The 72,089-nt window shown below is 43.1% G+C and overlaps 2 long non-coding RNA genes across 4 annotated transcripts; both read left to right on the top strand.

The window, feature by feature from the left end:
- The first annotated feature begins 20,762 nt into the window (after window positions 1-20,762).
- On the top strand, window positions 20,763-47,886 carry LOC106725310. Its single transcript, XR_001361174.1, has 3 exons — window positions 20,763-20,837; window positions 30,489-30,615; window positions 47,533-47,886. It is a non-coding gene; the product is annotated as an uncharacterized LOC106725310 (long non-coding RNA).
- A 3,656-nt stretch (window positions 47,887-51,542) lies between these two features.
- On the top strand, window positions 51,543-61,364 carry LOC102247713. Of its 3 annotated transcripts, XR_001361180.1 has the most exons (4): window positions 51,543-51,785; window positions 55,972-56,016; window positions 57,925-58,022; window positions 61,257-61,364. It is a non-coding gene; the product is annotated as an uncharacterized LOC102247713 (long non-coding RNA). The 3 variants fall into 3 exon arrangements; XR_313309.2 differs by lacking the exon at window positions 55,972-56,016; XR_001361179.1 differs by lacking the exon at window positions 51,543-51,785 and having other exon boundaries at window positions 55,958-56,016.
- The last annotated feature ends 10,725 nt before the right edge of the window (window positions 61,365-72,089 follow it).

Raw genomic sequence — 72,089 nt, forward strand, 5'->3', positions numbered from 1 at the left:
GTCCTGGATGCTAGTAACCTTCTCTCTGTCCACAGAACTATGTAGATATCACCCTAGCAGTCATTCCCTTCTGACCTGTCCAAACCTGACTTCTCTGCCAGCAAAGACAAGCCCAGACTTCTCCGTTCTTACTGTCACTCCTCCTGCCCAATGAAGGCCCCAGTCCCCTGGGGCCAGGGCCTGCTTCATAGTCAGATAGTGGGCCAAGGTTCCCATCTGTTCCTGTCCAGAGATCCCACTCCTTCCTCCCAGCTCTGGGCTTCTAGGCACTGTCAACTCCCAGCTCTGCCCTCCCTTCCCCACTTCCCACCAGTATTATTTCTTCTGGAAGTAAAGCTGCCTTTCGAACCAATCAGGAGATTTCTTTGAGAAAAACAAAATGTGTCTGGAGGGGATGGCAGAGGGAAAAGGCTGGGCCAGAGCCTGGTGTCCTTCACCTTTTCCTTTCAACTCTGACCGCCAATCAAAACTCAGGGAGAACTACAGAACTGAGAAGATCTGGTCCCAAAGACAGGAAGAATGACAGTTCCTAGAAGGGTATTAAACACTTGAAATGGGTGAGAAATCAATTCATCAAGTGGATAAATAAATAAATAAATAAATAAAACAGCAGAAGTGGGGTTGGGAGGAGACATGCCTTTCCCAAGTTTCCAAGGAGCCCCTTTGATACTGCAGTGACTCGGCCATACACATTTGTCACATTATCCCTGGAGCATGAATGTCCTGACCACGTCCAGGGGCTTTCACTGGGCTCCACAACGAAATGCAAATAGCCTACAGGAGGACTGGGAGCAGGGAAAGGCAGAAAATGTGACAGCCCTTGGGCCCAAGCAGGACTTTCTCCTTTGCTTTCCCTGACGGGCAACCTGTGTTGCTCAGTCTGGCTGGGATGAAAGAGCAGGTCTATGCATTGGGTTCTGGGACTTTTTTATTGTTGCTGGTTCTTAAAAATCATTGAACCCACTCTGAGGAATGGAGTGCCTCTTTCCCCCACATATCTATAGAGTGTTTCGGCCTTTTCTCCCAGAAACTTTAGAAGTATCAAGAGACACGATGGCATTTGTACAGTTTTGGTTGGGAGTAAGCTGAATGTAGTAAAGAGAGAACAAGGCTCTTTAGTGCAGTGGTTTGAAGTCTAATTTCTTCTCCCACTTAGCTCACTGTGTGATTCTGAATGAGTAATGTAACGTCTCTGGTTTTCTGTTGCTTCATGTATAAAATGAGAGCTGCAACGGACTTTTGGGGATTGCCACCCCCCATCTCTAATCCCCTTACCTATTGTACCCCAAGTTCTCTAGCCATGTGGTCTGGGTAAAACTGACATTTCCCCTAGCTCCAAGGATGGAATCTGGCTTGACCAATCAGCATGTGGCACTCTCCCTTACCATCATGATTGGTTCAGAAGGAACCAATCAGAAAGAACCTAAAAACTTTTGCTGGAAATGCTGAGACACAGACTCCAGTTCTGTTGGATGTGAATAAAAAATCATGTAGTTCTGAGAGCTATTGCCAGTCATCCTGACATGATGAGGGAGAGACTGCTTAAGAATGGAGCCAACATCAAAGAAAATAGACTAATATTAAGCTTTAAAAATGGACACAAAGAAATGAAGTCCTGATCTCAAAATATGAATGCTGGATCAAGCTTTGCTTGAAGTGTCTCTCATCCCCGAGCCATTCAGTTACATTAACTAATGGATTCCTTTTATCATTTGAATTTGGTTTTCTAAAAGCCAATATATAGGATTGGTCTGAGTGTCGGAGAGTAGACCTTTTAACCTTAGGGTTTCTTCTAGAGGGGAAGGACATACACTAAAAATATTATGTTGGCTTCTTGTTTGTTCTAGGAGCTGTATTAGGCAGGAAAGAGCAGTGGTGAAGAGGCTGTGGTTCTGTAGTTAAACAAATTGAATTCAGATCCTTCAAGCCCCAAATGGGAGTCAAACCCCAAACCCAAAGGTGAACAGGTCCAAGGCCCTCATACCTCCAAGAAGGTCTTTGAAGTGCTTTATCTTCTAAGCTGCATGTAAGATCTCAATTGCTCATTTGGGGCATTAGGGTTTCACAATATCATGAAAGCCCCAGGTATTTAGCTTCATACAAAGCTCCTCATAAGGTGAGCAAATTCATGCATATTATCGGTACTCACCTTGTACTGAGAGAATTAATCCTTAAAGAGAAACTAAATACTAATCAGTAAGATAACTGATTCATAGAAGCCCATATAAGTCTCCTTATTTTGGCTTGGCACTTGGTTGGTTTTCTGAAAGCTGATCAGCATATTAATGTTCACAAGACCTGCTGCTTTGCAAATCAGATGGAATCTCACGGCACTGGCTTCCCTGATATCCTGGGAAAAAAATTGGCCCACTCTATCTTGCTGGGCAATGGGTGTTGGATATGTTTCAAAGTTCATTTTCTCTTTGGGGAATGGAGATTAGGGTCTGATCAATTGTCAATAATCCGTGGCACTAAAGACAGGATATTTTCTGTCACACACATTTGCATTTACTGAATTCCTCAAGTGTGTAGCGTAGGTGCCAACATTGCCTGTCCCAGCTGGACAGACATTTCTAGGCATTTGCGTGCTGTCACTAAACAACTGTATCATCACATTTCTCAAGGTAAGTGCTCAGGGGAGCCACTCCCTGGGTAGCACACTTAGGATTCTTTTGGTTGTAAGTGACAGAAAAGCCAACTCGTAATGGTGTGTGCAGAAAGAACTCTATGGCTTCTATAATGGAGCAGTCCACAGGAAGGCTGTGGGCATGGCAGGAATCAGGGCTCGAATGATGTATAGCCAGACTCCAGGGTTCTAATATTTTATGTTGACGTTAGATCATGAGGCAATAATAAAGCTTCAGTGGGCTCAGGGCCCTCAGTTAAGGACAGTGATTTAGGCCAATCTGTTCATGAGGCTCACACAGAGAAAGGGACTTGTCCAAGGCCACTTTGAGTTGGAATCAATAGCTGTCCTTACTTTGTTTCTCCTGTTCTTCACACCAAAGTTCATTGATGTCCTCACCCCCATGTTTGCAGATCTGGCTTTATCACGGTTCCTGAGCAAACCTAAAAGAACTAAGAGATGTAAGATCTCAGAATACAGTCTATTTGGGTTTCTGTTGCTTTAGCCTTCCTGGAATTCTCCTCCTCCTTATTTTGGTGACAGATTCTTTCTTTCCCCTGGGGACACTATTTCATTTAGTTCAGTTGAAGCCAATACTCTCCCACACATGGGTGGGCACATGACCTCTGCTTGGTCAACTTAAGTTTATATTTGTCCGGTCATAGTATTAGTTCAGGGAAAGTATGTCACCCAAGATGGGGCAGTCAGAGATCTTGCCAGGACTTTTACTCTGGCACTATTGAGTGACTAAACTTGTAATCTCAATCATCCTGCTATGCATGGCCATAAATTTGGAGCCCGTCAATCACAGTGACCACTTTAGCTACTACAAGGAGGGAGTCCTTTTGGGAATTAGCTAGCACAAAGGGGAGCAGAGAGGAGAGGGGGAGAAAGGGAGGCTGGAATTCCTGAATACTGTACTACTGTGATTTTTTCCAATTATGTGACCCATTCTGGGCTTATTCACAATGACTTAGGTATCCATCACTGGAAACCCTAAGAATCCTGGCTAGTCTGGTCATGATTTCTTGATGCCTGATGTTGTCTTGTTGTGGACTTTGATGACATAGAGAGCATTAATAGCTTAAGTGGATACGGAAAGCATGAGTGATGGATGTCATTGGAGGTGGAAGTGATAACTAATATCCTCCCTAACATTATATTTAACAAAGCTGGTCCTTTAAGTTGGGTTTAAGAGCAGTAGAAAATGGAAATTAGAAGAGAGGGAACTCTCAAGAACATCTGAGATCTCACAACAGAGACGGGGCCAGAATCAGAGGGATATAGTGTATTCCTATTAACTTGGTCCCATTTTATCCCCAGGCTGGTGTGTCTTGGAGAAACCTGGGGATGTAAGGATTGGCTTAATATCAGGATAATTCACCATGTGGGGTTGCTATGGTGATGACATTAGACAATGAACACATTAATCGATGTGTGTAATCGGATGAGGGATGGGTTGTATGGGGAACCAATAAACCTTCTGGGTTAGAATTCAACTTAAGAGAAGAGTAGAGGCACAGAGGTTTGTTTCAGGAGGCACAGAACTGTCATGACGGTGGCTGGTGTTTAGGGCAGCATGAGTGTATGCTGCCTCAGCATGAAGTTTAGAAACTTATGATATCTATCGCCAACTGGGAATCCGAATTTTTTTGGAACACATGCATAGCTTGTGATTCTCTCCTCGGGCAATGGAGTCGTGATTAAGCAGATATTTGTTTCCAAAACACAGGTGACAGACACTTCAATCTTTGGGATCTTGGAATCTCAAGACCAATCTGTTAAACAGAGAAAGGGCTCATGCCTATCTCTGAGATCAGGCCCTGCAACTTGGAAACCAGCCTCTCTGAAATAGTCGTAAATCAAAGCAATTCCAGGGGCAAGCTCAAGCTCATGCTGAAACTCTGGGCTTTGGTGGCACGATGTTCGTGTTAACTATTTGGACAGATATGAGGGGTTTATATATGGCAACCACATGGTTTGGCAAGTCACTTATATGGATAATAGGACCGATGCCAGGTCTGGAACCCTCCTAAAACATCCAGCATGCCTGATTGCCATAGGTAAGATCTAGGATGCAGTCTACATCCAATATTCATGCAGGTAATATTATAGTGACATTGACATCTATTTCTGAGACCTAGAAGGAGCGCAGGAGGTGACAATGCTGAGAGGTATCTGAAAAGTTAAGAGGATCATATTTTTCTTCTCTAAATAAAGGGGTCCGATTGCAAAGATGATCACTCAATTAGTTCTCTGGGCCCATGGGTCTTACACGAATCCATGATAAGTTCCAAAGATGGACAATTCTGTTTTTCCTGTCTCAAATGGAAGACGGAAGTAGGTTAAAAATCCAAACGCCACTCCTGTTCCTTGCTGGTGTGTGTTTATTTCAGTACTTCTTCAAAGGCAGCAGTTTTCTACAGTCCCAGCAAATAGCAAGACCTCGATAAACGCAGCTCATGTTGTAATATTACTTGTCATGGAAGCTAAGGCCCTGGTGGAGAAAACATGAGCACTGAGGTCTAATTCCTGGGTCTACAGGCTCCACCACTTACTTGCTGTGTGACCTTGGGCAAGTCACTTAGTCATTCTGAGCTTTAGCTCTCATAGCAATAAACGCAGCTCATGTTGTTAATATTACTTGTCATGGAAGCTAAGGCCCCAGTGGAGAAAACATGAGCACTGAAGTCTAATTCCTGGGTCTACAGGCTCTACCACTTACTTGCTGTGTGAACTTGGGCAAGTCACTTAGTCATTCTGAGCTTTAGCTCTTTTATGACTATAATACAAAATGCTCTTCATTTTGCATTAGGGCACTAGTTCCAGTGTCAGAGAGCATATTTCCCTGAAAGTAAGTGGTTAATTTTACCCCAAATAAAAGAGTCATCAAGGGGAGACAGGTGTAGGGAAAGAACAGGAGAAAGCTCATGCTCCATTGAACTCAATGGATGGGTCCTGTCAGGCAGTCTTTTTTGATACAAGTTCTTTCAAACTTGCAAATTGAGGATTTCCGTGCTTGAAACTTCCTATAGATGCTTATTCTCTTGAACATGTCTTCTGAAAAGTAAGGAGGTTTTTTGTTGTCGCTGTTGTTGATTTGTCCAGGCCTGGGGATGGGGTGTGTGTGTGTGTGGGGTGGGGGTGGAAGGGGAGGAATTGGGTCAGGAAGTAAATTGGGCTGCGATCTGTTTGTGGGGTGGGGGCAGTGCTTAATTATTTTGCAATGTTTATGTACATGGCTGTTCTAAGCCTCCTCAGGATTAAGAATACTTTTCTTTCCTTGGCTAGAGAGATTTTGCTAAAAATGACCAAGAAGCTGATGAGAGGAGAGAGTAGGTAGGGTTTGGGAGCATTTGGGAAGGGGAGGAGATCCCTAAATGCAAATCCATTTTAACCAGTGGAACCTTCAAAAGAGATGAACAATAGAGTAAATTTACCAAATGGAGTCCCTATGGGGTATCCTTTAAGAAGTATGCTGTTTATTGTCATCCATATTAATTTTTTAAAGTCTGTTTTCTCCTACAGTTTCTAGTAACTGTTAGAAATTTGTTTTAAAATAAAGCCTCATAAAGATTTTGCATCAGATGCTCTATTCTGGTCTGGTGCCGCCCATGCTGAGAACTGCACGGTGTGATGGGAACAATACGGATTAGGAGCCAAGGGACCTGGAGTCTCCTTCCAAAGACGCCTTTAGTTTGCTTGGCAATCATGAGCACTTCCTTTCTCTGGTCATGTTTTCCCAGGTGTGATAGGAAGATCTTGACCTAGAGAATATGGTTCAAAATTTTAAAAAAGTGTTTGTAAGAAATAGAAATGAGTTCTTTTAAATGAGTCCAATATGAAAAATGTAAAAGCTGCCCTGTGTTGTAAGAGTGGGTTACACCAGGCATCTCTGATGAACTCCCAGATTTCAATTAGAAACTGAACAAATGGAGCTGCAGATTTCAATTAGAAAACTACAGAGCAAAGGATCTTCAGTAGCATGCGCACCATTGTTCCTCGGACTCATATCTGAGTACCAAGCCCCTGGGCAGGAGATCAGAAGAGGTTTGAGACTGGGATGAAAGGGCTGGGGCCTTCCCTGAGCCCGGACGCCAGTGCTGGCCACTGAGTGAAGAAGGAGCAGTCATTCTCACTGTCGGTGGGTCAGATGCAGAGGAGCTGGGTCAGATACAGGGTCACATGGGTTCCTGGGACAGAGTGAAGGCAGGGCTGTCCAGGCTGGCCTCCATGGGGGAGGAGATCAGGTCCTAACACAATGGCTGCCACTTGGCTAGAGGTGGCTGGGAATGGTCAATTGACTTAGGATCAGGGCACTAGTGGGGATTGCCCAGCCAAGGGCACGCAAGAAAGATGCCTTTGCATGGTCCTATTTACCCTGCTCCTACTGACTCTGCACCCGGGCCATTTGAAACAAGCCAGGAAGCTTTTGGGGTAAGTGGAGAATGCTTCCCTGCCCCCACCCCTCTGCCAGGACTAATGTCACTGCTTTTTGAGGTCCACTTCCACCCCAAAGCCCTCCCTGACAATGGCAGCTCCCAATTGGGCAAATTGTATACTTTTAGTCAGATCCACTGCTGAATCCACTGCAGGCACTAGGCTGCCCTAGCTCCCAAACCAGTCCTGGGAAGGGCTGAGCAGTGGTTCCCAAAGGGTGTTCCATGGAACACTAGTTCTATAGGAGATTACTATGTGCTCCATGATACATGAATATCCTGGCCCAATAAGTTTGGGAAGTGCTGAGCTAAAGTTAAATGGGTATCTTCATTATGGAGCATCTCAGAGTTGTGAAACGTGCAGAGGCAGGCTTGTGTGGGCTTTCCACAGTCTCAGGCCCCATCCTCCACCTTCCTTGCCCTTTTTATTTTTATCTAGTATCTGTTCCATGGACCCTCTTTTGAGGATTGTTGGGACAGAATGTTAGTTAATCAATAGTCTTCATTTTCCTATTCTGTGATGCTTAGAATCAGCTCTGGATCCTGTATGTAGGATTCAGTGGTTCGAGTCATGATCCCCAAGTTGCTGAGTTCATTTGTTCAAAGTTCTTTGAGAACCACAATGTGTCAGGTCCCGGATTGGTGCTGGGATGATGAGAAACCATGAGTTACACATTTCCTGCCCTCGGCAGTTCACAGCCTCTCAAGGCCATCAAATAAGCAAATAGATAGTTGCAAGCACAGCATGATGGATTCTCAGCGAGGGACACTCACTCAGCCACCGCTGGAGTATCCCCAGCACCAAGCATAGTGCCTGGGACCTAGTAGATGTCAGTTTGGATTGCCGTTGTCTATACCAGACAATTACCAAATAGTAAAGAGTTATTTTTCCTGCTGTGATAGGCTGAATATTTGGCTATACCAGATAATTACCAAATAGTAGTTTACACAAGTAAAGAGTTATTTTTCCTGCTGTGATAGGCTGAATAAAGGTGTCTTCATCCTAATGCCTGGAAGCTGTGAACATGTTACCTTAAATAGCAAAAAGGACTTTGCAGATACGATTAAGTTAAGGCTCATGAGATGGGGAGGTGATCCTGGATTATGCTGAGGTCCATGATGTGACCCAATGTCCTCACAAGGGTCCTGAAAGATGGAGGCGACAGGAGTAAGAGAGAAGATGGTGCGATGACAGAGGAGAGATGGGAGTGATGCACCTCAAAGAGGGAGGAGGGTCACAAGCTGAGGGCCACTGTGGCCACTGGAAGCTGTAAAAGGCAAAGACATGGATCTTCCCTCAGAACTAACAGAGAGAACCAGTCCTGCCCACACCTTGACTTTAACACCTGTGAAGCTGACTTTGGACTTCTGCCCTCCAAAACTGTAGGAGAATAAATCTGCGTTGTTTCAAGTCACTAGGTTTATGGTAATTTGTTGCAGCAGCAAGAGGAAACTAATACATCCACCTATGAAAATATGCAGAAGTAGGCAGCTCAAGGGGTGTGTAGCTGATTGAGAAAACCATCAAGGATCTAGGTCCTCTAGCTTCCTGCTGCACCATCCTTAGCACATGGCACATGGCATTCTTCCTCATGGCTGGAAGAAGGTGCAGCATCTCCGTGCATCATGTCCACATTCTAGGAGGGAGAACCAAGGGGAAATAGAAAAAAGATTTTTCTTGGAAACCTTTCCCCGCCCCTTGCCCCCATTCAAAGAAAGAAACCCTCCCTAGAGATATCTGCTGACTGCTCATTGGCCAGAACTCTATCACATGGTTACCTCTAGTTGCAAAAAAGGCAGGGAAGGTGAGATTTTTAAATTGGGCACGTTACTTTCCTGAACGAATTGGGATTCAGTTGGTAAGGAAGAAGGTGAGAAAGGATACTGGGAAGGCAAATATTCTACTATCTGCTTCAAAACTCAATAAACATCTGTTGGAGGACCCAATGAACATTGGAAAGAGGGAAGGCGAGTCATTTGTAGTTCTATTAGCCCAGGTGGGAAAGGGGAGATGTCTGAGTCAGGTCAGGGATGTGGGGCATGTGTAGAATGGAGATACTTGAGAGGCAATTTGGATCCACTGGGCTTGTGATTGGGTGGAGAATTAGCAATGATGCCCAACTTTCTGACTCAGGTAGCTTAGTGAATGGTGACACAGCTCACCAGGACATGGAGTACAGGATGGGGAGAACTTGCAGATAATCTGAGTTCAAGGTGTCCGTAGTCTAGTCCTGTTTCTCTCTCTTACAATGATTCAATTACAGGATCTTATCTAATCCCTCTGCCTGGCATCCTAGTCATCCCCTCTAGACATGAGCCCCCTCCTGAATCCAGTCACGGTCTAGACTATTCAATAGTCAGCGCCTCTTGGCAGGGCCCTGGTGTCCTGCCAAGCTCCAGACAGAGGCCTCTGACTCACTGACTCACTGGCAGAGATCTTGCTGAATCTGGTCAGTTTTTGTTTTTGTTTTTGCAGCGGAGCACGTGGAAGGAAGAGCCTCTGCTTCTGGTGTTCCTGAGCACTTAGTCATCGCCCGGCGTCTCTGCTTCAGACTGCTGTGTCCTGTCTGTGCACCTGGCCGTTCGGGTGCCTCTGGACCTCTCGCAGAATCAGGGCCAAGGCTATTGCAGCAAGTTGGGCACTGGAGGCAGTGGCTGTGCATTTGGGGTTGGCCTTTGGAGCTAGTTTCTCTTTCCTTTTTGCACTTGGATGAATGATTTGGGTCTTGCTTTGTGTGGCAGAGATTGTGAGTGCTCACCCAGGTTCATGTTCTCCCTGGAGGCCTGGGTAGACTACATTTCCCAGCCTCCCCTGCGGTTAGGAATGGCTGTGTGACTGAATATTGAATGTGAATAGAAATGAGGGCTGCCCACGTACAGGTCTGGCTATGAAATCTCCTGTGTGGAGAGACCCCTTCCAGGAGAGATCCGGAAGAAGACTCCTTGTCCCTTGGGAATGATGGCATCACAAGGTGGAAAGAGCCTGGCTCCCTCTATCACTGTATGGTAGTGTGGCTGCCGAATGCCTCCACTGAATTTTGTGTTCCGTTAATCTACTGAGGATTTGGGATTGTTGGTTACAGCATCTACTGTTACTTACGTGTAACTCATAAAATTTGGTTTCCTTCTTTCTGAAAGGAAGCAGAGCATAGTGGTTAAGAGCAGCTTTTGGAATGAGATTGAGTTCAAAATCCAGCTTTGCCTACTTACTAGCTGTGTGTCCTGGGGTAAATTATTCCACCTCTTTGTACCCCATTTGCTTGTCCTTAAAATGGGGATAATAACAGGACCAACTGCATGGAGTTGTGAGGATTACAGTGAAAACATATGTACAGTTTTCACTGTACAGGACTAGTATATGGCATACAGTAAGTACAATATAAGGACTACAGATCACTTTTCCTTGTCAATGTCAAGTTTTAATGATATAAAGCTCTTCGGGAGGGGCCAGCCAGACCCTAGGCATCCATCCCTTCCTTCCTGGATACCTCTCTCTTCTGAATAATCCCAGGGACTATGGCCACTAGCACCCACATTAGCATTTAGTTACATACCTTGCGATAGGCTCTTCACACTTTTATATTACTCTAATCTCTGGTCATACTATTTCCCCAAATTAAATTGAAAGCAGGGACTATGCTGCATCCATTTATTTATTCAGAATAACACACAGCACTGAGCAGATAGTAGGAACTGACAAGACTTATGCTTTAAGAACCAGGTAGGTTCTTACCACAAAACAGTACTGTGCCCATTTATTTTAACACCTTTCCGGGACCTAGATGAGCCACAGTAAACAATATAAAGTGCAGCCAGAGCACAGGATTCCTCCCAGAGCACTCAGCAGTTTCTAATCGATTGTTCAGAAACTTTTAGCGCTCGCCGAGTACAGACTAGAGGCCATATGATTATAGCTAATGTGTATTGAGCTCTAAAAGTTTTCCGAAGACTGCGCTGAAAACTATGTTCAATTATCTCCTCTAATATTCAGAACAACAATAGGTACTACTGTTTTCCTCATTTTGCAGATAAAAAAAAATGGCATCTAAGAGAGATAAAGTAATGTGTTAAAGTCACACAATTAATAAGCATAAGGCCTGGCATTCAAACAGAGCTGGTGCAAGGGCCCTCTTTAGAGAGCAATTTCCTGCCCCACTCTTTCCCACACTGACATTGTTTCCTGAGCGGCCCAGGGCATCAGCGGGATTTGCCAGCCAGCTTTGTCAGGGTAGGCATCTAGCCCTACCTGCATTCACCGCCCAGGGTCCCCACCCCACCTGCTCAGAGCTGTAACTGATTCTCTTTAGATTCCGTGTGCCTGTGTCTATGCCAAGACAGGTGCAAGAGCTTCAGTTGGGCAGATTAACATCTCAGATCAAATCCACCCGGCATCTCGCCTCAGACTCGTCCACCTCCTGGCTGCTCCCCGTGCTGAGGTGGGGCCCAGCCTGGAGCCAGACAGTGTTCTCCACCCATTGGGCATTGTCTGACACCTGCGCAGGATTAAGGGGTGAGCCTTCAGGCTCCAAGGGACACTCCCTCAGCTGGGAATGACAATGAAGCCAGCCAATTATCTGAACTTCAAGGGAGAAAGAAATCTCACAGGCATTTCTGAGGCAGTGGGGATCTCTGCTCAGAAGGGGATGTCAATGAATACAGTGAGCAGTGGGATCAGGTCTCCAGAGTTAAGAAATCATACTGGCTTCAGCGAGGCCTGACTCACCCAGGCACCTCCTCCAGAACCTTCCATTCAGGGCCAGCCCCCATTCCTGCCATAGATGTTTTTGGGAGGGGGAGGTGTGGTGAAGATGACAATAAGGCTGATGAGAAATAATTTTGAGCCTTTACCAGCACTCTGCGAAACACTTTATCTGTGCATGTCACGTTTAGTACGATCTACGAAGGGACTATTGTTAGCATTTTTAAAAACAAATGAGGATATTGAGACAGAAGAAAGAACCGTCCATGCTGTATAGCTTGGTGGTTGTGGGGCTGGGATTCCAGCCCAAATTTCTCTAATTTCTCTTGGAGCCCTGGCTCCAAGTGCCCAGTGATCAGTTCATTATGACAGTAGTTTGGCCTAAGAGAAGGAACACAAGCTTTAATGTCACCCAGATCTGGATTAAAATTCTAGCTCCGTCACATGCTGGCTGTGACTCCCTGAGCAAGCTAGCTCAGGCTCCTTGAGTTTAGCTCCATATCTGTGATATGGAAATGGCAATATCAATACCTGACAGTTGTGAAGTTTGCTGAGAGAATGCAGGGCACATAGTAGGTGCTTAGCAAGTGAGTGATAGCTATAAATATTATTATTATTATTATTATTATTTTGCTAAGGCAACACAGTCATTTGCTTATTGATTCATTCATCAAACATCTATTATGTTCTGTTCTAGCAACCATGCTCTTTGCCGAAGTTGTGTCTGGTATTCTGACCATTTCTATCGGTTAGAAAGGCTTAAGTCCACAAGTATCAGAAACCCACCTATATTGATTTACCAAAGAAAGGGTTAGTTTTCTCCCACAACCAAACCTTGGTAGGTAGGGAGTGTGCAGTAGGGTTTAGCAGTTGCGCGATTCCATCAGTGCCCCAGGATTCTGCTTTCCCTCCCCCAGCTTGAGTTAAGAGCATTCATCCTCATGGCTGTGAGATAGCTGATCTATTTCCAGTCCTTTGGCCCCATTCCAGGAGGAAAGGAGAAGAAAACTACCAAGAAAAAAAGCATACTTATTTATATCAGAAAAACACATCTTTCCTGTATACCCCCTATAGACTTCCATTTATGTATCGCTGGCCAGAATTGGATTTGAAGGTCACCTCTAGCTGCAATCCCAAACTAAACTGAGGTTCTGTTAGTTAAAAAAAAAACACAGGAGAGCATAGCTGTTGGAGGCTAATGATAAGAGTGCCTTTAAAGCAAGCCTAGGCAATTTGCCCGGCAATGTTGGGACTTTTATTTCAAATACTGCATGTAATCTCCCTAGATTCTCACAACCACCAGGTGAAGGAAGTAGGTGCCTACTCCGTACTCTACATTTCCCATCCCCACTGACAGCAAGGACTCCGGGCAGTCCAGGGATTTGGCCTTGGCCAAATGTACATTGCAGAGCAGGCAGGCAGGGCTAGCTCAGGCTCCTTCCTTCATTTCCCCTTCTTCACTGTGGAATGGCTGAAAGAAGGACAGGTATTGAATAAGGAAGTAGGCAGAGGGTGGAAGAATGTTCTGGGATATGTAGATGGGCAGGTGGAAAGGCCCTTGTAGACAATGAGTGAGATCATGGACTTTGGAACTTGACCACCCAACCTAGAATCCTGGCTCTGACACACTATTTGTGTGATCTTGGCAAATTCATAACCTCTAAAATAGAGGTAATAGTGGAAATTTAAATAAATTAATTCATGCACAAATACTGGCAAAAGGCAAGCACACCATGAATATTAAGAATTATTTTATCAAAGAGCGTAGATTGTTGCCAAAAGACAATGTTGTAGGACAAGCATTGGCAAACTAAAGTCAGATACCCTAATCTGATCCGCATCTTGTTTTTGTAAGTAAAGATTTATGGGAACACATTTATGCCCATTCATTTACATATTGTCTAGGGCTGCTTTCCGGATATGACTGGCAGAATTGAGCAGTCACAACACAGAACATACATCCTGCAAAGCCTAAAATATTTACCGTTTGGCTGCTCCCTGTTATGATGTAACACTCAATGCCAGTGTAACTTTAGGACTCAAAGAGATCAAGAGTCAAAATTCAGTTCTTCTGCTTACTACCTATGGGAACGTGGGCAAGCGACAGCTTTTTAGAAGATCGCTTTTCTTCAACTGCAAAATCACAAATGGTAACGTCTTGTTTCAAAGGAAGCTTAAGGATTAGCTATAATAGAGATGGAGCACCTCGCCCTCAGCAGGTGCTCGATAAATAGAGCCCATTCTTTTCATTATTGTGGAAGGATTTTAAGCAGAGACTGGTGTGAGCAGATGGGCATTTGTAAAAAAGCCTTGGTGGCTGTGTTAGTTTGCCAGGGCTGCCATAATAAAGTACCACAAACTGAGAGGCTTAAGCAACTGGATTTCATCTTCACAGTCCTGGAGGCTAGAAGTTTGAGATCAAGGTGTCAGCAGGGTTGGTTCCTTCTGAGGGGATGGGAGGGAAGGTGTTCCATGCCTTTCCTCTAGCATCTGGTGATTTGCTGGTAATCTTTGCTGTTCCTTGGCTTATAGGCACATCTCCGCCTTCATTTTTCACGTGACATTCTCCCTGTGTGCATGTCTGACTCTGTCCAAATTGCCCCTTTTTATAGGATGCGGTCATATTGGATTAGGACCTGCCCTAATGACCTCATCTTAACTTGATCCTCTGCAAAGACCCTAATTCCAAATAAGGTCACATTCACAAGTTCTGGGGGTTGGGACTTCAGCATATTTTGGGGGATACAATTAAACCTATAACAGAGGCTGTGAGGGGCTATTTTGGTGAGGGCAAGACTGGTGTTTGGACAACCATAGAAGGCTCTTTAGATGACCACGTAAGTCCGAGATGGTCAGATGAGAAGAGAAAATGGTTGCGAAAGCATCAAGAATTAGGGTCAAGATGGAACTTGAGAACTAAGTATGGAGAAGGAGAAGAGGAGGCTGGCAATGATATTGAGACTTCTCACTTGGCCAATGGTTGAGTAGATGAAGCCATTATTGAAATGTGGAGAAGACACTTTGCAAAGGTCAGAGAATGTTGAGTTCATTAAATAGGAGAGTGGCCATATGGTGACAAGAGGAGGGGATTTCAGTGAAAAGGGGAGTGGGCAAAGGAAAATAACATTGAACATGTCATGTGCACATATCATTCTGGGGTAACAAATGGTCACTTATTGAGGGGAGGCATGATTAATAACTCTTAATGGCAAGATGAAGTCACCCAGGGCTAGAGTGGACAGGCCTTGGAGAGAACTGGAAATGGGAGACTGGTTGGATGTCTTCTGACATCATGTTCCTGAACTTCTCTTTAATAACCATATTTAGGCATTGACCTTACTTCCCTCTCAACAAATGTCATCCTGCACTTGTCGGGAACTGCCCTGGTTCCTGCCCAAATGCTTCCTGTTCTGCCAGGTGATCACACCTGCTGGAATCAGGCCAGCCCCATGTGTGGACTGGTTCCTGCCCTGGAAGAAAAAGAATCAGAGGCCTCCAGGTCAGGGAACATTTTTTTTTCCTTCAGTGAAAACCCAGACTCTTATTTTTCAGCATCCCTGTCTATACAATTGGGATAAAAAAAACCCCACCTCACTTCACAGAGTAATATTCAGGATTAAGTGAGATAGTGCAGGCAAAGCCTGAGCACAGAGCTGGGCACATTATAAGTATCCAGAGCCCATTAGCTCTTCTTCTTGTTATTGTTATTTCTGGTGCCTTGTGTCTGTTCTCTTTTGCTTTGGGTACTTCTTCCACACTGCTATCAGAATGATCTTCCCTCAAATTAAAACGCGACTAAGGAATATTTTTGCCTCTGTTTGCTCTCCAGTGTCCAAGGAATAAGATCCAATAAGCTCAGACTTGGCAATCCACCTCCCTCTCCATCTTATTGCCCACCAGGCATCTCATCAGACCGTCTGCTCCATCACCACAGGACATTGGACTCTCCCCTGGTTACCTCTCTGTGTCCTCTCCTACTCCTTTCCCCTGTTTTCCTTATCTGGTAAACTCTTAGACTTCCTTTAAAAATCAGGCCAACAATGGCCTCTCAACACTAAGGTCATCTTCAGCCATTCCCAGGCAGAGTGAGATTCTCTACCTTCTATGGGTTACAATTTTTTGTCCTCATCATTGAAATAGCCCTAATGACGTGGCATTGTGAGGCTCTGCTTATCTGTCTGAAACCAGCAACGTGGGCCTAGGACTGGTGTTATTTTTACTTGGTAAACCCTCAAAGTTATTTGTGGTCAATGCAGGAGTGAGCACCTGCTCTTTCTGTTGTGAGCTATTCTGTTCAATTTTTCATCTATTAGGCCATAAAATATGGGCCTAATTGGTGAATAAAACAGACACACAATCTACCCTTATGAGGTTTACAATCTAATTTCTTCTCCATCTCTCACAGGATTCAACAACAAAAAGGATTTTCCATTTTTGCTTTTGGTAGTCTGTATTATCCAAATGATAGTTTTCCAATTTACTTTCCCAATGGAAACCCTATTTTATTGATCTTACAGTATTACATTTATTTTTCCAAACTATAAATGCCACCATAGATCTGAACTTTTCCCCTCTCCATTCATTTGTTTTAATTTTTTAAAAATTGAAGTCAAATGTGTCTATAATTTAAAAAGCTAACCACTTCTCCCTCTCTTCCCCACCCACATCCCATTCCTTAAACATTTTTTAGCTGTTTCATATTGTTTTTGTAAGTGTTGTGTTTATATTTCTATTCTTGACATCACTTTTGAATATTCCCTTATCATTTTATTAAGAACATGAAGATTTAGAGTGTTATCCCATCCTGTCTTCATTTGCCCTCGCTCTTCCTCTCAATAGAGTTATAGGGTGCTGCATGCTAACTAAACAAGGACTCAGCATTTACATGTTTCCGGCCAGTAAGCTCAGCTCCAAACCCACCTTCTGATACTCTGCTCTGTGATGCTGCTGCTGGGACTTGGCTCACTCCATTTTCTCCTCTACCAGCTGGCTTTGCAGAGGAGATTGGAAGGTGAAAGGGAGAACATATTTCTTGCTCTTCCTGTCAAAGTCACCCTGGCAGTAGGTTTCAGCCTCCAGCTTCCTTTGTGCCATGAACCCTCTCAGAGGCACAGCACCAGCCAGCTCTTCCTGGCTCTGCGGAGGGCTTCTTCTCATCTTGTTTCCGTAAGCCCAACCTCTTGGCTACTTAGTTATCCAGCACTATTTACTAAAAAGTCCAATATTTGTACCAATGATTTGAGAGGCCACCTTTATCATATACTAAATTTCCAAATGTACTTGAGTCTATTTCTGGGTTTCCAATTATATTCCATTGGTCTGTTTGTAGATTCGTGTGTCAGCCCTGTGTTGTTTTAATTACACTGACTTTATAGTATGTTCCAACATGTGATAGGACTCATTCCCTTTAACGCTTTCCCTTTTTAGTGTTCCCTGGCTCTTCTTCATGTTTGTTTTTCCATGTGAACTTTTCCAGTCTTACAGGTATGGACAATTCTGATAAGGTTAGTAATGATGAATTCCGATCTTTTGAGTCACTTCACCGCACTATTGCAACAGTGCCATACCATAGAAGTCCCTCTTTATGGTGAAAGCTACTCATCCATGGATTTGTACGCTGGTGATCTATGCTGTCCTATTCCACTGTGCAGGTTCTGCAGCAAATGACTCACAAATGCAATGATAGCTTCAGCAAAATATGACTTTGAACTATAAATCACAGCCCTTTGACATGAAAAGGTGCTGGTGATTTTAAATGGCTATTGGAATCTCAAAACAAACAGGGTAAACCTTTAGTTTAAAAAGTCACATTTGGGTCCAGGGAGAAAAAATTACTTAATAGTAGAACTTATTGACCCCCAAAAAGAAAGTCACACCGTTGGTGAAAACCTAATAATGGTAGTAAAATTAAAATGAGTGAAGTGGTAGGGCAAGATGTAGGAGGAGAAATTGAAAAGGTCCCACTTTCAGGCCATTTTATTGGTCAAGACACCGATGACATGTCACTTGATGATAATGAGGTTTGTGTAATAAACTGAAATACAATAGGTTCTCTATCCAAGTTGACGAGTCAGCAGATTTCACCAATAAATGTCATGATGTGGTATTTGCAAGATATGTAACTGATGTTGAAATTCAAGAAAATGTTTACTGTTACCAAAAATAATGGCCTAAAACAAGCAAAAACCCACCTATATTTAATATTTTCTCTTTATATCTAGAAACACAAAGTCTGTCTTAGAGAAATTGTGTTGGTGGCTGTATTGCTGGTGGCCCATGGGTGGTTGGCTCCATCAGAGGTTTCTATATACAGAAATTTGAGGAGACTTCTCAACAGGCATGTGACCTTACTAGTAAAGGTGAATGAATGACGGGGTTATTAAAAAAAAAATAATTGGCCAGATTTGCTGAGATGTTTGAAGGTGAAAATTGGCTGCAGAAATTAGCCTGTCTCAAGACAGTTTTCCTCACATGAGCCGGGGGAGGAAGTCTCTGCAAGGCCTTAGAAAGAATGTTCTGAATTTAAGTAAGAATAGTCTTGGGGGAAATCATGTTTCAATAGGAAATCTTGACAAGTTTCCACTGGGCTTGGGCTTGACAGAGAGGAAGGATATTATTTTGCCTCAAGTCTTATCATAAACCTCCTAGAAGATTGGCAGGACCAAAGGGAACAGTATTCCCTCCCCTTTCAACTCATGTGTGTGACGAGGTGAGAGACCCTCTTTCTGACTCTTCTGCTCAGTCTGAGAACTTGACTTTGAGAGAAGAGGAAGACGTCAGTGAGGGGCAGCCAGATAGTAAACTCAAGAAGAGGTTTACTGATCAGCTCCCTACAAGCTCTGGTTTCTGTGAAAAAGAATATCCAGCCTTGCAAGGGCCATTTTTCTACAGCCTTCAGCTTCCCACGTGTGTGACCAAGCTTTTCCTTTTAACATCTGTCAAGAGCCAGGACAGAAATGGTCTCACTACAGTTGGAAATAAAATCTTGTGTACTTATCACAAGTTGGACCAAAAATTGAGTATTTGTTTAGTAAATAACAACAACAACAATAACCCAGGTATCACATTACAAAGTTAAAATTTATTTTTTAGTTCCAATATAAAATTTTTTGTGTACACTCAGGCCTATCAGAAATCAAGAGATAAGCACGTGTCTATAATTATTTTGGAACTACTAGGCCTACAGTTAAGCCTGATAATGTTAGTAAGAAATTGGTTTTTTCAATGTCTTCTATAAATTGTCCTAGGCTTTATTTTTATTTATATTGCTTTGGTTCATGATTTCCATAGCTTTACTAGTCAACAGTATCAATACATTTCCATGATTTAAATAGCATTCGTTAAAATAATTTACAACTTTTTTTTCGATTAAATATATGAAACCTGCTTTCAGAGAAATTAAATTCCATTTTTTAAGCCAACTATTTGGCACAAATAAATTGTGTTCTCTTTATGAAGTTCAAAAATTTACAAAAAGAAAGATTAGTTTCAAGAAATTTAAGTTAAATTTAATTGCCTTTTTTTTCAATAAAGTTTAGCTTAACAATTTATTTTTGGTTTTAAAGAACAAAAATCCCCCATATGTCATATACCATAGACCAGATCTTACTAGCATCTTGGATAGTAAAATTAATTACATGATTTAAAAAATTTTAATAGGAAGCAAAAAACATTCCTGAGCTGCATTAGAGTTGCTATTCTTGATGGGGAGGGAGAAACCACAGAAAAAGATTAGGCTAATTGAGTAGGCAAAACAAACAGACTTGCAGAAAACATTCTCTGCTCAAAAGAGCATTGAGAAATTATTATTGGGTTGTGATAGCTTAAAGTCACTGATTATATTTCTGTACCATGAACTGTACAAATAATAATTTTTAAGTTCCTCACATCATAAGAATTATTGCAAGGGTTGGAGAAAGGCAAGTCTAGAGACTTGCTGGTCCAGATTCACCAGAGACCCACTCTGCCTCCTGCCCACCATTACCTGAGGGGTAGACGACACCTGTGTCTAAAGCTCTTACTATGTGGATGTTTAGTCAGCCCCCTGTTTCCAGGCTAGATTCATTTTCTACCTCCTGCATTATCTGCTTTTCCACTTCCGGAGATATTCCAGGGTTGTCAGTCATGAATTAGCTTGCTTCTCATTGGCTGTTGCCAGCCTTCCATAATGCAGTGTGGGTGGGCAGCCCCAGGTGGAGAATCAATGAAGCAGGTAATGATGCATTATTACTCAGCTTCCTCTCCCTTATTTGAGCCAATTCTGACCTTCAGCTCTCCCCTAGAGCTCTTACTGTTGCCTCTTTTCTCCTTCTTTGCCCTCTTCCAGCTTCCTTGGTTCATGCCAGCCCCTTCTATTCCTAACCTCACCCCCCCAACCCAGCCAATGCCGTGTCATTTATTTCTGGAGTGGCTTATCTTGTTTGAGGACCTTCCATCTCTGAGTTCTTATTTGCCACTTGTCCTATTACAAGCCCTGGGTAAGTTATAGTAATAGATGAGTCACAGCAAAACAGAAGACTATAACCACTAGAGCCACTTAAGAGGGAAGATATGAGTGCACTGATTCCAGGTGGTATGGACCCTTTAATCAGGGTGGATGCCTTTAGGTGGTGGTGGTGGTGATGGTAGCAGACACACCACTTGCCAGTGCCTTTATACAAATTATTTATTAAGCTTCTCATACCCTGGCGAAGTGAGTATTCTTTATTTTGCAGATGAGGATATGGGAAGCTCAGAGGCGTTAGTTGCCTTGTCTCAGGCCACAGTCGGTAGAGCCAAGACTGGAAAGGAAGTCTGTCTGAAGCCCAACTCCATGTTGTTTGCACTGCCTGTTGTCCTGCTTTTAGCTATTTTCTGAGCAATTTTGAGCAAGAGATATTTTTGCCCAACGGTCCACTACATTTCTATTTAGTTTCTGAACAACTATTTCTATTTAGAGTTTCTGGACATTGTCGGCAGTTTCTGTTTCCAATTGTGCTCAGCTGATTCATCCCTTTATAGATGCAGCACATTGGCTCATGGATGGACTGGCTGCGCTTTCCTTCATCTCTGCCAAACTCTTTCCTGGTACCCAGTAAGTAAGAGCTGCCTGTGTTTGTACCGTGCATGGACTTAATTAGTCACTGTAATCAATCAATACATCAAGTGCCTTCCCTTTCCTGCTCTCCAGACTTTCAAACATGCCCACAGCGTGGTTCTCCGTGATTCAGGGTGATGCTGCACACCAAGGTGGATCCCAGCTGGTGCGCCTCTTCAGTTCACCTGCCCACATCACATGGTGCACGGGTTCTGGCTGGGATGTTTGTGCTCATCAGAGGAGCCCAGACATTCTGTGTGTTACTCGCTGGACCATGTGATTCCAGTGTGTTTGTCTCAGGTAATGTGCTCTGGTTGCAAAGGGGAAAGATCTGACACTAATTGGGTGGAATTCTCAAGCCGAAACATTGTACTAGCTGTTTTACATACATTACCTCATTGAATCCTTACAGCAATCCAAGAGAAAGGCAGTATTAAAGCCATTTATTCATTCATCAATGAATAACATTGAAAGCACAGTTTGTTCCAGGTCTGTGTTAGGTTGCTAAAGGCTGGGAGTGCAAGGTCAAATAAGAAAGAGAATTTCTGCCTGAGCTGGTTTGGCTCAGTGGATAAAGCGTTGGTCTGTGGACCGAAAGGTCCTGGGTTCGATTCTAGCCAAGGGCATCTACCTCGGTTGCAGGCTCCTCCCCGGCCTGGGCCCTGGTCAGGGCGTGTGCAGGAGGCAACCAATTGATGTGTTTCTCTCACACCGATATTTCTCTCTGTCTTTCCCTCTCCCACTCTCTCTAGAAATCAATGGGAAAATATCCACGGGTGAGGATTTAAAAAACAACAACAAAGGAACAGAATTTCTGTCCACCCGGAACGTGTACCAGGCATGTAGTTCGAGAAAATCACAAACACAGAAACAAGTAATTAAAGTCAAATGGATGCTGTGATGCTAGCAACATGGTTACCGTTACCACTGTACTTTCTTTATCACTGTGCTTGCAACTACTCAAGCACACGGCTAATCCTATTATCACCTGCATTATCACTTGGTTATTTCCTAAGATATCCTATGGGGACTGCAATAACAAAACCTTATTTTCTCTTGAGCCAATGAAGACTGAGCGAGTTAAGTAATTTGTCCAAGTTCTCATTAGCAGAGTCGTTCGGAGGGTTACAGAAGAAATTTTGCATAAGTACGGCAGGTAGTGCAGGGAGCAGCCAGTCTGCCAGGGTTCAAATTCAAGCTGTGCTATCCACTAGTGGCTTCATTGGAGACAATCTCTCTGTGCCTCAGCTTTCCCCATGTGTGAAATGGGGATAATGGTGATTCCTCCTCCTGGTTAGTATTCCCATGTTTCAGAGAAGGAAACTGAAGCAGGGATATGAAGTCAGAGACCCAAGGTCAGTGGAAAAGTCACCGCTCAGCCCAGCCTACCTGCTTGCAAAGTGAATGCTTTTACTGTCTCTGCTACCGAGATCTCTAGAAGAAGGCAGTCTTTTCCAGGCCACCTAGACCACCAAGTGGATTCCTGCTGTCAAACAGGGTGAAATGCCAAACTACTGCCTGAGAGATGCCCTTGGGCCTCCTCCGTTTGATATCTGGCTCTTAGCATATTGGACGAGCACCATTTATGGGAATAGTAAGAGGACTATGCTTAAATATAAGCCCTGATGTGTAAATATGTTTTGGCAAGCAAAGAAAGGACAGGCCTTCAGTGCAGAGAAGACCTCTGGGGCGGTGTGACTGTGTGTGGTTGGTGTATGTTTGTGGAAGGATAAAAGGGTCCCCCTTTCTGCCAGAGATGAAAGAAGAATGAAGCAGCTCTATACAAATAGCCCCCCCTGAGAAGTGCCAACCCTCCCTACTTGAAGGTGTCTGTCTTGTGTCACGGGTGTCCACAGGTTGCACCATGACCATTGGTTTTCTGAGGATATCTGTACACAGTATGCCTGGTGTTTCTTCCGGGGCATGAACACAGAGACACTCATACGCTCACATACACACACACTCACACATACACAGACACATTCACAAACACTCACACACACACTCACACAGGTTTTGGCTGGTTCCAGCTCAGTGGCTGCCAGAATGCTGCCTGCCTTTGTTTCAGGGACAGCTGATAACCCTCATTAACATCTCGCTGCAGATACTGGCAGCCTCCCAAACCAGTCCTCACCTCGGGGCAGATTGCTCCAGAACATTCCTCCTCTTTCCCTCCTCCCCCCACCACCCTATTAGGACCAAATATGTTTTTCCCTTTACCTCAGACATGCATCTTCTTGTCCAGCCTCTTGTTTTTCTCCTGTGCAGATTTCTGGGGAGGATTCAAGGATAAACCCAATCCTCAGCTGGTCCTAGGGATAGAACCTGCTTCTGAACAGCATCCAGTTCACCCCCTCCCCTATGTCACCGATGCTCACACACACTGGTCCGAATGTAATCCCACTGTTCATGTGTCTTGCAACCAGGCCCCAAGTTTAGGGTTTCTTTCTCCTGCGTACCTGTCAGAACTATCCACTCCCTTTCGCCTCCATCAGCACACCCTGAGTCAGGCCACCAGAATATTTGTCTGGACTTTTTCAGTAACCTCCTAAACCTTTCCCTCGGTCTCCCCATTTATCTTATTCCTCCACTCACCTCCACTCCCTCCAGTGACCTTTCCCAAATGCAAATCTGACCTTGTAAGTCCCTTGTTTTAAGTCTGCAAATGTTCCCCTGGTATATCTGGGACTGAAGATGGGGTCTGACTCATGGTGGACATTCAGCAGAAATTTCTGGAATTAAATAGAGTTCAAACTTCATATTAAACCAATGGAATATTCATTCTGAGAACTCAAAAAATGGTCTTTTCTAGTGAACTTTATTCTTTTTCTAGTTCTCACTTTTATACTTGGTGAAAGTCCTTTCTTTCATTTTAGAGGATAATTTTACCTTTAATTTTGTGTTCCATGACTTTGGGAGTCTCATAGAAAAAAAATCATCTTATAGTCCAGTAAGAAATGAAATGTTAGAACTGGAAAGGACCTTTAAAATCATGTTTTTAGTTTCAACAGGTTCTATAACATATTTGAGTCCTTGATCATTTGACTAAAAGGCGCATATTGAAAATTTTGTTGAGATTTGGTGGAGCTGTCTATACAGTTGTTCATATGGAAAAATAATATAATAATTACTAATTAATAATACAAGAACAAACTCTGTGTTTTGCTTACTAATAACTGTAAACCTACCTTTACCCAACCCTGTATATGTATATATATATATATATATATATTGCCTTATAGAGTGCCTACTGTATGCTGGACATGGTGACAGGCACCCTGTATACATTCTCAGAGGATGCACAAAGTCCTACAATATCAAGGTTTATTCCCATTTTCAGATGAGGCATCTAAGGCCCAAGAAGGTGAAGTCACTTCCCCAAGAACACTCAGCTAGCCTCCTGAGATTGAACCTGAGGTCTGTTTGACTCCACAGCTCCACATATTCTCACTACCTCTTGGATCCTCTCACATGGATCTTCATTAATGGCGCACTATATTGCTGGCAGTTTCTAAACAGGAAAGGGCAGGAGAGGTATAAAGGAGAGCATTAACTGGCAAGAGAGTTGGGTTGGGTGACTAATTGAGTCTATAGCAGCCGTCGGAACATGCGATGAAGTCTACATCTGGGTAACAGTGGGACTGGAAAGGGAGCAACTGGCACTTGAAAGTGTGAGTCACGATGTTCTGCCAGCAAGGTTTGGAGCTCAGTGGAAGAGACATCTTCCAAAGGAACAGAGCAGAGATTGTTCCTGAAGAGTTCGAACAACAGAGCCCGAGGCAGAAAACAGATGCTGTTGAAAAATGAATGTCTTTCTTTCGGAACTAATGCTAATGTTGGATTTATTCCCTCTGATAGTTTGCCTACTGGTGGAAGGGAAATGACCTACTATGACGGTTGGAGCCTTTTTGTTGATGCCGTGGTGGGATCATGTAGGCAGTCAGACGGAAGGGACAAAGCTTACTGTGTGCTATTGGATTGTATTGTGCCCAGCTTTGAATCACGGAAGCATATAACTCTGACGATAACGTAATGCACTTGAAGTAGTTGTTTATTGCTCTTTAGCTTCTGGAATGCTAAATAAATCAGGGGGACTTATTTCCAGTGTTGAATGTAACTTAAAATAAGTTTTTTACCTTGTGGTCTTGGCCTGGGCTGTTTAAATTGGACCGATTTCATTATTGACTTTCTCCTCTTCTCTATACATTGTTCCATTAATTTCCCCAAAGTCATTTTTCTTGATGTCCTGACTGTATAAGCTTTTTTTTTTTGTGGGGGGAGGGGGCGTGAGGAGGGTGAATGGTTTGCTGACATGTCAAATGCTGACTGCTCCTGAGCTCTCTGAGTTTAGTTTGTGGTTTGGCCAGTCTGTTAGCAAATTTATTCTTTCTTTACTAGATCAATATTTTCCTCATTATTTTCTCCCAGGATGTAGGCATTGGAAAAATGCTTTGGAGATCTCGCTCTGTCCAATGCCTACATGAAGTTGTACTAAGGAACCAATTATGTGTTCATATGTGCATTCACTCCATAAATATTTTGAACAATGAACTGTGTAGCATTTTTATTTGTAAAACACCAATCCCAGGAGGGGGGTTCTTAAAGAAAAGAAGGATTCCCTGTCTTAGAGGACACAAATGTACCTCAACCTATTATAAGATTTGAGCAGTCTTATAGTAAAGCAATTAGTTTAATTTTTTATTGGCTGTCTGTCTATAATGTCCTTAGAAACACTGTGTTTTGTTAGCTATCTCTGTATATTCTTTTTATAAAAATTTTGAGAGAGAAAGAGAGAGAGAGAGAGAGGGAGAGAGAGAGAGATTTGTTGTTCCACTTATTTATGCATTGATTGATTGATTCTTATATGTGCCCTGACTGGGGATTGAGCCTGCAACCTTGGCATATTGGGTCGTTGCTCTAACCAATTGAGCTACCTGGTCAGGGTTTCTCTGTATATACTTGGATGTCAGGCCTCCCTGGCTGCCATTCCAAACTTGCTCACCCTTTCTGCAGTTCTCTTTACCTGGTTTTTGAAGTTCAGCACTGTTTCCTGACCTCTGCCATCCCATTGCTACCAGGTAACTCCTGTCATCAGCTCAGCCTACAGAACACAGCCATTACTGAGCTTCTGACCAATGCTGGCGCTCTCCTGACCAACATATTCTTTTTTTGTTTTGTTATTTTATTTTATTTTTTTAACTTTTTGTTATTGTTTTTTGCTTAAAGTATTACAAAGGGTATTACATATGTGTCCTTTTTTTTCCCCCGCCCTTGACAATCCCCTGGCCTCCCCTACTCCCCAGTGTCTTATGTCCATTGGTTATGCTGGCCATTACTGAACTTCTGACCCATGCTGGCGCTCTCCTGACCAACATATTCTTAATCACCTTGGTAAATAGGATGTTTTATGGGCTCTCCCGAGGAACATGGACAGCTAATAAATTCTTTGTTTTCATTCAGTAGACCCATTTTCATGGGCTTTTGGATCTCTTCCTACACAATCTGCCCAGCAAATCTGGTATTAACTTCACTTACTACTGACAGTTGTTTCTTCCAAGTTTCCAACATCCATCTTAGCAATTTATCAGACTGGCCCTCGGCCCCCAGGTCAGGTATTTTAACAACAGTCAGTGTATTCCAACAATTATTGAGGATTACTATGAAATGAAGTACTCCAATACTGACACTCTCCCTTATCTGACTTTATGTATTGTTCTCTTTGATCCAATACCTTCATGACTCATCTCTGACATTCTTTCCTAATCCCTGCTGGTACACTTATGTCTGTCGTTCAGCTGTGAAGTCCCTCATCTGCCTTAGCAGGCGAAGCACTCTGTCAGTCAGGTCAAGCTGAGACTTGACCCTAATTATGGAACTGGTGGCTAGGAAGGGAAATGCAGCCAGATCCTGAGAGGGGCAAGCATTGTCTTATAAAGCACCTGTCTCATTTGAGGTTTTTGTGCAATCTTCAGGTAAGGCTAGGTGGGAAGAGGAGGCTCTGCCTCTAATGAGAGGAGTGACTCACTTCTATAGGCCCAGCCTAGAAAAACTGGTAGTTTGAGATTCTCAAGTATATCTACCCAGGTATCCTCATCCCAAGCTTCAGGGTCACACTTCTTCTCTATCAGAGCCAAACTGTGGCATTTGAAGATTTTTTAAGGATTAGAATTCAACCTTCTCTAAAGTTCTACTATTACAATTAGGTTTGAGCCTGGTTTTGGCTCAATTGGCCTTCTGGCTATAGGATAAGAAAACTCTCTTGAAATATTATCAAGTAACCCATTGAATGTCACACTTTGTTTTGAATTCGTAAGCAATCAATCTGAACCTATGATGTTCTCTTTCTTTAATGTATCAAGGGAACTCAATAACTACCCCAAAATTCTACTGTCTTTATAATGACTCTTTCCCTTGTATCTTTCATATGTATCTCCTTATACCCATATTCTATCCATGTTCAGGGGACAATCCTAGCATTTATTGTGCTACAGCATACCAAGGACCATCAATCTCCACTGGCCAGTAGAAGTGAGGGTCCCTTGCCAGCAGCAATGAGGTGGGTGATCCAACTCCAGAATCCATAGAGTTATCCTGGGAATAGCTCTAAGTAATAACTGTTTTATGTGTAGCTTATTAGAAGCAGAATCTAAGACAGGGATTATTTTGTAAGTGATTTATTAAGGGATGTCTCACAAAGATATAGGTTCATCTGAAGTCTAGCTTCATGGGGAGCTCTAGAGTCTGAATGACACTACAGTGTCCTCTCATCTTGCAGAAAGTGGGATGAACTTTTTTTCCCAGTATCAGACAGTTATCACCTCCAAGCAGTCCTTTGGGAAGAAGGACAAAAATGTCTTTGAAATCCCTAGGCAAGAAGCCTTCCATAGGCTAAGGCTGATCGTTGCTATGAAAGGTATAGCTGTGAGTTGTTAGTATTCAACAGTCAGATTATCTAGGGCCGTGGTCGGCAAACTGCGGCTCGAGAGCCACATGCGGCTCTTTGGCCCCTTGAGTGTGGCTCTTCCTAAGCCTTAGGAGTACCCTAATTAAGTTAATAACAGTGTACCTACCTATATAGTTTAAGTTTAAAAAATTTGGCCATCAAAAGAAATTTCAATCGTTGTACTGTTGATATTTGGCTCTGTTGACTAATGAGTTTGCCGACCACTGGTCTAGGGAATGGATGCATCATCTGAGGAAAGGAGATCTGGGTGGGGTACCCAACAGCATCGGCTATGGCAATGACCTATTGCTATAGCATCGGGTATAGCTATGACATATTGCTATCATATGGAACTAGGGTTCTCTGAAATGTATTTTAGGAAACATTATGCCCTATGCCAGGCACTGGGGTGGGAATGGACACGTGGACAGATAACTGCAACACAGTTAGCTCCATCCAACATTCATTTATTGTGGTTTACTAGGCGACAGGTGCTGTGCTAAGTATAGGGTGACCAAGCATCTTGATTTATCCAGGGCTGAGAGGGTTCCCTGGATGCAAACCTCTCAGTTTTAAAATTGGGACAGTCGCAGGAAAAACCAGGGTAAGTGAATCACTTGAGCTAGGTGCTGGGAACATAAAGGGGAATAACGGCATTGTCTTCTACAAGAAGTAGAGAATCTTCTAAGTTCAATGAGTGAAGTGCCAGGGATCCCTAGAAGAGATGGCTGCTGACTTTGCCTGTGTGGGAGTCACAGAGGATCTTCCCACACAGGCATTGTGCTGACTTGTGCATTTTTAAAACCACCAGGCTGTATCATTTCTACTGGGCCCCGATAACTCAACCAGTGCTGTTCTCCTGAGATCTCATCTTTCCGTCTGAGGCCAGCCCCAGCTCTGGCTTCAGCAAATATGATCACACTCTAAAAGAAATGAAGGTGACAGAATTGTTCACGTCATATTAAGCTCCTTGATTTTTTTCCAGATGGAAGGGGCTATTGTAAATTAAGGCAGGTGTTTTAAAAATAGTGCCCACATTCCTTTCTTCATTTATTCAAAAAATATTGAACACCTACTAAGTGCCATACAATGTTCAAGCTACTGGGGATACAACAGTGAACACAACAGACAGTAATCTATCTTCTTGTAACTTACATTGTAGTGGCAGGGACAGACAATAATTATGACATATGGTGATGAATGCTATGGTATAAAGAACGAAGACATATTAGGAGGCTAATGAAATAACCCAAGTGGGAAATGATTGATGGTAGCTTGGATCAGGGCAGAGGTGATAAAGTAAAAAATATTTGGGTTCAGGTTATATTTGGAAAGTGGAGCCAACAGTATTTACTATGGGCTGAATGAGGTGCGAAAGAGAGGAGTCAAGGATGACTCCTAGGTATGTGGACTGAACAGTAGAAGGATGTTGCTAATTGATGAGATGGGGCAATGCTGTGGGAAGAGAAGGTGTGGGTACAGGAAAGTGAGCAGTTCAGTTGCTAGGCATCCAAGTACAGAAGTTCAGTAGGCAACTGGATGTATGAATCTGAAGTTCAGGATGCATAATTTTGGGAGTCTTCAATTTATAGATGGTATGAGATCACTAATGGAAAGGTGTACATTGAGAAGAGAGGTACAAAGACTGAGCCCTACAGACTGAAAAAGAACCAGTAAAAAAGATTAAGAAGGAAAAGCCAATAAATCAAAAGCAAAACCAGGCTGTGTGTTGTCTTGGAAGCCATATGAAGACACTGTTGCAAAGGTGAGGTCATGATTAGCTGCAAATCAAGTAAGAGCAAGACCAAAAATTAGCCACTGGGTTTAGCAACATGGAGATGATTGATAATTTTGACTAATCCAAGTTTTGACCACTAAACTGGAAAATTATTTCAGATTATTTTATCCTCTGGATATCTTCCAACTTCCTTTTGAAATAGCCCATAGCTTCCAAAAAAAGTGATAAAATTTAGCTTTTTTATTCTCAGACTGATATCTTCCAACTTCCTTTTGAAAAAATAGCCCATAGCTTCCAAAAAAGTGATAAAATTTAGCTTTTTTATTCTCAGACTGTGGTAACACCAACGGCAGGAATCTTATTTATCTCAGTATCTCTGGACCTCTGATGCAATGCTTGATACGTAATAGATGTTCAGAAAATATTTAACATATAAATGAAATGGATGTGATTTTCACTATGCAAGTATTTTCCTTCCTCTTCTTATTTTTTCTGTATACTGTCATCTGCGTTATAAATTTCATGATCTTTCATGGAATTCCATTTTTGGTAAAATGAATGAATGAAAGATAAGAAAATTATACAATAATAATAACAATTATTCCCTGAGGGTTTATTGTGTGCCTGGCATCAGACCAAGCATTTCACAAATGTATTCTTCACAATAACACTGTGAGACAAGCAGTATTGCTCCCATTTTACCATTTCATAGGTTAGAAAATTGAGACTCATGAAGGTTAAACCATATGCCAGGGTCTTTGGAGCAGTGATTGCTGTGTGTTCACCAAACCCCACTTTCTCTTCCTTCCAAGCACACAGCTTGTTACATTTCCCAGTCTCCTTTGCAGTTGGGTATGGCCATGTGACTGAGTCCACAATGCAATGTGGGCACAATGATGTGCACCACTTTCAGGCTTGGCCCATAACAACCTTACATGCAGAATCCTCTCTTTCTTTCTGCCTACAGGACCTAAATTGAGCAATGTGTGAGACCTGGTGGAGCCACAAGATGGAAGGCAATGGGTCCCTGAATGACTGCATGGAAGCCATCTACCAAGTAGGAACATGGACAATGAACTTTGCAGGAGTGTGGGGTAAATGTATTCGTTAAGCCATTGAAATTTGGGAATTTGTTACTGATGTAATATTATTTACCTTAAATGGTTATGCAACTAAAAAAAGTGGTAAGTCTGAAAACTTATTTTTATGGAGGCACAAAACTGGAGATCACTGGACTAGGAGGTACCAGGCATGAAGGGTAGACACCATATCAAAGGGACTTAAATGACTGAAAATGCATGCTATATGCTGAGCTATCCATCCCTCTCCCCCACCTTCATCACAGAATTTTGTCAGGATCTTTCCCCTTCAGGCCAGCGATGGGTAGTATCTCCTCTGGGGACTATAACCTCCAGCCAAGAAGAAAGACAAAAATATACTGACAAAGGGGATTTCCTAACACCCAGCCTGATAAAGTTCATGCTGATGGGTTCTAGTGCTCTGCTGAGAGCTTCCAATAAGTCTTTTGATTCCTCCCTTTTATTCACAACAAGCAACCAGGACTACCAGACATTTGGACAGGCTCTAACATGAAATACAGAGATGACAACAAATGAACAGAGGAAATACAACAAAAAGGAAACAGGACATAACAGAGATGAAATGTCAAAACATCTTTCATGAATGTTCTTAAGAGAGACAAGATAGTCCATGAAGGAAATGAGGAAAAGATGCTCTGAAATAAAGAGAGAAGGAAACAAGTTTTTGTAATTAAAAAAATGAGAAAGCAATAAAAGTCTCTATAGAAAGATTGGGAGATAAATTTGAAGAAATATTACAAAAAGTTGAGCAAAAATACAAATAAATAAATATAGGAAAAATATTATAAAAATATTAGAGGACTGGTCTGAAAGGAATACCAGACAAAGAGATCAGAGAAACAATCTCTGGAATAATTTAAGAAAATTTCCCAGGACTGAAGGATATGGGTTAACTGATTGAAAGAGTTGTCACTTAGTGCACACAGGATGAAAAAAAGATCCACATAAAGAATTACAATAAAACTAGAGGACCCATGCATGAATTTTGTGCAAGAGTAGGCCTGCCTTCCCCCGGCTGCCAGCACTGGCTTCCCCCCGGCACCCAGGACCCGAGCTTCCCTGGAAGCCCCAGCTTTGTCTGGATGGTCGTCCAGAAGAATGTCTGGAAGGACATTCAGTCTAATTAGCATATTACACATATATTATTATAGATTTCTGAATATTGGAAACAAACAAATAAAAAGCTTCTGTGAGTTTCTGGAAAGAAAAAACAGACTACTTATAGATTTCTGAATATTGGAAAAAAACAAATAAGCTTCTGTGAGTTTCTGGAAAGAAAAAACAGACTACATACAAAGGTTCAGTTATCAGAATAGCTTTAGATTTTCCATCAACAGCATCTCCAAAAACTCTAAAGGTAAATAATATCCAACTAACAATTATATACCTAGCCAAATTGTTAATTATAATTGAGGGTAGAATAGAGACATTTTCAGATATTTAAGGCCTCAAAATGGAGGATATATTTTTTAAAAACTAAAGAATAAATCAAGAGTGAGGAAGACAGGGATACAGCACATAGCAGAGTCCAAAGAGGAGAGGGTGGAGGGGAATTCCCAGGATCAGAGTGAAAGGATTTCCTAGGATGGCAGCTGTGTCTACCCATGAAGGCAACCCACTGGATCTGAGCAAAGGCAACCCCACCGAAGGTCATCAACACCAAGTTCCTAGCTCACCTGAGGGCAGGACACCCAGGAGAGTCTGGTCTGGACTCTGTACCATACCTGGTTTGTCTTGACAATATGCTGAGAAAAGTCTTGCTCTCTGCTCCATGCCCTGCTCTTGAATAAGCTGAGGACACTTACTTCAGCCACAGAAATGTTCTGCTTTGACCTGACCTTGAAAGCTAGACTTAGACCATGTAAGTTCAGAGCAGCCCACTCTCCCTAACTACACTCCTTTCATAGATCTAGTGTTTGGCCCACACTAAGCCTTGCCAGAGAAGCTGTAGTGTTCCTGAAGTGAGCCCTAGGTTTTTGAGGGCTCACTGGTGACCTTGCCCAGTGACTTCCCCAGAAGGGCCTCTTGTAAAACCTCAGGGAAACTGAAGCCAGACCATGACCTAGAGACTCAGTTTAGCTGGCCTTCTGTGGGTCTCTAGCTAGGAGGGTCACACATAGGTTTGTGCTGCTGCCCCATTTTCCAACTAAACATATTATTTAGATGGAAAGGGGTCCTCAAACTATGGCCTGCGGGCCACATGCAAATACAAATATTGTATTTGTTCCTGTTTTGTTTTTTTACTTCAAAATAAGATATTTGCAGTGTGCATAGGAATTTGTTCATAGTTTTTTTTAAACTATAGTCCGGCCCTCCAATGGTCTGAGGGACAGTGAACTGGCCCCCTGTTTAAAAAATTTAAGGATCCCTGATTTAGATCTTCATGTGTAAGTGGGAGACCCACAAAGTATAGCTGGGGAATGATTCACATAGAAGGTGGGATGGTAGTTACTTCTGGGTGGGAGTGAAGGGTGAAGGGAGAGGCAGGAGACTGGGAAGAGACACCATGGGTATCTAAGGGATACTGAATGGTAGTACATAAGTACTTTATTGTTCTCTATGTATGATCCATTTCACAATTTTAAAAACTGAACAGTTGAGCCAAGTAATTGTCCAGGTTCTTTCCATCAGGAATAAGCTGTGATTTTTTTGAGGCTCTCAGTGGAATTGGATGAACAGAATGAATCCAATGGCACAGTTCAGCGCAGTCTATGAGATGGCCTGCTGAGGACGGTGCTGATTGGGCATTAATGTTCGCAGGTCCTAGAGACAAGGATGGTGAACTGCTGATGGAAAATAGGGGTCAGGGGAAAAACCCTGTAAGGTTGGTTGATCATAAACTGCTTTCATCCTGGCATTGCCTTCCCCTCACCTGGTCTACTCTCAACAGAGACTCCAAAATGATCCTTTAATAACTTCAATCAGATAATTTCACTCCTCTCTCAAAACTACTCCATGTGTTATGGATAGAATACTAAAAGAGGTCCTATATTATCTGGTCCTGTGCCTCTATGATCTCATCTCCTATTACCCCCCCCACCCCTATAATTCACTCTGCCTCAACTACTCTAATCTGCTACTGTTTCTCAAAGAGGCCAGGCACGCCTCTGCCCCAGGGCCTTTGCACTTGCCAGCTTCCTTTGCCTGAGGAGCTCTCCCTACTGGTATCCCCAGGGCTAGCATACCAGTGGCCTTCAGGTTCCTGCTGAAATGTCTCTTTGTGAGGCTTTTGCTGACCATTCTTTGTGAGACTTCAACTCATTCTCCCATCTCTAGCATTCCTGTCCCATTGTATTTTTCTCATTTCGTGTATATATTTTTGTTCTTTTGTTATTGCGTTTCTCCCTCTTTTCCCTTCCCCTCTAGATTATGGGCTCTGTGAGGGCTGGAGTTTTGTCTACTTTGTTAACTGGGTTAGTCCTGATACGTAGAAGGGGCAACACTTAAGTTTTCTTCCTGGCTTGCCTGATGCCAGGACTCTATTTTCAGGTCTTTAGTGTGTCCTTGCATAAGGAGGAATGAATGGTATGGCTGCACAGCTGACATTCATAAAGCATCTTCACCCTGAAGAGCATGAAGAGCTTCATGCGAATGCCGAGCTTATTACTACCACTAGAAAAACACAAGGGCCTCTGAGAGTCCTGGGAACGGTTCAACCTTTCGGGCTCCAATGGCACCTTCTAGATTGCTTGAGCTGCCTCGTTGGCACGCTTTGAGCCCTTTCAGACATAATTTAGCCAATTACTTGACATGCATACTCTTATTGCTTTATAATGCTTTCATCGAGTTATGACTTACAACAGATCAGGACAAGCCTAAGTAAAAACAGAGATTTGCTTTTTTGGAGGAGTGTGTCCAAGCTGACAGCAGAGACAACACCAAAGACGAGTCAGGGCTTAATGGGAATTATTCCTTCTGTTTGATTTGGAAGGCTTTGTGATCCTAAATAAAAAAATTCTGACTCCCTCAAGCTCAGAGACTGAGATTGCTCGAATATTCCATTAGGGATGAAGTTGCTGGGCTGATTTTTTTTGTAAGAAAAAAATGCAAAATCACAGTGAACACTTCATAAGTAGGCAAAGGGAAAATTCCTGCCCTGTAACACTCTGGAATGGCTCAGTCTGTTTACTATGTACACGGCAGAAGCCTTCGTTACAAAGGAAAGAAAACATACCCACAAAACTTCCTCACCTTAAAGTTATTCACCCTGAGCAACCAGTGATCAATCCAGGCATAAAAAAAGCCTGTACAGAGAAGCATTCTGGTTTCTTGTCAATAAAGCAAGGCCGGCCATCTCTGGTAAAGGAAATGATTGGAGCTCTTGTCACAATTCTTACATTTGCATTTTGCTTTAGATTTAACAAAGCACGAACACTCCATCGGTTCACCTTCCTAATAGTTCTGGGAAAGGGACACGTCTACAAATATGGTTCCCATGTTACCGGTGAAGAAATGAGGGCTCAAGGAAATGAAGTGTTTTGTCCAACATCACTTTTGCAGCGCCGCCCAACTTTCTGTGATGATGGGAAAGTTCTGTTATTTACATTGTCCAATATGGCCGCCACTAGCCACAGGGGCTATGAGCTCTTGAGAGGTGGCTAGTGTGAGTAAGGGACTGAATTTCTATATTTTTATTTTTTAAAATATATTTTTATTGATTTCAGAGTGGAAGGGAGAAGAAGAGAGAGAGAGAAACATCAGTGATGAGAGAGTATCATTGATCGGCTGCCTCCTGCATGCCCACAACCCAGGCATGTGCCCTGACCAGGAATTAAACCATAACCTCCTGGTTCATAAGTCAATGCTTCACCACTGAGCCACACCAGCCAGCCATGAATTTCTAATTTTTAAAACATTTTAATTAACTTAGAATTAAATAGCCATTTGTGGCTAGTGGCTACCATATTGGACCGTGCAAGGGTGAGTGACTCAGCAGAGGCTCTAATCAAGAAGGGCTGATTTAATGCCCACAATTTCCTAGTCTGGGCAAGTTCTAATTAATGTTGCGAAGGAAGTGAAATTTGCTAAGAATGCCACAGCTTATGGAAAGGGTCAAGTGCAGTCAGTCCCAGAGGCTCTGCGTCCAGTTTACCTGGGCTCGGTCTTGCCAGTGCTTTTCATTCAGGCAAATGCCTGCAGCGTGGTTTTTACAGAATAACACAGGATGAAATCTGGTTACCATTATACTTGCTATATGATCTTTTTGTGGCTTCCATCTTCTTACAACAAGAAAAAAGGCCTTAGCCTCCCAACATATGCTAGGATGATAAGCACCTATTTAATCTCTGTCACTGCAAAGGGAACAGAATATCTCCTTTGAAGTGAGAAAAGTTGCCTTGTGAATGTAGGCAATTCTCTTGGGGTGAGGTGTGGTGGGGAGTTGGGGAGAGTTAGGTCAGGCCTCATGTTTCCCAGCAAAATCCCAGATCTGAGAATGTGTTGGTCATCCGTGCTACAGGGGAGGGAGGGAGGAAAGGGGGAGACTCAGATTTAATGGGAGAGAGTTGTTCATTTGTTTCTACCTCAGCCTCGTGCGTTTGGAACTACTATTATAAAACAGGGTTTCTCAGCCTCAGCACTATCGATATTTTAGGCCAAATAGTTTCTTTGCTGTGGGAGGCTGCCCTGTGCATATTTGGATGCTTAGCTGCATCTCTGGCCTCTATCCACTAGAGTAGGACCCCATCCCCACCTTGTGAGAATGGACAAATGTCTCCAGACGTTGTTAACTATCTCCTGGCTACATAAGGTTGAGAACCACGATTGAAGAGTCACCTGACATGAATCTATCCAGTCTCACAGAGCTATTGTTTTGTGTGGAATATTTTAAAACTTGGATTCTTTTTTTTTCTTCCCCTCCAAAGCCCATTGTTTTTTTTATGTTATACTGTTTTTAACTTTTGGTGGAGTTTGGGAAAAGGCCTTAAAGAAAATTAAAACCAGGAAAGAAAGTAAGAGCCTTTAATGTCCCTCCCTTCCTTCCCCAATCCAATACTCATATATCCCTAGTGTTTCAAATAGAGCCTGATATAGAGACTGCATTCAATAAATATTTTCTAGACTGTGTGCATGAAGTTCAAAGATATCATGTCTTCCATTTGGGGACATGGATGGGCCAGCCAGGGCCACACATTAGGTTCTAAGTGGTCAGATAGAAAGGCTTAAGGGAGTTTGAGCTGGGGAAGTTGCATGGGATGAATCCAAATCAGAGTCTTTGGAAGATATTCCAGAGTAAGGATCCCAGATATCAGCTATAAAGACAAGATTTTAAGGGGTAGACAATCTAGTGGTTTACAGAGTGAATTTGGAATCAGACAGACCTGGTTTGGATTTGGGCTTTTTTTCTATTGTTTTTTTATATGTGACCATCACTCCTTTTCTAACCATGAAGAAAAACTAGATACAAGGGTAGAGAATCAGAAGGGAATGGGGGGCGGGGAGGGGGAGTTGGAGCAAGTCAGGAACAGAAGAGGAGGTCCATCTGATCGCCCTTAGGAGACTGACCAGAGCTGGAACACAATGCTGCTGAAAGATGCAAAAATCACAGGAAGTCCTCTTAATCTGTTCTTGTCTTAGGACCTTCTCCAGAAGCATGACAATTTGCCCACAGGAAATTATTAAGAGTGTGCTCCAGGAGGAATGGGAAAGGAGTAAAGTAGGTCAGAGAAGAGAAAGAAGGGTTGAGGGGTAGGTACACTTGCAGGCAGAGTTCTGTTCTCAGCTGAACCTTTGGGGAACCCTAGAGTGTAAACTGCATCCTGAGAGTTTGTCCCACCTCAAGGCAAGGGAGTTGGGCGTCCTTGGGCTATAGGTTGCTTGAGAGGATCTAAACTCCTGGGACTTTGTATCTCTCTGTGCATATGGGAAAACGGAGTCAGTGGCTCAAGGTGTCTCTCCAGGAAAAGTGGTAGATAATAGCAGTTAGAAGTAAAGCACAAGGAAGCGAGGGATAAGTATACAAAACCAACACAGAACAGACTGAAAGGACCTGAGCGTAACCCTGACAGGGTCTGCTCCAGGTGTTGAGGGCCCAATTGAGCTGCTCCTTGATCAATGTAATTAATAGCCTTATACGTGATGGTGAAGCTGTTGAGAACAGAAGAATTGGATACGTCAGGGCTGAGTGGAAAGGCAGAATTGAGGTACAAAGCATGGCATTGGAGGTTGTGGGACCTGGATCCTGAATTCTCTTACGGTGTTCCTGACCTGCTCCAGCTTCAGGCCCTCACAACTACACACTTTTGGACTCTTGGCTCTTTTTTATGAATTCTGAAAGGATAACTTTCTTTCTGGGCCCTGGGCATGGGCACCCCAGACTGGCTGAAAGGCCTGCGGCCCAAGAGATAGATGGTTAACAGGTTGGCTCGTGGTCCTTGTGTTTGTCATCTCATAACTCCAAGGTGGCTTTTGGAGTAAGACAGGCCTGCCCTTACACCTCCCTCAGCTACTTATCCCTGGAATCTTGGACAAGTCACTTAACCTCTCAGTGTCCGCATCAACGAAATAAGTCATGACCTCACAAGGCCTTTGGATGGACAACATGACAATAACATGAGCTACTGTATGTAAAGCACAAAGCAAGTGAGCCAAAACAAAGGTGGAAAGGATTTGCTTTCCACTTTTACTCAAAAATCTTTTCTGATTTTTGTTCTGCTTGTATTTGCATGCTTTGGGGGGAAGGCAGGGGCAAGGGTAAATAAAAAGGGAGGAACCCACATTTTGGATTACTTTTAGGAATTGAATTTGTAATCATCTTAGCCAGATTCATAAGAAACCACCCATACTTTCTAGGTAAGTATAGCCTATATAATTAGCAGCGTGGCAGGCCAAGCCCACCACAACTGCTGACCCATTGCAAAGCCTGCCCTGCGGTCAGCAGCTCAGAAACTAGGGCAGGCAGAAGGCAGGAGCAGGCCCAGGGCGTCTGGGTCTCCTCTGAGCGTTTACCTTGTGCGGTTGGCAGAGACAGCTCAGCATCTTGGAGGTTCCATATCCTAGTTTATTGGCTTTTTATTCAAAGCCAGAACTTGAGGTCAGTCCCAGTTAATATCGAAGAGATTAACTGTTCCATTAGAAAAGGGTGGCCATTAATTAAGGCCCAGAGGCTGTTGGGATGAATTACGACCCAGCAAGAGGGGTGGAGGCATCTGCTCTTAAAGGGGCCGGAGGGAGATGGAGTTTCTAGAGCTCTCTGTAGCTTTATTGGACGTGTCCTGTTTGCCCTGATTTAGTAGAGATTTATTTTTTTCTTAAAAAAAATGTTTGTTTGCAAAGTTTATAAAAGCAAGATAATTTATTATTGGTTCAGCTAGGATGGTGAACCCTGGGCCAATGAGTTCATTGCTTGTTGTTTTTAAAAAAATCACATACAAGAGAATCAGTATTTTGCTAAATGACTCTCCTCTCCAAGTAGGTGATTTATACGTAATTTCTTATTTTCAAAGGAAAACTAGAAAGAGTTCCTTCAGAACAAAGGCAAACCTTTGGCCCACAGTAGAAGATGCCAGTGGCAGATGAGCCGCTGTAGCTGGCGATGCTGGCATCACCAGGACTGGAATGGGGGCGTTGTCTTCATTAGAAATACTCTGACCAGTGCTGAAGGCCCTCAAGAAGAGTCTGAGATCCTGCAGGATGAGCTGGCTTCTCCCCAGGGCCTATCCTAGTGGACTGGAAGTGAAATTCCTGCATCCTAGAGTTTAATGCCAGAAAGAACCTCAGGTCATTTAGGGCAATTCTTCTTTATATGGATGAGGGCCCTGAGGCTGAACAGATTCCCATGGTCCAGATTACCAAGAGCCCCAAACTTGGTTGGGATATTATGTTCTAGTCCTGGTTCTGTTATTAACTAGTTGGGTGTGTGTGTTTCAATAATTTGCTCAACAAATACAGGATTTACTACTGCTGCTCCTCTTGCTTGTCTTCCCTCCCCTTCTCAGGAGTAATTGAAAACAGTTTACCAAAGACTATTGATTTTAAAGGATCCACAGTTAGTTCCTTCTAGAGTAGGATAAAAATATGAGGGTGGCTCTTCTGGTGCCGCTCCACTAAGAGGTGACAGTTGACCAACAAGAAGAAATAACGGAGTCATTATTTAGTATAAGCGCTGATAGCTTTCTAGACCTCACTCAAGTGCTTAACAAAACAGTGAGATGCACAGTATTTATTAAAAAATTTCTAATTTCTATCCAGTTAGTATTTCAATAGTGACCTACATTCTCTAAAAGTGTACTTAAATTGAAGCTTATAATTGTTAGAAATTTTGTTTAACAGGACACTACTGTATGTATATGTAAGGCCATGGTATGTCAATAGCAACCCTCCAAAGACCCCCCATAAATAGCCCCACATACACCTTTGCTTAGTTACTTCCTGACACATCACCCTGTTTATTTTCTTCAGGGCATTTATCACAATCTGAAATTATCTTACTTGTCTCTTTTTTCTTCCTGTCTACCCACTGCCTGTACCCCCACCACTTGACTATGAGCTTCCCGAAGGCCCCGGTCTTCTTCCTGCTGGGATTAGTGCTTCACACAGGGCCTGGCACATGGTGGGGCTTCAGTGAAGATTCACTGAATTGATGAATGAAAGAATGAGAGGCTCCTGCAGGAATTCAGGACAACTAGGATGGATCAGGACAGCAAGTAACTGAACTTGGGTTTGGAAATTTTAAAGCAAAGATCAGCTCTCACATGAGCTGTGTTCATTCATTTCACAAGTATTTACTGAGGACTGACTCTCTCAGAGGCTCTGGGACACATGCTAGATCTTGGACTAGTCACTTAAAGTGCCTGGGCCTTATTTTCTCCCCTGGCAGATGGAGACAGTGAGATCTACCTCACAAGATAGTAATGTATGTAAAACCACTATGCGCATTGCAACACTCACATACATGTAGGATCTTCTTGACTATTTTTATATAGCTTTCTTTTAAATTTCTGACCCTTCTAGAAGGGCCTTCATGACCTTAGTCTTGGAGGTGTAAGGGGCTTCTTATATTTATTGCATAAGTCTCTCTGTTGGTATAAGCAACGATGGTGATTTTTCTTCATCTTTTAAATTTTTCGTTGGCGGGAGCATTCTAAGCATTTTGGATTTTCTCGGGGAATGATGAGATGTCTTCATCCTCTCTTGACACCTCTCCCTGAGATATATGAATGTGGAGGCCTGTTTGGAAGCTGGCCACTGGGGAGGAAAAGAGGAGAAAGGAAAAGTTGGTGTTTGCACGTTGCCTTGGTTACAGGCATCACCTCCCTTCTGATTAGGGCCTGCCCTCCCCCAAAGCCTGGTTTTAATTTCCCCTTTGAAATGTGAACTGGGTCTTGTTGCCAATTTAGATTTCACTGGTCAGCTGTTTGGCACATTCCGGCCCCCTGAGGCCATTTCTTTTGCTCAGGCTACTCGCTGGCCTTTTTGCAGTCACGTCTCCTTGGCCTATCAGTTTTTATTTGGGTTAGAATGAATGGCCTTATTACTGCTGTTCCCCAATCACCCTTAAAAGAACCATGCTGGCCATAATTGTAGGGTGGGGTGGGGTGTCACACCATGAGATAAGAAAAGAATGTGATAAAACCTTATTCTACTGAATGAAGTACCCCGTTTCGATAAATGCATTGCACGGCTGGGATGTTGCTAATATTCTTACAAGTCAAAGGTGAGTCTGTGTGAGGGACAGAGTGGAGATACAAGTGTAGGAGGGTTCCAAGAGCTGGGCTGCACTTTGGGGTGATATAATTTGGATGGTTGCATGGGCCTGGCCAGGTTCATCTCTGTCAGAGGAATTGAATTGCCCATGTTCCTGAAGGTGTGGGGAGCTGCTTATGGGGCAATATACCAAGGGCAGGTTTTGAGGGCCAGGGTGTGTTGGCAGAGAGGTACCCAGAAGGATGTGAATATGCAATCATCAAGCTAGAGAGGAGAGATGAAAGTAGCAGCCAGGAGGTGGACCAGGCATTCAAAGCTGGGGAAAAGTAAGCCTTAATTTAAACTGATGGGCTTCAAGAAGAGTTATAACCAGGAGGAGACAATGAGTGGCTGGTGATGAAAAGAGTGAGAAAAGCATTTAAGAAAGGATTTAAGGGCAAGATATGGGGTGGAGAGAATGGTATTCATCTATCTGAAGCCACAGAGGCTGGGCATCCACTAGGGCATTCCTTGGATGAAATCCCAGGAGAATCTTGGGGGGTGGGGAGGGGCACAGAGGGGGATGGCTTCCTCATGCTGAGAAATCAGGTCAAAGCATGGTGTTGTGAAGATGATATTGATAAATGTGACAATGTCTTGGAAACTGTAAAGCAGTTCAAATGCTCGTGATGTTCACTTTCTAATAATAACAAACATGTGCATCATTCCCCTTCCAGGCCCTGGGAGGATCCTTTCCTGCCAGTTGACCTCAGTCAAGTCCACCTCCACCCAGCAGAGAGGTTCTAGCAGTGGAACCTACAAAGAGAAGGGTTCAGCCCCTCCAATTCCCCCTTCCAGTGGTCTCCTCTGCTTTTATGCTAAATTGAAAGAGGCTGAAGAGGAGTGGTCTTTCCTAAGCCAAGAAACTGTCCTACTGAGCCTTTCCTCCTGAGCAGTGGGGCTCTTCTCATCCTGAATCCACAACCAAAAGGGGCCTTTGAAGAATTCTTCCAAGAACAAAACGATTTCCTGGAAAATGACTTGCTCTCTTCCCCATTAGAGATATAGTTGGCAACTCCATAGCAGCCTCCCTTGCAAAATGAAAATCATTAAGTTCTGCATTCTGATATGCATGCAAAGCACCAGGCACTGTTATCCGTGATAGTAAGGTGACGACTTTCAGGCCCAGAGCAGTTGAGTAACTTGTCCAAGGTCACACAGCTGATACAAGGCAGAACTAGGGTTAGTCCCCAGGCTTTTTCTTTTTTTTTTAATTAAATCTTTATTGTTCAGATTATTACATTGGTTCCTCTTTTTTCCCACCATAACTCCCCTCCACCCAGTTTCCCCCCCACCCTCCGCCCTCACTCCCCACCCAGTGTCCCGATCCATAGGTGCACGATTATTGTCTAATCTCTTCCCGCACCCCCCACACCCCTTCCCCACCTCCAAGAATAGTCAGTCCATTCCCTTTCTATGTCCCTGATTCTATTTTAATCACCAGTTCATACTGTTCATCAGATTATTTATTCACTTGATTTTTAGATTCACTTGTTGATAGATGTGTATTTGTTGTTCATAATTTGTATCTTTACCTTTTTCTTCTTCTTCCTCTTCTTAAAGGATACCTTTCAGCATTTCATATAATACTGGTTTGGTGGTGATGAACTCCTTTAGCTTTTCCTTATCTGTGAAGCTCTTTATCTGACCTTCAATTCTGAATGATAGCTTTGCTGGATAAAGTAATCTTGGTTGTAGGTTCTTGCTATTCATCACTTTGAATATTTCTTGCCACTCCCTTCTGGCCTGCAAAGTTTCTGTTGAGAAATCAGCTGACAGTCGTATGGGTACTCCCTTATAGGTAACTGACTTTTTTTCTCTTGCTGCTTTTAAGATTCTCTCTTTGTCTTTTGCTCTTGGCATTTTAATTATGATGTGTCTTGGTGTGGTCCTTTCTTGAACATTAACTTACCAGACACTGAATAACTGCACAAATTAATAAGCGCAACACAAATAGACCTATTTTTCTTGTTCTCCGAAAGCGAAATATTTCCTGTTGGAGACACCGAACAAGTCAGTCCAAGACTAATGACCTGGCAATTGGCTGCTGAAATATTCCCCACTAGTATTAGTGGAGAGAAATAAAGCACATAAGGGAAATGAACGCAACACGATTATAGTAATCAGTCATTAGCGAACATTGTAGTTCATTATTAATAATTGCCCTAACCGATTTGGCTCAGTGGATAGAGTGTCGGCCTGTGGACTCAAGGGTCCCAGTTCGATTCCGGTCAGGGGCATGTGCCTTGGTTGTGGGGACTTCCCCAGTTGGGGAGTGTGCAGGAGGCAACTGATCGATGTTTCTCTCTCATTGATGTTTCTAACTCTCTATCCCTCTCCCTTCTTCTATGTAAAAAAATCAATAAAATATATTTAAAAAATAATTATGTATAACAGGATATTAAGTTACAAAATTTTTATTAAAACGTTTCTTACATACCGTTCTATTAACTGGGCCTCAAAAATAGTCATTGTGGGTTACATGTGGCCCATGGGCCACAAGTTTGACATGCTTGCTCTAAAGTGTCACACTATCTTTGGGCTCTTATCGCAAAGACCCCCACATTCTCACCCTATTTCTGCGAGAAAGAGTATGTCCTTTGTGAACCATGCTATTCAGTATTAAATAAAGTAGGTTAAGTCTGGGGCCTTTTGTGAATAGTGTTTAACATTCTTGAACTGAGGATCGGGCCGTCTTGGCCTGCCTCTCTGATGGCAAGTTAAACATCAAGGCTGTAATAATAGACTCTGCATGTCTTAATGGAGAATAAAAAGCTGGGCATTTTGCACGTGCACAGGAAATTCCTTAAAAAATAACCAAATATTCGGAGTTTATTTTTTATTCCTAAAATAAAAAGTTGATGTATCTTCAAAAGTTCCTCTGCAGAGCTCTTCATAAACAGTGTACTTTTCAGATGTCTGTAATGTTAATGTCTGCTCAACCCGCATGTGTAAGACACAAGACCCCGTATCCACCCACACAACATCAAGCCACCACCTTTCCGCTGATCACTGCAGGAGCCTCTACACGGGCCTCCCTGCTTTCACCCCTGCCCGTTCCGCCCCTCCACCCCCCACCTGCTACCGGCCTTTTCTTCACCTAGTAACTCAGAATGAGCCTTTGAAAATGAATGTCAAAACAGTTTACTCCTTTCCGGCTTTCTTTTTCTCTCTAGGTGTTTTCATTTTTTCCAGCAAATGTTTGCAGAGCCCGTGTGCTGTGCCAGGAGCTGTTCCAGGTGCTGGGAATATGTCAGTGGCTAAGACAAAGCTTCCAGCCCTTGCATAGCTAGCAGAGGAGACAGAGAATAATATAGTAAAATAATAAATAAGGAGAAAGGAGTAAAGACTAGAAGAAAAATAAAGCAAGGGAAGGGGAATCCAAGTGCAAAAGTTGGGGGGAGGGGAGGGGAAGAGACTTTACCACTTTAAAATAAGGTCATCATGTCAGACCACATCGTGAAAGTGTCATGTGAACTCAAAATCCTGCGATCGTTTTCCATCTCACCCAGAGGAAAAGTCAAAGGCCTTACAACTGCCTGTTGGGTTATAAGATCTAGATCTTGCCCAGCTTCCCTGTCCTCCTCACCTATGGCTGTTCCCCTAGATTGCTGGTCCTCAAACTTCACTGGGCATCACATGGGGGCCTTGTTCAACCAAAGATTGCTAACACTGTGACATCCAAATAAAGTTTGCAGTTTAGTTAGTAAGTAGTGTTGTACCAATGTTCATCTTGGTTAAAAAAAAAAAGTCCCATGATTATGTAAGATGTTAACATTAGGGGAAGCTGGGTATAAGGGAAATCTCTGTACTATCTTTATATACCTCTGTAGATCTTAAATTATTTCAAATAAAACGTTAACACACAACACACACACACACACACACACACACACACACACATACACACACACACACACAGCCAGGCTCCACCCCAGAGTGTCCATTTCTGCACGTATGGAATGGGCACTGAGAATTTGCATTTTTCTAACCAGCTCCAAGGACAGAACTTGGAGAAGCGCTGCTCTAGGTTGCTCAGCACCAGCCACGGTGACCTCCTGGGTTCACCCCAGGGCATCTGCACTGCCTTTCTTTCTGCCTGGACGGCAGCTCCCTTAAGAACAGAGTGTGCAAGGTCCACTCCTCACCTCCCCAGGTCTCCTTCAACAGGGAAGTCTGTTCACTGGTTTAAAATGACTGCCCACTCCTCCCCCAGGGCTCCCTGTCCATCTTTGCTGCTTCCTTTTCTTTTCCATAGCACTCATCCCCGTGCGGCACACTATGTATTCTACTGTTTGTGTGTTTCTCTGTCTCCTGTCCCCTCAGCTCCAGAGATGTAAGGAGGGCGGCTCCTTGGTCTCATGCTCTGCCACTCATTCTTTTGGGCTTTTATAACAGCACCTGATTACAATACATGTTTTAAGACTCTATGTTTACAGATAAATGAAAGAATGAATAGATGGAAGCAGTCCATGAGGAATGGTGTAGCCGTCTGCTTAAGAGTCCAGATTCAAGAAGCCAAGACATTGGGGCTCAACCACCTACTCAGCCTTACACTCCTTATTTAACTGTAGGCACATTACTTTCCTCCACTAAAATGAAAGGGCTCTCCACTAAAATGAAAAGGTGTCCCAAAATTCACGCAAGATTTGAATTTTGCGTGAGCATTAACAACAACAACAAAAAGATAAAAGCCTAATTTTACTTGGTTTATTGAATCGGATTCTAATATCTGTTGCCCTTTGATTTCAATCCCTTCAATTTTTTAAGCATTACCAAGTACCAATTATGGCCCAGGAGCAGGGACAATGAAGACCAATGAAGACCACAGCTTTGCGTATGTGCCAGCAAAGCCGTGGAGGCCATTTACCGGATGTGCTATTCCACCATACATAATATACTGTGTACTTTATGAATCAATAAAAAATTTACAATTTTTAAATTTTTTAAACCTGTGTTTTCTATCAAAATTACTTCTTGCGTGAATTTTGGGACACCCTTTATTACCTCATAGGGAAATGTAAAAATTAAATGCAAAAATACAGATAAAGCACTTAGAACAGGTCTGGGCACAAAGTAATCGCTCAATAAATGTCAGCTAATATTATTTTTGCTCTACAAATTTGGTCTTTGTAATAATTCAAGCAAGGTCTTGGTTAAAATTCAACTTGTATAAGAAACCATTTCTTCAGAGTTGATGGAAATGGAATAAGGCTGCTATAGGCTGAATTTTGTGCCCTCCCTTGCCCCTCTAATCCATATATTGAAGCTTAATCCCCAATGTGATGGAGTTTGGAGGTGGGACCTTTAGGAGGTGCCTAGGTCATGAGGGATTAGTAGCCATATAAGGGGCTGAAGAGACGAGAGTTCTCCCCTTACACCCTGTGAGGACACAGAGAAAGAGGGCGGGCCAGCTATGAACCAGGAAGTGGGCTCTCACCAGACACCAAATCTGTCAGAGCTTTGATCTTGGACTTCCAGCCTCCAGACTGTGAGAAATAAATTTCTGTTTATAAGCCAACCAGTCTATGGTATTCTGTTATAGCAGCCTGAATGGATTAAGAAAAATGTCCTGCGTAATACTTAAGCTACTAAGAGAAATAGCCTTGTTTTCAAATAGCCTCAAGCTCTTTCAAAGTATCTGATTGGTGTTCAAATGATCTCTCTATATGTATTGCAAATCATTTTGACCTAATTTGGATATTAAAATCCCTAAGGATTTCTCCAAAGCATAACAGAAAATACCTAAATGAACTTTGTTGACCTAGCTTATCCTAAAATTTATAAAAATATATTTCTTTATTGCTATACTATAACTATATGTGTTTATATATTTATATACTTACTATTTTTTTAAAAATATATTTTATTGATTTTTTTTACAGAGAAGAAGGGAGAGGGATAGAGAGTTAGAAACATCAATGAGAGAGATCGATCAGCTGCTTCCTGCATGCCCCTCACAGGGGATGTGCCTGCAACCAAGGTACATGCCCTTGACTGGAATCGAGCCTGGGACCCTTCAGTCTGCAGGCCGACGCTCTATCCACTGAGCCAAACCGGTTCAGCTATATACTTAATATTAATACATGATATTTATTATATTAATGTCAATACTATGCTACATTAATATTATAATATAACATAATATAGTAAATATACTATACCGCTTTTAGTTAATATAAATAATTTATTTTATCTCTACATTTCTTTATTTGTATCTGTTTATAGATATTTTCTGTTCTCCTCAATTGACTACCCATGTAACTGACAGTGGCTGCCATTCACCGAATGCCCACGAAATGCCTGGGACCTAGCTTGGCCATTCCTGTGATAATAGCTAACATTTATTGAGCTTTACGGTACTTTGTCCCCTACTCTTCTGTTTGAAGCACTTTTCATGTGTTAACTCATTCAATGTTACAACAACCCAAGAAATAGGTGCTGTTATAATCCCCATGTTATAGATTAGGAAACTGAGGCACAAGATGGTAAGCAACTTGCCTGCTATCACACAGCAAGTAAGCTGACTCCTGAGTCCCAGCTAAGCTAATCTATGCTGTTCTTACTTTATTTGCATACTAGAGGCCCAGTGCATGAAATTTGTGCGGAGGGGGGGGATTCCTCAGCCCGACCTGCACCCTCTCCAATCCGGGAGCCCTCAGGGAATGTCCTACTGACGGCTTAGGCCCGCTCCCAGTGGTTCTCTGTTGTCTGCGGGGCCTGCTTGGCTGCTCCTGGGTCGCCGAGGCAAAGGCCAAGCAGGCCCTTCTCTCAGCGGCTGCCCCCCCGGGACTGGAAGACTCCAGTGGGATTGAGAGGATTGGGCGCCATCATCTTGTGGCTGTGGGTGCCACCATCTTTGTGTTGAAGTGATAGTTAATTTGCTTATTACTCTTTTATTAGATAGATTATTTAATTAAATCCTCATACAACCCTGTGACCTGAGCATTATCACCCCCATTTTATAAATGAGTAAGATAGAGTTTAACTCATTTGCTAAAATTACATTGAAAATGGCAGTGGGGATTTAAATCTGGAACTTTTTGTTTCCAAGATTTTCCAGTACATTCTCATGATGTCTATATGACATTCTTATTCCTAATCTCCCCCAGGTGGCCTTTGGAGAATCCATGTGGCTTGGCCTTGTGATGACTCACTTGGTCCCTCACTCCAGTGTTCAGACCCATGAGGTGTGGGAATCCCTGGAGCACGTTGGGATTAAAAATGAAGGGGTTCTCTTTTATTAAAAGAAATCAGTATCTTCCAATGAGGAGTTATATATTTAGACTCAGTTTGGTCTTCACTAGGAGACTTCAATGTGCACAACCCTGTTTTGCTGGTATGTGTTGGGATTAGAAAGAGAAAACAGAATTTGTCTAATGTATAGCTGTCTCTTCCAGAGAAGTTAGAATCTGGTTGAACAAATGAAAATGACATTGAGACACACGTGTGCGTTGAGCTGTGTGCTACAGATAAACTGCTATAGGAGTTGACGGTAGGGGTCTGGAGCTCCTGGACAGGCCTCTAGGGGAAGAGAACCTGAAAGGACGTGTGGAATTTGGATGAGAGCAGGAAGATTCACCAGGCATGGGCCAAAAGGCTGAAGAAGAGGCCAGTGCAGAAATGTACTTGGTAATAGGGAGAGAGGGGAACTGGCATTCCCTGAGACCCTCTCTATGTGCCAGATGCTGAGCTAGGCACTCAATATGCAGTATTTCAAGGATTCCTCAAATTAGCCCTGCAAGACGGGTGGGATCACCCCATTTTACAGATGAGGAAATAGGCTCAGAGAGGTTAAGTCATTTGTGTTTGGGCAGACAGCTCTTAAGTGTTAGTGTGGGGTTCAAGCTCAGTCTTGACTTCTGCTAGAACTCATGTTTTTTCCACACAGCTAGAATTTTATAGGATTTCTAAGCTCCTGGGAGCAACGATCTACACAAGCAGCTCAACTCCCGTGATGGTTAATTTTCTGTATCAACTTAACTGGGCCACTGGGTGCTCAGCTATTTGGTTAAATGTTATTTGGTGTGAGTCTCTGGGTAAGTTTAACATCTGAACAGGAGGACTGAGTCAGGGAGATTTCCCTCCCCGGTTTGGGTGGGCTTCATTCAATCCATTGAAGTCCTGAATGGAACAACAAGGCCGAGTAGAATTGGCTCTCTCTGCCTGACTGTCCTTGAGCTGGGAGATCAGTTTCTCCTGCCTTTGAACTTGGACTCTGGAATTTACACCATTGGCTCTTCTGGTTCCTCAGGCTTGGACTTGGACTGGAAGCACACCATCAGCTCTCCTGAGCCTTCAGCTTGTGGACTTGGTGACTGTAGATCTTGTGACTATCTATCAATCAATCTATTATCTATCTATCTATCTATCTATCTATCCATCCATCTGTCATCTATCTATCTATCTATCTATCTATCTATCTATCTATCATCTATCTATCTATCTATCTATCTATCTATCTATCTATCTATTTATCTATCATCTGTCTTCTACTTCTCCATAGAACTCAGAAGACTAATACACTCCTTCCCGATCTCATGCCAAAATATACTTCTGCTTTGATGAGGCACAGACTCTGGTCCTGGCTTCTTGGGGTCAGGGAAAGGGGCAGCTGCTGTGCCAAGGCTTTTAGCATGACAGGTCAGAGGTCCAGGCCGCAAGGGTTAACTATGATGGACAGGGCCATGGCATGGTTTGGTCTGCTGGGCCCAGCCAAAGACAGTCAGAGCCTAGAAGCAGAGGCCTGAGCCTGAGCATGTGGGTCTAGGGGCATGTGAAGTTGGTGTTGCTCAGAGAGGGAGCCGACCTCTCAGAAGCCTCTGGGGACACAGTTTGATTCCACCAACTACATGACAGGCAAGCCCTATGTTAGGGGGAGAGATACCAAAGTGAGTCAGACACACATTGTCCCTCACCAGGCTCACAATTTAGTTTGCAGGAATAGGCAAAGAGATAATTTCAGAACAATGTTATGTGTGTTATTGTGCCTTCAGCCAACCAGACTCTACATTCAACCTCCATGTGTTTGGTTTTGCCTTTGGCGTGGCCTTCGGAAGATCGCTGAGTGCTGAGTGCTGAGTGCTGAGTGCCTGCTTCAGCATGCCTGCATCTGGCTGTGTCTGTGTGATCTATGATCCATGACCCTGTAGGTTACAGAATGTCTACACAGGAAAATGGCCAGTCATCAGAGCAAGCCACGTCATGTGGCTTTATTGCTTGCTCCTGAATATTATGCATTTTTCAAATAGAGGACCACAAGCCAGATATATCTTGAGTGAAGATGCACTTCATATGTTGAAATTCTATTAGAGCAGAATGGATACTTGTTATTGCAAAATGCTATAATTATTAATGGCAGCAATAAAACCTATGAATTTTAAATATAAAAGTTATCAGATCTTTCAAATACTTAGTACAGAGACAGTGTGATGCTAATACAGATATTTTAAAGGGAGCGGCTTAGCTAGATAACTTGAAAAACAAGTTAATAGTCTTTTGGAGCCAACAAATGTTTATTAAGTTTGAATAATAATACATGACAGAATAAGAGAGATAATGGAGATTAGATTAGAATCCTAATGCTTGTAGACTTACTTCATATACTAGTATTTGTAACACTCCTTGTAAAGCCTTTAAGAATCAGATTTAATTTCTTAATATGCTTTTTAAAATTGATTATAGAGAGAGAGGAAGGGAGATGGAGAGAGACATTGATCTGTCTGCATTTTAAAGAAAACAAGGCTTATCTCAGAGGGTGAGTTAGAAGGATTCAATGAGTTAAAACTTAACTCTTACTGGCAAGCAGTAAGGTACACATTAAAAGACATTCAACTCCCTCCCTCCCTCCCTCCCTCTTCCTTTCCTCCCTCCTTCCCTCCCTCCCTTTTCCCACCTAGAGCTAGCTCCACACAGATTCTTCAATTCTTCTTGTAAGGAGTTAGAACCCCTCCAAAGGCTTTATCAAACTGAGTGGGACTTGCCCGGTGTTTCACAGCCTTGGTCACTTCTCGGTGTCCGGCTCAGCGCTGAGCACACCCTGGGAGCCAGAGCAGCACATCTGGGCTGCACTTTTGGTGACGCGAATGTGGTCCCTGAAGCTCTTTCTCAGATGTTCCTGCTCTGGGCCCCTCAGATTGACCCATAAAACCCCAGGGCTCTTCTGAATGACTAAGGCAGTGGTCAGATTTGTTTTTCCTCCTGAGCCCAGTAAATGGCTTTTCAGTGTGTCTGTCCCAGGTGGCTCAGATGTCCAAGACCACGTGGCTGTGACTGAGACTACTGAAGCCGATGGAAGCTGGCTGGTGTTCCCATTGCAAACATCGCTCTCCCCTGGGAGCCGGGCCCAGGAATGCCTGCCACCCCAGCCATGCTGGGTTCCAGCAACTTGAATCGCAATTTCTTTGGATTCCACAGTAGCAGAATCCTGCCTTGGAAGTAACACTGGACAGACTATGGATTGGAGCGAATGTGATGGGCTGGTAAGCTTTCCCAGTGCCGAAGAATATTAAGAGCCTCTCCATTTGCTAGTCTCTTCTGAATGGGTCCCAGATGGAGCCCACGGCTCTGTCCTCTGAAGCGGCAGGGCAGGCGTTACCCTCAGGATTGGGTTACACTGAGCATCTGTCTCCCCAGGGTTGTGGGTGAAATCCTTTTCAACCTGGATTCTTACTGGTTGACAAGCTGTGCACCATCATCCCTGCCGGGTAGGATGGTGGGAGAAGAGCTCCCACCTCATCAAGGGCTCAGGTTAACTGGGGGTGATTGATTTTCCATAGCTCTGAGAAAGCCTACAAATCCTTTGGATAAACATGAGTTCCACAGTGAAAACAGTTTTCCCTTCCTCCGTTGAGGGCAGCAGACAGAGTAAATATTGACAAATGGACAGGTTTACTTTCTGAAGAGGCGGTGGCAGGTAAATGGTGCAGGGAGAAATGCTTGGGTTGAGTCGTTATCAGCAGAGGGAAAGGCATTCTCTGTGGTGAGGCCAGGGTTTTATGAGGCCGCGATGGCTACACTGGAAATTTGTAAGGCAGCAAAGCTGTCTGGGTCTTGAACCCCCCCTCCTCTTGCCCCACCCGTGGGATTTTGGTGTGGAAGGCCTGAGGGGGGGGCATCCATCGTGTATTTACAAAGCTCCCCAGTGGCTTTGATGTCAGCCAAGGCTGTGAGCCTCTATTAAGAGCAAAATATTTGAGCTTAGCATGACCCTTGATCCCAGCCATCTCCAAGTATTTTGTCCGGTCATGAGAGCTTGGGGACAGTGTGGACGATGCAGATATTACCTTAGCCTAAAGATTTCAAGATGCGTAACTTGGCCCTGGCCAGGTGGCTCAGTGGGTTGAAGCATCATCCTGTACACCAAAAGGTTGTGGGTTTGATTCCTGGTCAGGGCACATACCTAGGTTGCGAGTTAGATCCCTGGTTGGGGCCCAGATGGGAGGCAACCAATTGATGTTTCTCTCTCTCTCTCTCTCTCTCTCTTTCTCTCTCTCTCTCTCTCTCATTAAAAAATTAATAAACATATCATCCGGTGAGAATTTTTTTAAAAATGTGTAATTCGGACATTGCTAATGGAGAAAGCCTCATTAGGTACAAACACTGATGCCCAAGTTGACTTCCATGACCCTAATCCTGCCAGTCCCCACCCGATCCCCCTGGTCCCCTCATGAACCCGCCTTGCTTCACTGCCCTTCCTCACGGCATGCTAGGCTCCCTGCCCTGACAGCTTCTCCTTGGGCCCCTCCACCCAACTGTTCCCTCTGCCCCAGGGAACTTTCTGTATCCTGCTCTCCTGTGAGGTCTTCTCCGACCCCCACCCCTGAAGGTGCACCCCGTTATTCTCTCTCCTCACACTCTGCCGGTTTCCTTATTTATGAACATGGTTGTTTTTGTTTGTAGCCTCCCTCATCACACCGGAAGTTCTGTGAGAGCAGGGACATGGTTTATTTCCACAATTGTAGCCTCAGGGCCCAGCCAAGTTCCCAGTACGTAGTACCCGCTCAACACGGGTTTATCTGGGGACTGAATGAATCCATGCAGAGCTGCATGACCTCAACATCTGCCCTCAGAGGAGCCCTAGAGACCAGCGCCTGACGTTTTAAGAGTGGAAGCTACTTTTCTAAGAAAGACACAGGGACAGTCTGAAGAATGAGGCAGCCTTCCTTAGTAAATGGCTCTCAGCATCTCCGGCCTGTCCTTTTCCTGTTCACTCAGCTTTCTCCTACTTCACTCCGGCTCCCACTCCCCTCCCCTCATCTACACAGTGCTCTTGCTTCCTTTTGTAGGGAAAATCTCAGGCTGTTGGGAGAACCTCACTCAATGCTCTTTTCTTTTTCTCATTCCCATCAGACATGTCTTCATTTATGCCCATTTCTTCTGTACCCTACAGTCTCTCGGAGGGTAAGATGTCTGTGGTCAGGATGGGCACTGGGTCTAGACAGAGGGCTGGAGGATGCCTGGAGTCCTGGAAGGAGCTGGTAACCAAAGGGCTGGCTCCAAAATTTCCAGCTGCCTCAGTCTTCGGGATTGGCCTGCAAGAGGTTACCATGGACCATTTCTTTTCACTGAGTCCCTCCTCCACATGCGCTCACCACTAAGTCTCACAGAATAAAGATGAAATCATGTTCACATTTAAGGTCATTTAAGTCTGATTTTAGCACCTCTTCTCAACCCAACCCAATACACACACACACACACATGCACACACACACACACACACACACACACACACACACACCCCTGAATAGCAACAACAACAACAACAAAACCAAAGGGGGGAAAAGGGGAGAGTTCATGCTGTTGTTAGATTGATAAATTTTAAATATAATCCAATTTAAAGGAACACTTTATGGAAATGGCATTTAATTACCAAATCTTAGCACAGCAGCATGGGATGGCAGGGAAGACAAGAAGACAAGGAATTTGGAATGAAACCTGGTTTGTGTCCTGTCCCTGTTATTTACTAGATTTTGGTAAATCATTTAAACTTTGATTCTTAGTGGTATCATCTGAAAACTAGGAAAAACTCCTAATTTTTTGAGGGTTAGATAGTCTCTAAGAGAAAGTTTCTGGTAAGATCACAGGATAACATTAAGTAACATTTATTGAGTGCTTACTATAGCTAAATGCTTTGCCTTTATTAACTTCTTTAATCCTCACAACAGCCCTGGGGATGTTACTTTGCAGATGTGGAAACTGAGGCACAGACAGGTGGAGGACCCAGGACTGTGCACAGAGGCTGGACTATAACTGTCTCTCTGTCGGTAAAGGTTGCACTCCTTATGCTTAGTTAGTCAGGCTTCTTTTCCTGCATTGGAATAAGGGACGAGATGAAAGTAATATCACTTTAAATCCTTCAGCAAGAGACAGGCACGTGAAAGCAGAAGAGTCGGTTCTGAGATTGAAGAAGTCATGTTTTCCAAAACATTTTGTCATGAGAGAAGCAGGGAGTGTATTTCAAGGGTAGTCTGTCCTTTGTCATGTAAATGATCATTCCCCCTCTGCCAATGCAAAAACCCCCTTTGTTGAAATTTGACCTGTGAAAGGAGCTCCTACCTGTGTGGGGCAGCCCAAAGCACTTGTGTTTCCTTATCCTTTTGACACGTGATTGCTGGCGGTCTCTGGAACCCTCTGTACTCCTGGGCTACACCTGGAGGACGCCTTTCTCATCAGCAAGTGGTTAGAAGTTTAGACTTCCATGAGTCAGCATTTCCAAACATTTACAGCTCTGGATATTTCCATTCTTGCTTACTTCACTAGGTATTTGCTGCAAGTGTCTCCATCCAGCAATGACATTTTGATGTGTCCAACAGAGTTGGCTTCAGATTTGTGTTTCCTGTCTTAGCATAGTGTTTCCATTGCTCAGCGCTAACGGTGGCAGTGTGGAGGGTTTTAGCATCCAGATGACACCTCAGAGGAAGAATGTCTGCCTCCCCTTCCCGCTTCCAGTCACCAACACCTTTGACACTATCCCTCATCTGTTGTAATTCTAATGTAAGGCCTTCTCATTACAAAGGTTGGGAGTTAGTTATTTTATTCATTTCCTCATTTATCCATGAATTCATTCATCCATCTACCCATTATTCATCAACCATCTACCCAAGCATCCATAATCCATTTGTTCATTCATCCATGCATCCATCCATCCATCTGTCCCTCACCCATCGACCTACTTATCCATCTTCCATCTATCCATCCATCCATCATTCATTTACCTATTTATCCACTCAGCTCATGTCTCCCAGGGCCTCCATGTCACGTCTACCATCTTTTAGATTGTACTTGCTCATGTGTTATCTCCATGCTTCCCACACTTCACTTACCATCTGCACAAATTTTGCCACATTCACATATAACCTGTACTATTATCTGCTTAATATTTTTATTCAAATAACCTAACCTAAATTAATTTATTTAAAATAATATAAATGAATACATTAGATTCAAAATAAATGTATTTTGAAAATGTATTTCACATGAAAATGTATTTTTATATCACTGCTACATTACACATTTGATGTAAGTTGTACCTTTTCATAATTAAAATACTTATCTACAATGTATACCCATGCATTACCTAAAACCATCCAAGTTACCACATTGAGGAACTGAGTTATTTCATGTTTCTCCTATAAAGTTTGAAATTATTATGATCCCCATTTCCAGATGCAAATCCTCAAATGCAGTGATTCTTCGAAAGAGAAGCTGTTGGTAAGAGTTGGAAGATTGAAACCCAGGTCTCTTGGCTCACAGTCCAGCAATCCATGAGTGGAGACACATTCGAAGACTGTAAAGTTCATTGTTTTGGTTGCCACCAACATTTTTAAAAATATTAAATAGAATATAATAAAGTATAGACTATCTTAGAGTGTTATCATACTTAGTAAGGTTAAGTAAGGTTTTGTGATCATGATATCTAATGTATCTTACTGTGGGGGTTATGGTTTAACACAATTGAAAGCTACTTCTCTGCTTGGCCATCCTATTTGAAAACCGGCCTGCCTTGTTGGCACTGCTGACTGGCAAGGACAGTGGCACTGCAAAATTCCAGAGACTGCCATTTATATCATCTTCAACTGCCTGCTTTTACGAAGAAAATTTTATTGGAACACAGTCATACCCATCCATTTATGTATTGTCTATGGCTGCTCTCATGCCATACATGGTGTCCTGTATTTTATCTGAACCCCTGAACTATAATGGCCAAGTCGAATAGTTGCGACAGAAACCATATGGCTCACAAAGAGCCAAAAGATACTTATTACTTGGCCCTTTGCAGAAAAGTGCCTATCCCTAATCTGTACGAATGGTACCCTTTGGCATTGTGCAGTGCCCAGACTATGCAGTACTACCTGGTGGCACTGTGGTTGTCCTGTGGCCTCTTGGAAGTTGTGCTTTCTTTCAAGTGCTTATTCTTCCATTGCCTGGCAGTGTTTGCTTCTCTTCATGGCTCTGAACCAAGGCTGTGTAAACAGAGAGAGCTGAGTTTTCCCTCCTAGGAGCTTTCCTGCTAATCTCTCCCAGTACAGCCCTTTATCCCCGCTCCTGGCTGCCCCATCACCACCACCACTCTTCCTAAGCCTCTGGCCCCCTAGGACATATGAACAGAGGCCTTTGGACCCTTTCTGCAATAAACCCTGAGTGACACCCTTAAACTGGGGGATGGGGTTTGAGAATAATGTGAAAAACTGCTAAATTCTCCCAGTGCAAGGGGCCCAGCCCAGTTTTGGACAATGAATTATGGTCTCGGCCAAGATGTTCTCATTACAATCTCTGTTGACCTCCTTGGAGGAGTAAAAACTGTTGCCTGAAAACTAGGCAGCTTCTCAGCCTCCTCCTCCTCCAGGGCCCTGCCTTGCTCCATGGTGGTCTTAATCTGCACATCCCTTCTGTCCCTCTGTCCATCTGAGCCACTGCCTTATCCCAACTCTGGGAACATGAGCCTGGTCTGAGGCCTACACATGTGCAAGAACTAGAATGACAGAAGTGATAGCTCAGCTCTTTGCCATTTTATTTATAAAATATTTTTTTATTGATTTTTAGAAAGAGGAAGGGAGAGGGGGAGAGAGACACATCAATGTGAAAGCAAAACATCAATTGGCTGCCTCCTGTATGGCCCCTACTGAGAATTGAGCCCACAACCCAGACATGTGCCCTGACTGGGAATCAAACTGGCAACCCTTTGGTGCACAGGACGACACCCAATCAACTGAGCCACACCAAGCAGGGAATTCCTTGCCATTTAAATCTCCTTATTATTATTTTTCTATATATTATTAAGTTAAGATCATGCCTGAAATGATGCATTTGACTCAGGTGCCCACCAGCAGCTAGAATGGTCACGAAGAAAGTCAGAGTGGGCTTGGTGCCTGGACACTGTTTTTTTGAGGAATATTTGAGTGATTTGGGGTTTATGGAATATTTATGTTGGATGGAATATCTATTTATCATCATATATAGGTCCTTTACATTATATTTGAGACAAAGATTTTTTAAAAAAAAAAAGACCACTCAAAGTCTTAGTGAAAAAAAGTGGCTACATGGTGAACTTGGATGGGATGGTAGTTAGTCTTTCCATGTCTCCATGGCTAATAAGCTTTCTTTGTTTTCCTTTTCTAGCTTTATCATTGTTATCTTTGACACCATAGCCACCCTCAACATGATACGCCCTTCATAACTAACATTTATAGGGCAATCACTGTGGACCAGCCACTGGGGTAAGCACTTTACATATATTACCTTATTTAAACAGCACAACAACCTTATGAAGTGGAAACTGAGGCATTGAAAAGTTGAGTCACATAGCTAGAAATAGCAGGTTACAAATCTGTTTGATGTTTTGCCTTTGTGTGTGTGTGTGTCTACCGCTGGTCCTCTTGGGCTTAGAATATATCTGGCACATAGTAGGTGCTCAGTAATTATCTGTGGAGTGAATGAATGTATGACACCTAAGTTGGTGCTCTTGACCATTTTGCTGGTGCTCTTGACCATTTGGCTCACCATTAGAATTGTTTTTAGAGTTTTTCAGAATGCAAATGCTGCCGGCCCCCATGGAGATTCTGAGTTGAGGCCCAGGAATCTGATTTTTAATACACTTCCCAGATTCTGATGCAGCCAGCTCAGCCTGGGGCTGTAGACAAATTTGGCATCCACTACCACCACACTATACCACCTCATGAAAAAAAATTTCAGTGTTTTTAATACTTCTGCAGAATAAATAAAACCACAATTTGTGTTTCTCAATTTGTGTGGTTGAACTCATGTCCTTTTGACAGACCTTTCACATTTCAGAATGCTACAAATTGCTTTCTTTCTGAAATATTAGAGCATAACATCGGATCTTGGGAGGCAACTGGCCCTTCCCGGTGTTGCACCCAAAAGTCACATATGTTTCTTGTTCTCAGTCCAATTATCTTTCCACTAAAGAAATCAGCTTCCCTTGTTCATTCTAGAGGCGAAAGGACACAGAGAGTAATTCAAGTGCCTTTGATATGAGGAAGGGGACCTAGAATTGTTCTAGTTACCCCTAAGATAAACCTAAGATTGAGGCAGTCTTAAGTCTTATTTTGCCAGGAAAGTTCCAGTTTACCCCTATTGTCCTGGTGTAATTATTAACAGTGCCCCTATTTGGTCTCAAACATGAACCTGGGTTTGTACAATAAATAATATGGCCATCCTACCTAAGACTAGAAAGAAAAAAAACTATAAGAAAATAAATTTCTGTTCATTACAAGAAAGGAATCTCCATAAGACATAAAAAAATCCCCCAAGCCCCCCCCCCTAAATATGCAATCAGGCTGCCAAGTTAATGAATTTCCTGTTACTGGAGGTGTTAAAAAAGAAGAGACCTGGCTATTTGTGGAAGACGATGGAAAGAAAGTCAGGCGTCAGTGGATGACCTTAGAGATCCCTTCTGACTCAATGTCCCAAATTCCCAGGGGACAGCAGAATCTGTGGTGCCTGAGCTGTGGCAGGCGCATGTGTCATGCCCACACCCACATGGAAAGAAGTCAGGAACAGCGGGGCCTGTCCCTCTCACTCTTGAGTGGAAGGCCATCCCATGGTCAGCAAGCACAAGATGTTTTCCTAATACTGTAGACTTGGAGAAGGCTCAAGGTATTTAGGATTTGGCTCTTAACATCACACCCAAAGTCCTCTGCTGAGCAGGCTGTGCAAATCCTCAGGGTGTGAGTGCACTAGGATGGCCTTCCTTTCCTGGGAACCAGAGCCACATCTGCTCGCATCTGTCCTTGTGAAAAGTGCGTATAGTTTAGGCCATCCTCTGCTCCCCAACCCTCCTGCCCCCAGGTCACTGGGCAAATGTCCATTTGACCTTTGGTGGAGTTTGACCCCCTGTTCACACTGAGTATCTCAGAGCTGTGCAAAGTGTTAGGGAGTTTTCCAACATTCTTCAAGGGAGTTATCACTTTCAGCCCTGCCCTACTTCCTATTCCCTTACATAGTTAGAAACTAAGACAGCGGCCTTTGTGAATTTCCCCAAGATCACACAGTGCATGGGCGGCAGGACCAGGGATCCAAACTCGAGATATCCCAGGAGAAAGCTGACTGCAGTGTCACACATCTTTCCAAGGGGATCCAGAGGGTGGGAGCAAACTGTGCAAATGCCCAGACTGGGACACTTTTGTTGTTGTTGAAAGTCACAGTTTATCCTGCTGTAATCAGATTAAGAGGAAAACGAAGAACCCACTGGTAGCAGGAAGAAGCAGGAGTCCTCTAGGATTTGGCATTTGATGAGATAGATATTCCGTCACTGTGCATTTCCATTGTTTTTTCATAGCAGAACATACCGCAGGGATTTAAGAACACCCATGCCTGATGCCAGGTTACCTGATGTTCTATAACTGCATTGCTAGAAGGGTTGTTATTGCCACAGGAGTTGGCTGTGCCCCAGAAAAATGGGGTGCTGGTCTGTTCCTGCACATCTTTATCCTGATCTTCACCTCAAGAAGGGCACTGCCATGTTTCTAGTCCAAGGTTCTTGGTTTGGTGGACAACATCCTGCTTAATACAACTTTGTCCTTACAGCTGTTGTTACAGAGATATGATGACTGATTTTGGCCAAGGAGCTAGCATTAAAGGGACAAGTAGTCAATTTGTGATATCAGGATGATTTATAAGTTTCCTCCATGTTGGAAATAAAGGGGGCGAATCCAACTGTTCAGTGGAGACACACTCTCCCCACAGTCACCTTACCTCCACATCAGCACCCCAGCAACCCTCACTTCTCGCCCCTGACTGCGGCTTGGGGGCCACTTTTTGTGATGGGAATATACAAGAATGTCTGTATGTCTTAGAAATCAATAAGAAAAGATCAGGAACCCCTAATTTAAAATAAATGGGCAGAAGACACAAATGGGAAACTGAAGAGAAAGCCTAAAAGGTGACGAGGGCCTCCAAGACATGACCTCTAGTTGCTTCTTTATCCTTATCTTCTCGATGCTTGCTGTGTTTTCTAGTAACATGAAACTGCTTGTAGTTTTCTGCACATATCACATCCTGTTTGCACCTCTGTGCCTAAGCTCATGCAATTCTAGAATGATCATCTTCTTTTTTAGAATAACGTTCTCAATTAAAAAGAAAAAATGAGTCTGGCTAATTCTTAGCTAGCCTTGAGGATCTAGCTCTGGTATCTTCTCCTCCAAAGGCTTTTTTGAGCCAATCAGGGGCCACTGCTGGGCTTGAGGGGGGTGAGGGTGGTACAGCCAGTTTGGTGTGGGTAAGATGAATACCCCCCAAAAATGCATTTAAAATATTATCAAGAAGAAGGGAAGCCTGGATCTTTAATAGCCAAAACAGCAAATAGCCAATACTCTTGGTTTACAGATGGCTACACTCCTCTGGTTTCTTCCCAAATCCTTATGTGCATTTCTGTAGTCATGAAGACTGTTTTATATTATAAATATTCATTTCTCTATCTTTCTCCCCTTTAGAGAATGAGTGCCTTGAGGGTAGGGCCCATGCACCCTCAGCCCCTAACACAGATACTGACATTCGGTAAAAGCACATCAAATGCATCAATCAACATAATTGACCGAGGAATGCTTCCTTCTCACTTAATGGAAAAATCGATTTCCATAGCAGCGGGAATAGAATCCCTGCTAGAGGCCAGAAGTCCATCTGTCTCTATAAATTCCAATTCCGATGCCCAGGATTTCCATCCAACAGATGCTTTTTGCATTGTGCAACACCAAGGCATGTGGGCTGCCTGAATTCACGTGTTTGCTCCATCCTTCATCACCCCATTTCCTGGGAAGAAGCAAGAGCCTTGGGGGACCTGTGCGAGCTGCACATGTTTTCCGTTTCATGTTTCAGCCAATAGATGAGAGGGCTCTCTCACGGGCCACTTAACCTGTATCACAGACGTTTCCTTGGACAAATGGTCTCTTCGTCTTCCTCTGGGAACCCAACGCCTGAATGATCTGCAGACCTAATAGGGACGTAGAGATGGGCTTAGCATGTCCAGTGGCTGAAACATAGAGCATCTTTGATTTAACGGTGTGACTTGAAGGTGAGCGGCCTGGTCTCGCATCTATCACATTCTCACAGCACAGGTGGATAAGGCTGGACATCTGGAGGAGCTAACATCTGGATGACCGCACCCATGGAATGACGCCGGTATCAGCTGGGGCTGGGGCTTTGGCTCCCTTCTCTCCTTCCTTCTCCTTTCATTGGACTTTAAGCATTGCAGCTGTCTCTGAAAATGAGCAAGGGGCAGATTTAGCAGGGGTGGAAGGGAGCGTTGTCTCTGAGCCTTGTTTCAGCTTCCAGACCCATCATTCCCAGCCAAAGTAATATGACATTAAAACTCAGGCCTGGCTGCCCGCTGCAACAAGCAGAAATATAAGACCATAATACATAAAACACAACCTCTTCCAGAAATAAAAATCTGTGCAAAGCCACAGAGCTCAGAAATAGCATTTGGTTCTTCTGCGAAATTACCACTTTTTCTCTCCTGCCAGACCAAGCCCTGGAGAGAACTGATGGTATTCTCACTACTGTCCCTCCAAATGAAAAAAAAAATAGGGATCAGTAAAATAAGGAAAGTGAGACCGATGTTCTAAAAATGGAAACTACAAAATTTGAAAATTTGGTGGGGGGGGATGCTCTGTTTAGAAGGGAAGAACTCAGAGGGAGAACAGTGTCCAAATGATATGGCACCAGGCTCGCCTGGCAATATGGCTTATCTCAAGAGGCGCTTGCTTCCAGACCTCAAAACTGGCCCCATTTTGCTCCAGAAATTCTTCCCTGCATTCTAAAATAGAACTTGTAAAGAGAAGTTGGAAGTAACTTTTATGTGGTTGTTTTCTAAAAGTCTCATCTCCAACAGATAAATCCCAAACACTTTGCTCAAAGCAACAAAAGGTTCAAACGATATTGGATGTTTATGCGAACCTTCCAAGCCCCCTGTGTTTATAAAAGTGAGTTGGAAATATTTGAGAACAGTTTGTCTAGTGGAATTTCAACATTTCCATTTTTGCTTAACTTGGGAACCAAAGGTCACTTTAGAGATGTTACAGCATCAATAAGACCACATCATGTTGAAGCTCACGTCTTATTAGATAAAACTATTTTGGAGAGAAAGATTGGGTTTTTAGTGGTTATAAAACTTGAGGTGAAGCTGGGTTTCAGAAATGAACATATTGTTCAATCAGATTATATATTTAGGGTTTGACGAAATAATATGTAAGTCACTTAGCACAGCATCTAGCAAATAACAGGAATTCAATAGCTACTACTTTTAATAATACAATCATTACTTCATAGATTGAAAATACATGTGGTCCCTGGGCATTCTCATTTAACTGATGAAGATGAACTTTTCTGTTTTGTAGCATCTTTAGTCTCTCGTTCATCAAATATTTCAGCCATCCATCAGGTTGCCCAAATTGGTAATAATGATAATAATAATTCCAATTCTTCTTCTTATTATTATTATTATAGGTGGGAAGGTGGATATTATGAGAGAAAGAAAGTAAAATCAGGCGTGGTAATTCATAAAATAATTAAAATATGTGGAAAAAATTAATCCTATCTAGTAATCAATGAAATGCCAATTAAAACACAAAATGCTTTTTACTTACCAATATTTTGAAATCCAAAACTGTCATTTTAAATGTTCTTAAACCCTACTAGGAGGAGTATGATTTGGCATCACTGATTTTTGAAAGCAATGTGGCAATATATAAATTAAGTGCCATAGACATGTTTCTATCTGCTTACCCACTTTCAAGAATGTATCTGGAATCTCTAGGAGGAAGTGGACTGTGGTAAAAAATGTAGGTACAAAATGTCCACTGCCATGTGTATCTGTCAGGATCTCATCAGGAAACAGCATACTCAAACTGAGTCACTGGAGGACAGTTTAATTAAAAGCAACAACAAAACAACCACTTACAAAGTGTGGGCAGAGCACCAGGGATGGTGCAGGACTGTGGGGCCAGCCCCTTGTCCTTGATCAAGGCCTAAAGGGCAGGGAATAAGCAGTTTGCGGAACCTAGAGAGAGAAGCTGTCTGGGGAGGGCCTCCATGTGGCCCACGTGGCGTAGATGGCCCACCCTTCCGTTCCTCCCAGCTTCTGGTCTTCTGCCGGCACCTCCCATTCTGAGTCCAAGCAGAGCCAGAGGCAAGCGGGCCCTTTGACAGAGTCCATATGGGCTCCGGGTGAACAGTGGCTCGGCAGAGACAAATGAAAAATATCCAGCACACTTTGTTATTTTTAAGAGCAAGAATAAAAATGGAAGATAATGGAAGGGTCCAACAACTCATTGGGAAATGAGTCAACCAAGCGTGGGATTGGAGTGGGGTGTTATACAGTCATTGGAAATAAATACTTTTCACCCAGCCAGTGTGGCTCAGTGGTTGAGTGTCATCCCATCCACCAAGAGGTTGCCAGTTCGATTCCAGTCAGGGCGCATGCCTGGGTTGTGGGCTCCAACCCCAGGAGGGGGCATGCAGGAGGCAGCTGATTGATGTTTCTCTTGCATTGATGCTTCTATCTCTCCCTCTCCCTTTCTCTCTCTCTCTCAAATCAATTTTGAAAAAAAAATTTCTTTTTAAAGAAAATAATGCTTTTGAAGAAACAATAACATAGGAAAATGTTTTCAATATAAAGTCAACCGAAGAAAAGCACAGGGTAGAAAATTATATATGATTCCAATTATGAAAAAAAGGACGCATGACCCATTGAAAAAAGACTAGAGGGAACATGCCCAAACTTAAATTATGGCTATTTCTGATTTGGAGAATTAGAGATTTTCTTCTTCTTTTTCTAGTATCTGCATTTTCCAAATTTTACATTACTTCTAATAAGAAATACATTACTTAAAAGAACTTGTCTTCTGTCTGCTATAGTTTATAATCTAGTTAGAGAGAGAGATTGATTTCTAACTAATTACAGCAAATGCAATGGAAGAATAAAGGAACAATATTGATTACACCAGCAGGCAGAATCAGGGAAACTTCCTGGAGTAGGTGGCATTTAAACTGGGCCATGAGAGCTGAGAAATATTGAGAAATGACAGAGGAACAAAGGTGAGAAGACAATGAGAACCAAAGATTAAGAGCTCGGGATGGTGTGACATACCCAGGGCACTACAGTGGATGGATGATTCTAGAGCTGTACATTAGCAAACATCAGAGGGACTTTTACAACATACAGATTTCTGTGTCCCTCTCCAATCTACTGAATTGGCATCTCTACTGGGAAGCCTGAAACAAATATTTTGAAAATGCTTCTAGGTGATTCTAAGGCATGGACAGGGTTTAGATGCACAGACAGGCAAAGCCTGTGAGAGAGTGTGGCAGGCCCATGGGTAGTGGCTGCTGAGAAACCTCTAGCTGTCTCCCTCCCCTGAGGGGAAAGGGCCCAGCAGCCACCTTAGAAGATGTGACCCTGCCCATGACTGCAGATGACTGGGCTGGGGTGGGCCTGAATCCTTGGTGCGAAGGTAGAGATGTGGGCAACTTCCACCTGCCCTGTGACCTGGAGTAGCCAAGGGCGAGCAAGCAGAGACAGAAGGAATGAAGCTGATGTAAGGAGAAGAGAAGGGATGGGAAACTGAGATGGTCCTGTGACCTCCCTGTTCCTGGTTCCAGTACTTTCTGAGCTTCCACTGGATCTATGGCCTTGAGTTTGCTGAGACCTCCTTTGTCCTTATAATAGAGCTCAGTTTTTAAATATGGGCCTGGCTAGAACTGGCCTCAGTTATCTACAGAGAGAGGCAGGGCAAGCTTTACCTTCAGACACAGCAACATTGCACATTGCAAAGTCCCAACTGGAGTCTAGGGGATGCGGCTCAGTTACCACCTAACCAGCTAGTCTTCCAAACTGTTTGTCTCGGCACAATAGGTTCTGTGGAATTAATGGGTGCTACAGCACCCTAACACATACATAAATGAGCTATCCTTGGCCAAGTAAGTTGGGGCATCTCAGCATTAACAGTTACACTGGTTTCTCATGAAACTTACACCATGTTGTATGTCAATTATATCTCAATAAAGCTGGCAAAAAGAAACTTCCAGGCTTAAATGATAAGTACATCATCGAAAAAACCCTGTTTGTTTGTTTTTACTAGGAAAATTCTCAGGACTTTTATATTCTCTTGTGCATTGTGAATTTCCTACAGCGATTATAAGACTCAGTGTTCCCCAAATTTATTTGACTGGGGTACCCTTCTGCTGTTTTTCCACGCAAAAAAGCATGATTTAGAGTTGGTGCTTGGCCCATGAGAGCTAACTCATTCATTCGCCTATTTCTTCATTCAGTTAACATTTATGAGAGTAGCAAAAATAAGCACTATTTTTCAAAATGGCATGTTGTTTTATGAAGCGGATACACTAGCCTTCTGGGAATTGCGTGTGTGTATATGTGTATTTGTAGCCTTGCATGTGTATGCATATGTGCCCATGTATTGTCATGTATACATATGTGTGCTCATGTGTATACACCTGGGGGGGGTGTAATAAAGAGAAGGGGATCAAGACAAAAAGAGAGATAGGTCCTAGGTTTTGATGCTCACGGATATGTCTCCCAGATGCTCATTAGTAAAGATATCTCCACAATCTCCAAACAGAATTACATGATGTCAAGTGGACTCAGAGTAGTTGCTCTGATTAATTTTGACTTCAATTAAAAGAAACCTCCAAATCGTTTATCCTCCAGCCCATCAAGTGGGATATCCTGCCACAGCAGCATGTGCTCATGCTCAGACCAATCTTTAATTTGTGAAAGTAACTGGCCTTTTCTCTGTAATCGTTTTCAATGTCTTCTTCTTAAAAGGCCTTGATCAAAAGAAGTTTCCGTTATGATAATATGGGAAAGTTTCCCAATGATGATAATGCTTTTGTCAGGGAAAGACGGTGGAATTAACATTTGTTGAACATTCCTTTTAAGCCACTAGGCTGAGCATTACAAATACTTAATCTTATTTGATTCTTCCAGCAGCCTTGTAAGGCAGGCAATTCATTTTTTTTTCTTTTTCACAGATAAGAAAGTTCTGTGAAGGTAAGCGCTCCGGTCTTCATCATTTGGTGCGTGACCTGTACTTGTCCTCCGTAACATATTTATTGAATGAATGAATAACTGAATGAGGAAACTGAGCCTAAGCCATTTGGCTCAGGATCATTCAGCTTGTCAGTGTCTCAAACCACATTTGAACCCAGGCTTGTCTGATTCCAAAGCCTGACTGCTTTCTTCCTCATCATTTTAGAATTGAACAAAGTGCTTTTATGTACATCCTTTGGTTTAATTCTACAAGAAGAGGAGGGAAGGCCACACGATAACGTTCTCATTTATTTTCATTTCACTGGCTCAGAAGAATCAAGAAATGGGTCCAAGGTCACTCTGGTGGTAGGGGCAGATTCAATACCCATCCCAGGTCTTCTGACCCCACCCCAGTGCTCTTCCAGAGACATCAGAGACATTCCGAAAACAGCTGGAGATTTTCTTTGGCTTGAATGGTGTCCAAACTTATGTTCACATGGCATGTGCCTCACCACCCTCTCCCTAGATTCTAGTTGTCAGTCTCCACCATAAACACACATGCACATGTTTCTCCAGAATCTTCTCTCCTCATTAGCAACCCTGCTGGGACCTGGGGTCTTCCTTGCCTGGGATGGGGTGGGCCGGGCCCAGACTGGAAGTTCTCAATTCCATTGGCAGCTCTCTGGGGCAGAAATGTGTTATTTTTTTTCCTTTTGCCCTTCTCTGTTTTCATTTGTCACTTTGTTCCAAACTCATAATGTTTCTCTCAGCTTCTGTCTTCATGGAGCCAACACTATGGAGTGAAAAATGAATAATGCCCTTAGAAAACCTCAGGGTCATTCATTTCCAGACACAAGGCCAAGAACAGGTCTGACTCAGCTTTTTCCCCTCTGCCCATTGGAAGAGTTGTTGAGGTGCCTTGGGGAGAAGGGACTGGGGGCTTTTAGAAAAAGAAAATGCATTTATTTGTAAATCTCTCTCCTCTACTCTCTCATTTTAGTCTCTTGTCATCTCTCTTCTAGACGATTTTGATAGGAGGTTGCATATTCCCCCAAAATTCATACGTAGAAGTCATGACCTCCAGTACCTTAGGATGTGACCACATTTGAAGATAAGCCTCTATAGAGATGATTAAGGTAAAATGAGGTCATATTGTGGGCCTAGTCCAACATGACTTACGTGTTGATAAGAAGTAGAAATAGGACACACACACACACACACACACACACACAGGAAAGAGCAGGTGAGGCCCAGAAAATAAGGCCTCAGAAGAAACCAACCCAGCTGCCACTTGATCTTGGACTTCCAGCCTCCAGAATTATGAGTAAAGGAATTTCTTTTGTTTAAGCCCCCCCATCTGTGGTGCTTTGTTAGGGCAGCCCTAGCAAACAAACACAGATTTGGGTACCAAGAAGTAACAAACACCTAAACATGTGAAAGTGGATTTGGAACTGGGGAATGGGTAGAGGCTGGAAGAGTTTTGAGGTTCATGTTAGAAAAAGCCTAACTTACCTCGAAGAGACTGCTGACAATCTGTCAAATGAATACAGAGGTTAATAATAATAATGTAAAAAATATGGGACACGGAGGAGCAACTTCTAAAGTTCCATGGAGAGCTTAATTAATATTAATAATTAATTAATATCCCCACTCTATAGCCAACAATAATGACAAGCAATAATAATGGCAAACATGTTAATAAGGTCTCACTATATGCCAGACACTGTTTTTAAGAGCTTTGTATATGTGCCTTGATTTTGACAGTTACCCTATGAGGTAGGTACCTCGGAATGATAAATGATAAAAATGACATAGTAATTAAGAGCACAAGCCCTGGAGCCGGATACCAGGGTTCAAATCCCAGTTCTGCCTCTGACTTGCTGTGGGGCCTCGGATGAATTGCTTATGTTCTCTGAGCATCAAGTTCATCATCTAGAAAATGAGGTTAAGAGCACAAGCCCTGGAGCCGGATACCAGAGTTCAAATCCCAGTTCTGCCTCTTACTTGCTGTGTGGCCTTGGATGAATTACTTTGTTCTCTGAGCATCAAGTTCATCATCTAGAAAATGAGGAGGAGGAGGATGGAACTGTTCCTATTCTATAAGGTTATTGGGAGGGTGAAAATAGTTAATAACGAAATAAAGTCCTGGTACTTAGTCTAGAACCTGGCCAAATATGTATCAACTACTATAATCCCTATTTTAAATCTGTGAAATTGAGGCTCAAAGAAATTAACCCTGTCTGAGCTTGTACCGTGAAAGCTTTTTTTAAAAAAATTCTATTTAGTATGCTATTCTCGTTACATAAAATCTTTGTTTATATATGATTTTCTGAACATGAACACTATGGTTTCATGGGGGAAGGGAGGCAGATGTCTAATGAGACTGGATCAATCTTGAACATTACACTTGCCCCACTAGAGAAACACATTCTAAGAGGGAAGTTGTAAAGTTGAACAAGTAGAACGGAGGGTGTGGGAGATTGATTGCAAAAATGGCCCTGATTCTCCACTTTTCCTGTAGCCACAGCCCTTGTTCACAATGTGGCTTTCCAGCTTCTCCCATCAGGTGGTAGAGCCTTGGATGTGGGCTGGCCATGGATCTTGCTTTGGCCAATAGAACGACTGGGAGTGACATGTTCCAGTTCCCAGCTCTCAAGAGGCCTTAAACACTATTGCTCACTCTCTTGAAACCATCCCACTGGCACATGAACAAGTTAGCCTAGTGGAGGAAATTGAGAGGTACATGGAGGAGAGCCCATTCATCCTAGCTAAGGCCATCCTAGACCAGCCTACAGCCGTCAACCTCCAAACATGCGAGCCCTGCCAAGATCAGCAGAACTGACCCAGAGCTGACTACAAATGCATGTGGTCCCAGCCAAGACCAGGAGAACCACCCAGCTGATGCACAGACTCCCAAGCAATAATAAAGACACTGAGTTTTGGAGAAAATTGTTACACAGCATTACTATGGTGATAGACAATCAGTGTGGAGGGAAAGGGGGATCAAGTTTTCAGTGGAAACATTCTACAAACTATTAAACTGTAATAGCAAAAATATGTCTTGTTCATAAATTTAGGGACAGTGTTCTGCCGTTATAATTGTCAGACATGTCTTGGGATGACATTTTATGTTGGATTCTCTGAAGATATTCAAAGTCCAAATTTTGAAATACACATGCAGTGAGATTTTCCAATTTCCCCTCACTAATGTGATTTAATGACATACACGATTTGCAATGTACCAATGTCCTCTGCAGCTCCGTCTTCCCATTGTAACAGTCGCGGCCACCCACGCATTCCTGGAAGACTGTGTTGCATATTCTAGAACCCTGGTGCAGGTGCCCTCAGCCATGCAGCTGTTTTCAGGACCCCTTCCTGGAGTGAGCGCTCTGCAGAGTTGAGCTGGTGGGCGTTACCTGTAGGGAGGGGGCCTGGAGCCATCTGGCAGCCTGAAGTGACTGGAGGAGAAAGGACATGCCTCTGTCAACTCCCACACTAGGTACATTTGCTCTTCCCAGATTTCTGGGGTAACATTCAGGCTGCTGGTTTCTCTGCGAGTCAGGAGTGGAAAGAGAGGCAGTGGAAGCAACTGGAATAACTTCAACAGAGACATCTTTGACTTATCCCCAAACCCTTCTCATACCCCCACTAGACGTAGCTCTCACTGACTCCCAGCTTTGGATCTCTCAGGGGGTTCCTCTGGAAGACGGCTCATGCTCCCATCGTGACCCCCTTGGAGGCAATTACTTCTTTCTTGGCTTCATTTACCAACGCATCTCCTTCAAATTGATCGGAAACTTCTGTTCACAGAGAAATTCTCTTTACCAGAGGGTTTATTCAGGGAGATCTCTGGAGTTTCAACAAGTGAGCTCCCATATTGAACAAGAGCTTGGCCCTTCTCTATTGAAAGATGTTTGCTGACATTACTGTCCACACCAGCCCCACCCTGCTGCTCTCACAAGTTAAACCCGGACACTGGTTTTCCAGGGACCCGTTGCCAACCCCAAATAACAGGTGTTTATTGTTAAGCACTTTCCCATGGAGTGGATATGTCTTTGGAAAAATGTAAATGAGTAAAATAAAGATGAAATAAATACCATCATCTCAGATTCTGTGGAGTCTCCAATGTCCCTGGGGCCAAGGTGGGTGCTTTTGCAGATGCAATCTAGTAATTTTCGCACTCTCCGGAGAGAATCGCACACCCCCCCCCCCCCCCCCCCCCCTACACACACACACACACACACACACACACACACACACACACCACCACCACCAACAACCACGCAAAGGTATTAATCCACCTTTGTGTAGTAAAAAGTATACTTGTACAATCTCTAGTTCCTAGGGAGGAAAAGGAGGCGCAGGGAGGTTAAGACTGTGCCAGGGTGGCAAGATGGGGACCAGAAACTAGGTTTCCTTACTCCAAATTCAGTGTTCTACCTCCCTTCAGATTATTAGGTTACTTCTTTCTTTTCTGTTTAACAGTGCACACTCTTCCTGGCCTATGAAATGTAGTCAACTATACAAGTTTATTTACTCAAATTTTATTGTAATACATACATTATTTCATTAAAAAGATCAAACACTGCATAATAGTAACAGCTAACATTTATTGAATATTCACTACATGGTGATCACTGCTACTTGTGCCTTATGCGTGTATTAGCTATACACATAATATAATTCTCACTGTCCTATTATTCCCCATATAACAAATTTTTAAAATGTAGGCACAGAGAGGTTAAGTAACTTTTCCTAGGTCACACAGCCAGTATAGAGCTTGGCTGTGGACCAAGATAGTCTGCCTTCAGAATCTATGCTCTTAACCATTTACATACTGCGTTTTGTGATAGACAAGAATAAGCAAACCACTTATATTTGATCTACTCCTAAAGACCAGCTAATACATAAACCTTTAATAAACACATCACTTACAATCTTACCATATGAGTCAGAATAATAGGTGAAATCAGCCTAATGCCTAGCACTTCCTAGGTGTCTGATACACGTTAGTTCTCCCTTCCCCATCCTCTAAAGGTGAGGGAAATCATTTTTTCATCTGTTTCTTCCAAGAGCATTGAGTGAGCGCAGTTGATGAGTTGGGCCCTGTGCTAACGAAGTGCTGGGCCCGTGACTTGATCAAGGCAAAGTCACTGGCCTTCAGAAGCTCCCAGATAGAGGAAGAGGCAGATGAGTCAACACAGAGGGGCTTTCTATGGGCACCGTTGAGGGTACAGAAAAAAGGGTAATGTACAGGGCTGGTGAGTGCAGGGGCACTTTA

This window comes from Myotis brandtii, unplaced genomic scaffold, assembly GCF_000412655.1.
Source record: "Myotis brandtii unplaced genomic scaffold, ASM41265v1 scaffold155, whole genome shotgun sequence".
Taxonomy (NCBI): Eukaryota; Metazoa; Chordata; class Mammalia; order Chiroptera; family Vespertilionidae; genus Myotis; species Myotis brandtii.